The sequence below is a fragment of the Magallana gigas genome, chromosome 3, assembly GCF_963853765.1.
Source record: "Magallana gigas chromosome 3, xbMagGiga1.1, whole genome shotgun sequence".
NCBI lineage: Eukaryota > Metazoa > Mollusca > Bivalvia > Ostreida > Ostreidae > Magallana > Magallana gigas.
The window spans coordinates 2,931,001-3,002,865 of NC_088855.1; the positions used below are offsets into that span (position 1 = coordinate 2,931,001).

At 34.7% G+C, this 71,865-nt stretch overlaps 7 protein-coding genes and 1 long non-coding RNA gene across 10 annotated transcripts in view; 5 read left to right on the plus strand and 3 right to left on the minus strand.

The window, feature by feature from the left end:
- The first annotated feature begins 1,960 nt into the window (after window positions 1-1,960).
- LOC105345701 (translocon-associated protein subunit gamma) lies at window positions 1,961-5,152 on the plus strand. Its single transcript, XM_011453979.4, has 5 exons — window positions 1,961-2,180; window positions 2,979-3,105; window positions 3,388-3,480; window positions 3,828-3,959; window positions 4,836-5,152. Exons 1-5 carry the CDS (start codon window positions 2,039-2,041, stop codon window positions 4,900-4,902), a joined length of 561 nt encoding a protein of 186 aa, XP_011452281.3. The 5' UTR covers window positions 1,961-2,038; the 3' UTR covers window positions 4,903-5,152.
- Window positions 4,838-7,499, minus strand: LOC105345700 (sex peptide receptor-like). The gene is made up of 3 exons (XM_020074275.3): window positions 7,351-7,499; window positions 6,712-6,867; window positions 4,838-6,608 (listed from the first exon to the last, which is right to left on the minus strand). The coding sequence occupies exon 3, from the start codon at window positions 6,511-6,513 to the stop codon at window positions 5,356-5,358; it is 1,158 nt and encodes a 385-aa protein (XP_019929834.1). The 5' UTR covers window positions 6,514-6,608; window positions 6,712-6,867; window positions 7,351-7,499; the 3' UTR covers window positions 4,838-5,355.
- Window positions 7,500-10,506: 3,007 nt separating this feature from the next.
- On the minus strand, window positions 10,507-15,413 carry LOC105345702 (type-1 angiotensin II receptor-associated protein-like). Its single transcript, XM_066078088.1, has 8 exons — window positions 15,238-15,413; window positions 14,978-15,012; window positions 14,119-14,239; window positions 13,203-13,305; window positions 12,682-12,712; window positions 12,174-12,280; window positions 11,785-11,884; window positions 10,507-11,716 (listed from the first exon to the last, which is right to left on the minus strand). Exons 1-8 carry the CDS (start codon window positions 15,262-15,264, stop codon window positions 11,713-11,715), a joined length of 528 nt encoding a protein of 175 aa, XP_065934160.1. The 5' UTR covers window positions 15,265-15,413; the 3' UTR covers window positions 10,507-11,712.
- Window positions 15,414-15,511: 98 nt separating this feature from the next.
- LOC105345703 (uncharacterized) lies at window positions 15,512-17,111 on the plus strand. Its single transcript, XR_010711692.1, has 3 exons — window positions 15,512-15,670; window positions 16,014-16,119; window positions 16,460-17,111. It is a non-coding gene; the product is annotated as an uncharacterized lncRNA (long non-coding RNA).
- A 1,913-nt stretch (window positions 17,112-19,024) lies between these two features.
- On the minus strand, window positions 19,025-20,609 carry LOC105345704 (ceramide-1-phosphate transfer protein). The gene is made up of 2 exons (XM_011453982.4): window positions 20,408-20,609; window positions 19,025-20,088 (listed from the first exon to the last, which is right to left on the minus strand). Exons 1-2 carry the CDS (start codon window positions 20,518-20,520, stop codon window positions 19,578-19,580), a joined length of 624 nt encoding a protein of 207 aa, XP_011452284.1. The 5' UTR covers window positions 20,521-20,609; the 3' UTR covers window positions 19,025-19,577.
- Window positions 20,610-22,401: 1,792 nt separating this feature from the next.
- Window positions 22,402-32,168, plus strand: LOC105345705 (transmembrane protein 272). 3 transcript variants are annotated; one of them, XM_011453984.4, is made up of 5 exons: window positions 22,402-22,559; window positions 29,527-29,640; window positions 29,926-29,985; window positions 30,137-30,355; window positions 31,491-32,168. In XM_011453984.4, exons 1-5 carry the CDS (start codon window positions 22,535-22,537, stop codon window positions 31,682-31,684), a joined length of 612 nt encoding a protein of 203 aa, XP_011452286.3. In that variant the 5' UTR covers window positions 22,402-22,534; the 3' UTR covers window positions 31,685-32,168. The 3 variants fall into 3 exon arrangements, with proteins under 3 accessions (XP_011452286.3, XP_065934161.1, XP_011452285.2); XM_066078089.1 differs by lacking the exon at window positions 22,402-22,559 and adding an exon at window positions 26,597-26,616; XM_011453983.4 differs by lacking the exon at window positions 22,402-22,559 and adding an exon at window positions 27,422-27,579.
- A 17,652-nt stretch (window positions 32,169-49,820) lies between these two features.
- LOC105345706 (transmembrane protein 272) lies at window positions 49,821-52,816 on the plus strand. The gene is made up of 5 exons (XM_034481412.2): window positions 49,821-50,054; window positions 50,945-51,055; window positions 51,208-51,267; window positions 51,577-51,804; window positions 52,484-52,816. Exons 1-5 carry the CDS (start codon window positions 49,991-49,993, stop codon window positions 52,669-52,671), a joined length of 651 nt encoding a protein of 216 aa, XP_034337303.2. The 5' UTR covers window positions 49,821-49,990; the 3' UTR covers window positions 52,672-52,816.
- Window positions 52,817-61,282: 8,466 nt separating this feature from the next.
- LOC105320168 (transmembrane protein 272-like) overlaps window positions 61,283-71,865 on the plus strand; it is a 12,789-nt gene continuing 2,206 nt past the window's right edge. The window contains exons 1-4 of the mRNA XM_011417981.4: window positions 61,283-61,407; window positions 64,853-64,967; window positions 65,069-65,131; window positions 65,551-65,751. Coding sequence (XP_011416283.3) covers window positions 64,871-64,967; window positions 65,069-65,131; window positions 65,551-65,751 — 361 coding nt within the window. The 5' untranslated portion in view covers window positions 61,283-61,407; window positions 64,853-64,870. The remainder of the gene's footprint in view (window positions 61,408-64,852; window positions 64,968-65,068; window positions 65,132-65,550; window positions 65,752-71,865) is intronic.

Here is a 71,865-nt window from a genome sequence, read left to right on the forward strand (position 1 = left end):
GGAGATTCAAATGGTAGGTTTGAGGCGACGTGGGCAAAAATTGTCAGGTCGGATTTTTATTTTTTTATTTTTGGGATTTCATTCCAAATAACGAAATATCAAAAATTTCAAGAAAATTGAACGATAGAAAAAGTTTGGCTTTTCTGTTTTGTACTACATTAACCTCTAACCAATTTAACAAGTGTACATGTATAATTTCTTTCGTTGGATACTTTAATAAAGTTGATTTTTTTATGCCTCTTATTATTACTACTGGTCATTTCGTAGATTATAAAATACACCGTAGTTAAAAAGTTATCATTTGGGTTGGTCAGTGAAGGCCGAGCAAGTGCCTCTGTAAGGTCAAGGTCCCAATGTATACACAATTTAAGGCACAGAGTTATAGAATTTAATTGATCTGTAAAAATATATATATATTTAACTAATTGCAGCCAGAAAAGCAGAATACAGTACATGTGTTTTAAACGGTTAATAGGTTCAGTTTGTAGTCACAGTATCTTTTATATCATAATCGGAAATTTTGATTTAAAATGACCCTTATCAAAGAAGAGATAACAGACAATACAACTAAATCTATTCTTAAAATTCGCAATGATGTTCATATATAAAAAACAAATGTTTCCAACTAATCATATATAATAATTGAATTTCTTAAAAGGACACAATTCACAATGCAGTACGTACCAAATAATGAGACGTGCAGCACGCGCAGTTAAACATAATTGTACGATATTCTAAAACGTAGACTTCAAGTACGAAAAAAAGAGTTTGTAACTGATATGATAATTGGGATGGGGTGGGATGATATAAATATATTGGGTTAAAAGTACAATTAATGTATCCTAAACTACCTTTTCTTTTATACGGAAATACATTTAAGATTCTTTAGAAATTTAAACTACTCGTACTTGGTAATCTAATGTCAAACCTTTCATCTTTATGGATATATAATACTTTACTTTATAAGATTGTCAGATTTCATTACTGATTTATTCATTTATTACTTACAAATTTTATATATATTCTTCTTAGAAAAAAACCCGAATGAAATTTAAAATATTACGTATCCAGTAACTGAGGGGAACTCACTTCGCCGAAGCAAAGAAACAAACCCAGGCCGGATGGAAAGTATATTTCGAAAATCGAAAAAAATTTGCGCTGAAACCAAAACCTTAAGGATGATTTTGGAAACCGAGCACAAAATCAAACACACACACACACATCGAAAGTTTGTGATATATCCCCAAAAATGTAAAACAAGCCAACAAACAGGATATCTCCAAATATAAGTTAACTTCTGGCATCATTGCGGTCATTACCCTCAGTGTGTACTGTGAACAGTGCTCCCTGTGGGAGTAGCTAGGATATATCTGATGTAGACATCCCAGGTACAGACAGGCTGCGGGCCTAGTGGTAGGGGTATTGAGAATAGTTCTGGAACTTGAACTCTGTCGCATTAAACTGAAATTGACTTCGTTCAGTTTGGAAGTAGAAAATATTTACGGCACGCTAAACTCACAAAAAAAACAAACAAACTTGAGCTGAACATAGTTTCACAGTCAATAAACTAGGTTTATCGGTTGTAAACTGTAGTTTACGGACAGATAACTATAGTTAAGGACCGGCTTGATAACATATATTTGCATATTGTTTTGCGAAATTCTCGATGTCTCTCCTAAAACCATTGGAAATCCCAAGCATGGTGCCAGTGGTGGAGTGTTGGGGGGGGGGGGGGGTGCCGGGTGGCGTATGAGATTCTTTACATACAATTCGGGGGGGGGGGGGTGTTACTGTATGACATCGTCACGTCAGAGTAAGTAATCATTAAAAGTTACCTGTGATATAGAATAGTTTTTTGAAAATTTTTAATCAAAATATATCATTAAATTTGGAGAGATTTCACTAACAATGCAATAGTTCGTAGCTGGTCATGATACACTTCGGGCTCGATGTTCAAATCATATGTTACATCCGGTTTGACCTCGTCACAAGTCACACTCGCAGCGTTTACCGGCGACAGAACATTACACACTCCAAAATGTCCAGCAAGAAAGATAAAGCACAGAAATCATTAACCAAAGAAGAGGAGCTTCTTCTTCAGGACTTCAGCCGTAATGTGTCCACAAAATCCTCGGCGTTGTTCTACGGCAATGCCCTGATCGTGTCGGCGATTCCCATATGTAAGTATGCCACGTAGTCACATCAAAAGTTTAAACTTATGTTTTTGGTCATAAGAAGGCAACATCGATCGTCCTTTTTGAATGGTAAAAACAAGTTGAAAAAATTGATTACATTTTCAGATAATGATTTTTTTTCAATTCTTGATACATTTTTAAAAAAATTATACTTGTTCATATGAAAATTTATAAATAAAATGTTACAATTAGATTACTCTACAAATCTTTAGAATTTATCTTTATGATCATAAGTAAATAAACAAGAATAGAATGCAGCATAGAATCGTATTCTTATTATTGTACGAGACATCTTGACATATATTTGTGGATGAAAATAATATCAATATTTCAAATTGTACTACAGTATTACATTTGTTAATAAATTCTTAATCACAGTCTATATGACAAAGGTCTCAGCAGGTTTCAAACTTGTCTTGTAGATTAATAGTTGATGCTTTAACCTATTGCATTTTGATTAAAGATATTAATAAGATAGTGACAAAAATATAAACTTATGGTGAATTTAATAGAAAGTATTTCACAATATGGAGGTGTGCCATACTTCCCTAATGATTATTCCAGTATAAAAATCTGTTTTAAGTGTTGAATTTAGCTTTAGAGTGGAATAAGTCTAACTGTCTTAGATTAATATTTATTTCATTTTGAATTCTAATTAGTCGTAGAAATAATGATGATATTCCAAAATCAGTGTTGTTTTTTAATTATTGTTTTACGAACATATGGATAGAAATTTCAGCATTAAGAGTAATAAAAGATGCATGTTATTTTCTTTGTTATCAGGGCTGTTTTGGAGGATTCATCAGATGGACCTTTATCAGTCAGGAATTCTGTTTGCTGTAGGAACGCTCGTCAGTACATACCTTGTGGCTTTTGCTTACAAGAATGTCAAATTTGTCCTCAAGCACAAGTAAGCCATAAATTTTATAGCACAAAGGAAGTAATCAAAGATCTATAGTAATTTTTAAATACACGAGAATTTTGCAAGTAAGAACGTTTGGTTAAAGAGTTTTAGTCAGAGAAATATTTTTAAAAATCTTTAATATGAATGTATATATATATAAATAAACAATTTCCAATGATAAATCACAATTTTTACTGTTAATCTTTTCATGTATTTAGATATAATCCTTTAATCATCACTGTAACGTGGAAATTATACATCACTATTTACTTTGATTTTCAATTTTAGAATTGCCCAAAAGAGGGAGGATGCTGTGACCAGGGAAATGACCAAGAAGTTTTCTGATGACAAAAAGATGACAAGAAAAGAAAGAGATGAAAGGTAACTAGTTCTGCTGATTGCTTGTTCAGAGTAACAAATTGATTACTAAAAGATTACAATTAAAGGATGCTTATAACGAACTACCACTAGTGCCTACCAGGCAAGGACAATTTTGTTTCGTTGGAAGCATAATTTATTACATCCATTAAATGTTCAATATAGTTAAACTAAAAGTTAAAGGGAATAAAAATATCTTTGCTATCAATGTCAATTCCTTATAGTGTGTTCACTATAAGCATGTTTAACTGTATTACTTTACACCTGACTTAACTGTTTGGATCCAGGGAATAATTAATACTTTTAATATATGTAGAGATAAGTATCATGTTTTGTGTTATTTTGCCCAGGATCCTGTGGAAGAAGAACGAGGTTGCTGACTACGAGGCGACCACCTTCTCCATCTTCTACAACAACGCCTTCTACCTGGTGCTCCTCATCCTCTGCTCCTTCTACGTCCTCAAGAACTTCAGCCCCATGTTGTATCCTTGATTTTTTTTTTTTTTTATACAATGTGCACGAGGGTCACACACAAGAAAGGGCATTCCTTTGTCACTTAAGACAAAATTTCCAAAATTTAAGTATTTAAGACTGGTGAGGTTTTGGAAACCCTCCCAACCATGACAAAAAAATAAAAATTTGATTATTCTAAAATGTATAGTCATGAGGTGATCTAAAAATTTCCATGTACAGGTATTTAAATAGCTGATTAGAATCATTTTAACAAGACCTTGGACATTAGATAGTTGTATCAAACAGCACTGTGACGTAGACCTGTCTATTTCATTGTTGGCCTCTCAGCAATGGCTCTTTGAAATCAACACGATTTGTCTGGCTTTGAGCTAAGACTACTCAATTGGTGCATATTTCACTTGAATATAGCGTCATTTTTAAGTTGTTTTGATGTAAGAAATAGATAGCTACATTCAACCGAAATCCAAGGTCTAGTTAAAATAGTTCTAATACATAAAAAAAGTTGTGTCTTCTCCTAAGAAGATTTTAAAATATGTATGGTATCTTCCAACCAATTAAGAATATGAAAATGATAATGTTTTGACAAAATGTTATACTAAATAAATATACAACAAAAAGAAAGGAACTTTACATAATATGTGGGATCGTTATACAAAGTTATACTAGTGGCCCAATTTATTTATACTTGTTTCATAAACTAACATATGCAATTCTAAGTTAAAGGCAAAGTGAAATAGCAGGACTTTCAAAAGTATTTGAAGGTCAAAGATGATAGCTATTCAAAGCATAATTTTGAATAGTTTATTTTGCCAATTACTTTTGAAGTGACTCTTTCTATCTAGAGAAACGTGAAAAATGAGTGTTTGTCCTTGACCTTTGTTCAGTAATTACCTGATGTCTGTGGGACTAGCCGCTGGACTTCTGGCCCTGTTCTCTACCAGTAACAAATGAATTACCGCCCAAATAGAGCAACAACAGCTGGCGTGTGTGGGGAAGAGGGAACCGCCTGGTCAAATTGACAGCCACAAAAGTCATCAAAACACTATCACTTACTTTTATACAAAAAGTCTTGTTTCAGTAGTTAAAAGTTTTTGTATATTTTTTATGGACTTCTTAAAATTGTACTATAAAACATTTGGTATAAAACCTAAGAGAAAGAAAGAAAACTTTTTGTTGTAGAATTAAATTTTAATGAACTTTTCTCGTTTGTTTTTCTTTAAATTATTTCTTCACCAATTTATAGTTGTTATGGACACAGAGACTAAAGTCAGCTACCAGAGCATTGTGAAATAATTGGTCTGTGGAAACTGGAAACTATTATGTCAGATTTCATCAACATATTAATTTACCATTAAATTAACATTTGACCACACACAACATCTGTTAGTACATTCAGTTAGTAACTCAGCATTCAGTTTCAATACTTTCTGGAGGTGTCAATCGAAACTTCCTCACCAAAATAAGCTGCAGAGTCCCACATGGTAAATGTTTCCGGAATTTCTTGCTCATTAGACAGTATAAAAACAAGATGCAAGGAAAAGATATGTAAATGATAATGTTGAAGATGACGCTTAGCTCCCCCAACTGAACCTCAGACACATACATCTTGTCGTGTACCATAGACAGCGTCCAAAGAATAAGGATGACAGTTATGGGAATTTCAACCAAGGAGAAAATGGCGGCCACGGCGATCACTATCCACGTCACCCGCCGACTCTCCTTGCTGGTCTGGTTCTCGGACCGGAAGCGCTGCCGTTTATTGTCGGCACGGAGAAGTTTCCTGGCCATCAGGAAATCCAGCGTGACGACAACAGACAGTGGGATCACTTTGACGAACACGATGGTGTTCCAGTAATAGATGCATTCATAAACCACCTCGTAACCCTTGATCCAATCGGCGTGCACGGCCTTACACGTGTGAATTTCCATTTCTCCATAAACCACGCGGAAATCCACATATGTTGTATCGATAAATCGACAGAAATGGAGCGTGGACGATAAAATATACACAATCAAAACACATAACAAACTTCTTTTTCTCGTCGAGAATTGTCTGATATAAAACGGGTGACACACCCCAATATATCGATGGATGCTGAGTAGAACCGTCAGCCATATTGAGGCCGTGTGCGTGATTTCCGGTATATATTTAGCAAGGTAATCCCACAACCGACAGAGGTGGTTTGGAATGAACGGCGATACATCCGAAAAATACAGTCCAAGCAAGAAAGGCGAGGGAAAGATCACGTGTAGAGTGTCGGAGACGCCGATAGCGATCATTAGGAGGTTGATGGAGGAGAACATCCTCTCCCTCACGAACACCGCCAACATGAGAGTGTTCGAACACAGCGTCAGCGCGGCCAGGACGGGCACCAGGTACACATAGAAGGGGATGGTCAGGTCTGCCTCCACCCAGGCCCAGGGGTGAAGGACGAACGAGTCAAACTCTTCGTCCAGGTCCAATATCCGGTCCCAGATGTCACTCACATTGTTAGAGTTGACCTGCTCCACGGTCCAGCGACGGATGTTGAAATTGGCTGTATAAGGGTCTAGTTCTGTCATGATGTAGATTCTGTGGGTAAGCTCTGGATTCTGTGGTCTTTACGGCAATCGACTCAGATTTAGATTCATTGCTGCATGCTGCCTATCGCCGCGGGCTGAAAGTGATCAAATGAATATCATAATCAATTTGAAGTCCGTAGTAAATGTATATCGTTAATAATAACCAGTCAGCATTGTGAACTTTTATCCATTGCCTACCAGTCTACATCTCCCTACAGTGGTGTCGTGTGTAGCCTTAATGGCACACTTCACAGCTATTCTAACCATCTGTCTCCATTATGGCGATGCTATCAGTAGAGTCCAAGATGACAAATCCAATTTTTCAATAAGGTGGAAAACTACACCAACATTTTACTGTAAGGATAAGGTTAAAGTATCATTTCTGAAGCATGATTTCGTTGTTTGAAAAAAATTATGGTACATGATCATAGTTATTTTATATTACAAATGTACATGTATAATATGATTTTTGGCATTTTTATGAGAGAAAGTAGCGGGAACATCTGTTTTGGTTTCAAGTTGACTAGTCTCTGTAAAGTTTTAAATTTGTTATGAATTAATGCATGATATTCAGTTAATGTCTAATAAATTAATACGACTTTTAATTTAAAAATACTTAAATTTAAAAAAAATCTTCTGTTTACATTTTTTAAAACCTGTGGATAAAACTATCGAATAGTTTTGATACGAAGTGTTGGGTAACCTTTTTTTTTTAAAATAAAAATCAAAATAACATTGCTCAAGAAATATTGCTAATTTTCAAAATAAACTCATTTTCAAAAATCTGTCTTTCTGAGTACACCACAGAAGTTATTGAAAACTACACGTAGTACTTACAGTTTGACGGACATGATGGATCCCGGGGCTCTCGTGCAGTAAATAAGGTGCCTAACTACTACTGCAAGGGGAGTACTACCGCCAGGCATCATTGATGTAGGTATTAACGAAACATGACGGATGCTGAGGCCGTTGAAACATCTTTTATCTATGGGTTGATGTACAGCCAATGTTAATGCCCCCCTGAACAAATGTTGTTTGATGTCTTTGAATGGCTCTGTCTGTATGCTCTCATAAACCCGACCGGACCACGCATCGTATTAATGTACATAATGCATATTCAATCAGCACACTTTTTCCTTTTTTTCTATGCCTGATTTTCTGTTGTGTTCAAAACGGGAATAACCCTATCTCAGATTATGTCATGTTTGCTAGAATATGTTACCGTTTTGCACACATTTGAAAATCTGGCCTGCGTTTTCAAAAAATTAAATAAAGTTACGACAGAGTCGTAAGTGATCTTTAATCAAAAAATTTGTATAAAACCATTAGTTTACGACTATTTTGATTCCTATGATTATTATTTATATTTTACAGCCATTACCTTCAATCTCTAATAAAACTGTGATTAATGACCATTCAGTAATTTGGTCGTGAGTCATACGCTTTGTTGTTAAAACATAGCCCATGTGAAAGGAAAAACTGTGTGCAAAATGATTTGTATTTAATCGTACAGATGCTAAAAGATATATAAGTATTAAGGAACCATTCTTTGAATATTATGAGGTGATCAAATACGGTCGGGCGAATTCAAATCGATCATCTCAAAATTCTCAAAGAATGATTCTTTTTCCTTAAACGTTTCAAAAATACTCTTCTCAGGAACTAGATATCCCATTATATCCAAGCTTTAATATCAGCTTCTTTTGATAACGTTAATTTATCAGATTCACGTCACCCCCCACCCCCCCCCCCCAACACACACACACACACACAATTAGAAAGAGACCCAAATGGGGGTTCAAAATCTGAAATACATATGAAAGAACATAGAGGCTAAGAATTATTCTTGGGCAAAAAACGTTATTGAAAGAAATTTTACTTGCATGATTCAGAGAAGTCTGCCAGTGGAGGAGTCAAAAATGTGGAGGAAGTTTGGTCAAATTGTAATCCTTAGAGGTCATGAAGATGCTACAACTGAGGTGGGGACATATTCCTATAGGGACTTGGAAACGATTTGAGATCAAAAATTTCATTTTTATTTTTTATTTATAAAATAGTTTACTGATGCATTTTAAATGATTGACCAAAATATTGAATGTTAAAGTCAAGTTACAAGCGAGATACGGAGGAAGAATTGATTGTTATGTAAACAAAGCTCGAGTCTAATACCAGGTAGTTGTTTACAAATATGTAATGTAGAGAGTTACCATGTCTGGGACAAAATGACATGTAAAAAACAATTTAAACTAATTCAATATCTTCATAAATACTATTATCAACAAAAGAAAGATACATTTGAGTGAAACTTACACCAATACAACACATATGTAAAAAATGACAATATTCGAGCTTTGTTTACAAAACAAAGAATTATGAACTCTGTATCTTGCTTATAACTTGATATTTGACATTCAGATTTTGACATTGCATTATAAACTTCTATAGTTATCAATATAAACATTAAAAATGGTAAAATTAAATTTGAAAATTTTAAGTCAAATCGTGTCCAAGTCCCTTTAACATAGAAAAGCATTGAATTTATTCTTTAGAAATTGAGACTGCAATTTGGCAAAGCTTCCTAGCAAGAAAAGGTAAAATACCAAGAAAAATCATGGAATCGGAATTTTCTGATAATATACAAATCTACACATTGTTTACTTATAATCATAGATTCAGAATTTTTTCAGGAGGGGTGGAGGAGTGACAATGACAATGAACTTTATTCTCAATAAACTGTGTTTACAGTGTAGAGAAGATATAAACAAAAATTACATTGTGAAGAAGGATTAGTACATGTACATTAACCAAGAGAGCTAACTCTCTCAATAATTGTATTTATAAATTTACAAATCTTGATATAAAGTTGTATTTTGTTTGATACATTAAACAATGCTTCAAATTTTAAAACATTTGGGTTTGATATATAATATTTTGGTAAATGCGAGGGATATTTGAGTTTGCCGGGGGGGGGGGGGGTGTCCCGAGGCGTATTTACTATGTAAATGGTATTCGATGTATAACGACCACATTTTGTACCTAAGAAATGTATGGTCCGATTTTCCTAATCATGGTATCATTTTGAAGGTGTTATCAAATGAAAATACTCCACCAAAGGAATTTTCAAAATATTAATTATGGTTCAACTAATTACACCTTGAATTTTGTATTAAAGTCTATGGGCAACGTATGTTTTAATGCGATATTGTAAAAAGAAACTTAAAATTTGTAAAACACTCTTGGTTAATACATGCATAAACTTTCTCTTTATCAAAATATGAATTAAAATGAATCATTTACCGCAGATATTCTGACGAAATTAAAATTTTCTTTTTTTCAACAAGGGGAGATAACTCTTTAAAAAAAATTTAAGGTGCAAAATGACCGGCTTCTTATATGTTGTCAGTCATGTGAATTTGGTTCATTTCACTTTCATTGTTTTTTAGCAGTACTTATTTAACTGGTTTTAAACGATTCAAAATTGTTCAATATCCCTTGATTATACATTGAATACCTTAAGTTGGGGGGTCGTTGTGCCCGTCACATTATATAACCCATGAATGAACATTAATCGATTAGAAAAATATGATATAGATACATAGTATGATATATGCAACAAGGTATGAACCCCGTTGCCTTTTATATTCTTCTTTAAATTTCCAGGGACCCACGCTATAAATTCTACCATGGAATGAGTCTTCCATATCAATTTATAAATTGTACACTTTCTGTTCTTTAGATTGTTAATAGAATTGTATACTGCAGCATACACACAGGTAATCAACTGATAAAATCGAGATGCATCTGAATTTTATGAAGATCAATACAATGAAGCCTCCATGTAAATAAGTCCAAGAGAAATTGCACACTTTCTGTTCTTCAGTAAAGATTTTCAATGATACCAGCATATCCCTGTTTTGATCTATTGTAAACTTCACACCTTTATTGTGCCCTTGTTATATCTACATTAGTTTTATTCATAAAAAGAAGAACATGTGGAATGTAGAAGATTTAATTTTGTAAAAATTCAGGTTAAATGAATAAAATCATAATTCATATATCAAAGGCTAAATATTAACAACTCATATTGCACATTCAAGATAAACTCCGAAGCAATCATTTTCTCACACTTTGCATACAAACCTCGAAAAGTGTAATCGACAGTTGGAGAAGTAACACAAGCATCAGTACATGCATCACAGACACTCAGAATTATATAAACTACAGCTATCTAACACATCTATCGGTATATACGGTATAATGGAGAGCATAAACTGGGAACACAGACATCTTAGTTCACTGGTATGTGCACTTGAAATTCTCATAGCTTCAACACATTATTGCACTAACAACTTTTCAATGACATCTAGAAAAATTAAAAGCACACATTCTAACTCGAATATCTCACAACTCAGAAAAGACAATGTTTACAAAAACCGAATTTCCCTAAAAATAATTTAAAAGATTATGCATTTATCTGGTGGTTATCCTGAATTTATTACCTCAAAAAAACTTTAAGAAAATAAAAATAACTTTTTAGTATATAGAAGATATTAATATAGTCTATAGAATATAGTCATGTAAAAAAACCAATCAAAAATATTAGAGTTCACCTGTGAACTTTAACATTGTAAGACATTGGTACATGTGACAAGTGTCTTGTTTAAAAAGAAGAACAGTTTAAAATCTTGTTTGGAATATAAAACAATGACAATTCTGTACAATATAAAACAAACATTGTAAGTTGTTATTTTAGTTTATGTATGCATTGTCATTATGGAATGTTTTCTTTTGGAATGATAATAAGTACTTAAAAAAGCAATAAATTTAAAAAGTTTTTAAAAATGGGTAAAAATCACACCATAATCACAAGGTACACAGACATAAGCTCCTCATTTATCGGGGAACATGACATAACATGGAATGTTAGTTAGGAATACTAAGTAAACGGAAAAGACAGTTACTGGTGACTAGAACATTACAATGGTGATGTCAATGGAACAGCATACAGGGACAGATTCAGTGTTCTGTATATTCATCAGCAAAGGATAACAGATATGGTTTGTCTACGGGTGTGGTTTGTCTTGGGGTGTGGGTTGTCTATGGGTGTGGTTTGTCTACAGGTGTGGTTTGTCTGTGGGTGTGGTTTGTTTATGGGTGTGGTTTGTCTACGGGTGTGGTTTGTCTGTGGGTGTGGTTTGTTTATGGGTGTGGTTTGTCTACGGGTGTGGTTTGTTTATGGGTGTGGTTTGTTTATGGGTGTGGTTTGTCTACGGGTGTGGTTTGTCTATGGCAGATGAAGCGGTCTCCACGTTGTTGGATGGGACAGGCTGGTCGATATTCTCGTAGTTACCCTGGTGAGACGGGCTTCCTCCTACAAAATATTAACACAGTAAAGAGCTTAATCCATGGAACATACACGTTTACAGACGCTACATGAACACAACATTTATCTTCCTGTTTTTTAACATAACAATAGAGGCATTACAAATTCAAACATATACTTTCAAAAGTTACTTTCATTACTAATATTATGTGGTCATAAAAGGAAAAACTAATGTACTATGAACAGCATTCTCTTGCGAATCTCATTTAGTAACAAACAAGAATACCCTGGTATTGACAGCTGACAATACAGTGAGGCAAAAAATAGTAAATCTTACCAAACTGGGGGAAGTGGAAATCAGAGAATCGGCCTCCTCGGTCCTGGTAGATTCTCCACAGCAGGAAGGCGGTGAAGGGCTTCAGGATTAAGTTTGTGATGGCCATGCTGTCATCAGTTAAAGAAACACTCATGAGAGAGCAGAATGAGTTTAAAACCTGGAACTTGATGTGTGTCACTGCATATTAAACTAGAGGGAAACCAAGACAGTCATAATTTTTATGCCATCCCAAACTTTAAATACAGTAAATTGAGAAATTAACACTCTGATTTTTATTTCACCAAGTTTGCAATCAATACCATTTCTTCAGAAAATTAAACGCATCGTGTATGCTTTAAGTTTTCTTTAGAGTCATATGTCTTAATACAGCAGTTTTTTTTTTCTAAAAAGCATGAAATAAAAACAATTGCGACTGGAACTTTGTAGAAAATTATGAAATTTTTAGCTTATGGTAATTAAAACTACTTACATTATAAGAATTTTGTTTTTGAAATATTATAAAGGATACCCTAAGCTGAATCTGTACTCATCTTTAATACCTACAAGAAAAGACCAAAGCATGTACAGTCATGAAATTTCTTTAATAATGCAAATCATATATACAGTTAGTTTAAATTTTCTTCAAAGGCAATTTCTATGAGAGTAAATTCTGAGATAGGTACATGTAACTGCTTCTCGAAGAATAAAAAAATATTTGTATGAAAACTATTTTGCAAAACTTTCTGTGCCCAATGATGACAAAGTCAAATGGAACCAACTTCAACTTTTGTTTTCTTTCCATAATCTAAGCTAAGAGCTTTTGCACAATCACTTGTGAAGTCTGTCTTGAATGTAGACAAACAGACCTCCAAAATAAAAATAAATCTCCCTTCTTTAATCTAGAGGACATTTTCTCTACCTGGCCATATTTTTATATAAATAGTCTCTGTTACCTGGTGACAAATGATTTGGCCAAACATTGTAATTTTATTGCATTCTGCTATGGGTATACATTCTTAAAATGTTTTGAGATGTTTCCTAAATTCATACCTTGTCGCACCCCATTAATTTCTACACTATCTCTGGTTCTTGGTTGGTGGATCCCAAGAAGTATGATGTCTTCTAGGATAGTGAACACATGCAGGATTAAGTACTGAAAAAAGGGAACATAAAGTTAGGTATAGAGTGCACTTTGATTTTTATGATAATTCAAAACAGAGAACAGAAATATACCGGTATATATATATATATATATATATATACATGTATATAAATAGTCACAGCAAATTATACATATATTATTTTCCTAATACTGTACATTCTTAGCCATCAAAGTCCATTCTAATGTTTTTGAACCACAGCTTGCTTAATTATACAATATGCATCATGTCTTACATTAAAATGAATTCTGTAATTAACAACTGTTTTCACATGTTCGCTAGCAAAGGGTTAAGGATCCAACCTGCTCCTCTACAACCCTTGGCAGTTTTAGCCAATAGTGCCATCTAGCGATTAAGTTGATTAAATTGGAGCAGCTAAAATAAGTATTTTTCATCTAAGAGGTATTAGAAAAAAATTGTCATGAAAAAAAGGGAAAAATAAGAATAATTTTAAAAAACCCATATATTTGTAATAATATATCGCATGCTATTCATTAATTACGTAAAAAATAGTAACAATGATTGTATTTAAATGTTGTATGAAAACACAAAATAAACCACCAATTAATAGATTTTCTGTGATTGCCTTGCTTCGGAGCCAATCAGATTCCACTGCACAATTTTTGATTTTGTTGGCTAAATCTTCCAAGGGTTGTAGAGGAGCAGAGTGGATCATAAACCCTTGGCTTGCGAAGATGCTCTTTTCAATGAAACAGAGATTATGACTTAATACAGTTTGTACTATAAATCTAGGAAAACATCTTCCTGTTAAACAAAGATTTTGTGCCTGTCAATGGCCCACCTACCATCAGTATGGCATCATACGACTCAGGACAGGCTATACCCCACACTCCTAGCAGCAGGACAAAGATATTGCTCAGCCAGTAGACTGGGGGTAGAAAGGCAACCATTGCAAACTGTGTCGCCCTGAAATGTTTGCAAGAAATATTTGTAGACTGCAAACATCTCTTTATTACTAATTTCTATATTAGGCATGTTCAACAAACAGCCTTGCAAGTGCTTGCCATAATTCCTCATCTCTATAACACAAATGTTGGGAAGCATATGAGGAACAAGCCTCAGGAACTGGCAATTTATTTCACATTCAAAAGGATGTAGATACACTGCTTATACTTGTGATGCATGCATAGACTTCGAGGGGAAGGGAGGGGACGTACAGATCCCCCTCCCCTCTATATCCTATGGAAAATTCAAATACGTAAAATTACCTGGTACTGAAACTATGAAACATGGAAAACCCTCCCCTGGAAATTTTTTTCTAGATCTGCATGATCATGTGATGTGTACTGATCATGCATTAAGTTGTGTAATTCAATGTGTACTTCAATTTTACAAATACAATCAATGAATTATCAAAATCAGCTATTATAATTGTAATCAATAAATGAACAGTGCTCCCACTTCAGGTGTCTGAATCTGCAGTGACAGCTTACTTTATACATTGAAAACTTCTTTAGTACAATGCAGTTCTCTTGTTTTATCAAAGTTCCTCGAATTCATGTTTCATTGAACATTGACATTTTTTGATGACTCGATCGATTTCCTTAAGGAAATATATATTTGCTGCTATGTCTGTATAAATGTATTTATTAATTATTTTAGTATATATATACAGTCATGCAGAGCTATAAAATGCATACACACCACATCAAGAGGATGAAATGGACACACACAATCACCTGAAAAATAAAACACCTTAATGTAACAGTTATTATGGTTATGCATATACTCTCTACAAGAAAATTACCCATCAGAATTAGAAGCATCAATTCAACTTGAAGTTGCGCAACTATCAGTGTTTATCTCATATTAACTGATAAATTTACAAAAATAAATATTCTGACAACAAGTCGGCATATATTATTATTACCATTTTCAATAATTCGTCATTTTTAAATGTTTACCTTCAATGTGTAGTTGGGAGGGCTCATGGTGACTTGATGCGTTACTTGAACTTGATGAAGATGATGACAGTCACGAGACACAACAAATTCGGAGACGTATATCAACGATAAGAACAGATGAGTCCAGGGAAACTTAGTAACTAGGTAAAGGTCCGAGCAGTAACGAACGGAATGCTATAGCCTAAAAGAAAATAATTCACACAAAACGCTGTACTAGAAATGGAAAATCTTGAAGATAGTTTGACATTTTGTATCAAAATACGTCATTACGCTGTAATCAATATCGAATGTTAAAGCAAAAGACGAAATTATCTACATCATCAGATCAAAGAGAGTATCACCTTGAAAATAAACATGGCGGCGCCCACGGAGAGGAACTTGCAAATTTAATAATTAAAGTTTGGTTTATTGTTATTGTTCTATAAAGACCCAGGTGAGATTTCTGATTTTGTTTATCATCTTGTAACGGTTTAGCACATGAACTTCTTTAATCAGAGACAAATTATTGATGTTATTTTATCTTCAAACATTCACCAAATATCACCATGATCATCTTCACATGTATTCAAAGTATTTAAATAAAATACATACATTAATGTGACTGTACAAGGTTAAAAAATACATTTTATTTAATTTTGGCCTTCGGGGGTAAGGGGTAGGTGGTGTTTGATTGGTAATTGACCTAATTGCATTAACTTTACCATGTGAATTTGATAAGTTACTGTTTGGTAAACAATTTATAGCAGCTTTGCAAATTTACTCTTTTTTTTTGACAGATAATATATTCCACAATACAACTTAATATGGCTGCTTTGTCACTGAATTTCCTGAGTAGGTCTCTACAGAGATTGAGTTTGCGTCAGATGTCCTCTCTTCCACAAGGTAATATGCAGATGTTGGATGTATGGTGTTGGTTGCGTCTTTAGAAATATTGATGAGATTTTCAAATACTGAAACTAATTTGAGTACTAGCTATGAGTATTTTGAAATATAGACAGGGAAGTCTTTCCATTAAATAACAATTAATGTGTAGAATAGAGCAATACTAGTGACATTCATGCTTGTATTATCTTCAGACTCTTCAGGCAGTCAGTTATTTTATGTTCATATCTTTTTATTAATTTGAAGCAACTCATCTCAATAAGTAGGAAATCTAACCAAAAAAAAGATGATTTTCATTGTCACAGTCATTAAAGTATGGTAAAATTGACATATTTTACAGCTACACTTGGATCTATCAATTCCTCAAGATTTTGTGTGAGTCCTGGAAAAGTTTCAGATGTCCAAAAGAATGGCAAACCTTTATCAAAAAGGGAGGACATTATCTGCCCAACAAATTCTCTCACTTGTGTCATACTAGACGTGTCCATTTCAAATCCCATATCATGTCCTACTTATCATAACACACAGATTGATCTATTACTGCCAAATCCACTGATAGAATACACCGAAAAAGAAGCTCCCTCTTTACACGATTTACCAACAAAAGAGGCAGTGGATAAACTTCGACGACAGAGGAGCCGTATGAATCAACACAAGAAACGGCGTTATCGTGACGACAACTTGGTCTTAATTCGAGAGCACAAACAGAGACAAAAAGAAAAAAGAGCTAAAAAAGATTGGGCTGTTATTGACAAATTTCGTAATTATTCCACTAACTTTGATGCTGATGAAAAAGTGATGCGAGATTTGGAGACCGCAAGAAGGGGAGGTTTTTATGTAGAGTGTTACGGGCCAAACAGAGAGGACAGGAAAGGGCTGCCAGACAAGAGCACCGACAAGTCATTGGATATATTGTAGATACAGACTAAGCACTGTAGAGCCAACATGTTATAATGATTTGAGTCAGTTTATTAAAATAAAAAGAGTGTGTAGCTCTTTGTTAATAAATTCAATTGTCATTTAATGACAAAAGATGAGTACATTTTAGGAACCTGCGGTGTGGGAACCTTTTCTTGATCATTCTCACAGGCACCTGACGTTATATAAATATATAACTTCATTATAAAAATAATGACTTTCAAATTTTGTTGCATACATACCTTGATTTTTATGAATGATATGCATGTGTAATGCACCATTTTGGTTGAATTGGTTGTAAGCGTAGATGTTAAAAGACCGATGGGGAGAATGAGAGGATCGTAAAGTATTTTTACCGATGAGTTTCAAAGGAAACTTCCACCTGATTCGACAGTTTTATATAAATCCAAGATGGCAGCGATTTGTACCTTTTGTATTATTAGCTAGAGGGTTACCGGTATATAACTTAAAATGTCAGGCACCTCTAATCATTTTGTCCAAGATTACTTATCCAGAGCATATTTTCTCTCCCAATCTGGCTCATAATACACCATAATCACCCTATTAAATGCCTTAATATTTGTATAAAGGTATGTAGCTATCTTGAGCTAATAAAACAAGACTCGTTTTGAGCTCAAAAATTCAAATTTAAATTTTCATGCCCTGAATACATAGTATTGGTGTTTTTAATGCTTTATCAAAATTTGAAAGTCAGAGATCTCTACTTTAGGTACATGTGAGATACAGATTTTAGATTCCTTGTTTTGTAAACAAAGCTCGAGTCTAGTTATTGTGTTAAAAAAACAAGTCAAGAGCTTTGTTTAAGTACCTCTGTCTTGCTTGTAAATGTAATTCTAACATTCAAAGAAGATAGAAGTAGGTATATAAAGTACGGTATATTTAAAATATCACTTTATTACCATAAAATAGGTTCAATACTTGAAATATGTTGATTTGAACTGGTTCTTTGAAAAGTGTCATTTTTAGCTCACCAAGAGGAAGTTCGGGTGAGCTTGTGCTATACCCTTGCACAAGGTTCGGGGTCTGAACCTGGTTTAACTTTAAATGTAAAGGGACCAAAAGAAAGTCTGATGGTAGCCTGTAGGGGCTTTACATGGATCTTATTAGATTTGAAAACTAGTATTTCAAATCTTAAGGGGCATGGTCACAAATTTGGTCGAATTCTATTTTTTTTGTTTCAATTATTCACAATGCTTTAGGAGTGCATTTCTAAAATCAAATTTGGGAGCGAGTCATAGAGTTATAAGCAAGATACAGGGCTCACGATTCTTTGTCATGTAAACAAGGCTTGTGCTCTGTTTTTGTTTACATAGGTTCAATTTATCTGTAAAAAATCTTTTCAAGCTGATTTGTCTATCTTCTTATTCATTTTAAGCAAAATAAACAGTTCCTAATGTTCAACACATTAATTTTAGGTCTAAAACTGGAATTTTCACTTCAACATTAAAAGTGTAAACAAAAGCTTTGTTTACATAGCAAAGAATCGATTGTAAGCTCTGTAACTTGCTTAGAACTCAACCAATGACACTAAAATTTTGGTTGCCTATTAAAAATGCCTTACTGAAGCATTTTAAACATTAAAATCTGAAAAATAATTTTTGACCAAAATCGTGACCGTGCCCATTTAAGAAGTAAAAATTTACAGAATACAATCCTCCCTCAATGTATGCCTTATGGAAGAGCATTCAGCACACAAAACATTGATGCATCGCTAGGTTGATGTAACAGAAAATAAAAAAGAGCTGTCACTTTTTGTATTTGACTTGTAACAGATAAATCCAAATAGATTGTCAAAGGCAAATATAAACTTCCTTTATTAGTCATACAAAAAGAATATTATTTCACAGTAAATTTTATTAGAGTTAAAGTTGTAAACATCAAGTCTGGTTAACAAGATAACATTGTACCCTTCAAAATTTTGTGCAATAACACCAAAGGATAGATTTTAACAAAGTTGTAAACGGGACAACATCAACAATTGAAGAATAAAGATTTTCCTTGACCAATGATCAATGCCTTTACTCACAAACCTCATGTACAAATTTATATTGTTCTTGTGCAACTAGAATTCAACAAGGACCATAGCATCATTTCCACTTCTATAAAATAGAGGCTACAAGCATTATTGAAGCAATTTCTTTATCCAATAGGTACCGTATTTCATTCTTTAAGCTTCTGGAATGCATTTCCTTTAATTCTGGTTTAATAAAAGTTACACTGCAAGTACTATACCTATAAAGCAAATGTCAAGAATATTGATAAGATTGACTGAGGTTAATTGTACGGATTTGTATACTACATATCAGTATGTTGTACAAGAAAGCAGATTGTATCATCTGGTTTCAATACACATAAACAAAAGATTTAAAAACATGAAACAACTAAAGGCGAGGAGAAAGATCTTGTCACAAAGTGCTGTATAAAGTACATGGAAAATACATACTCAAAATTGCACAAAAAGATGTAAAAGTAAAAAAAAATCACAGATAGGATTTAACAATTCAAAATCACTACATAAACTAAGGTAAATCGTGTAGTTTCTCCTTTGTATAGATATTCTCTGTAATGACAAATATTTCCTTCTGATAATCCGATACCTTTGCCAGTAAGTCTTTAGCCTTTTCAGCATCATCCATTTTTAGTTTTTCCAGGAAGTGTTTTCTAGTGGGTAGAGTGTACACTGCAACGTGCACACCTTTTCGTATAAGCCAGGGATGATGATGAGCCAATGTGTCGTCATATGCTGTCTTTGTGATGTGGGACATCTTTTCATGGTCGTCAGCAGTATTTAGATCCATCATAAGGCGAGCTGTAAATTCCAAGGCTCTGTGAAGTCGCAGTAGAGTTCTCGCTCCTGAAGCTTTCTTTTTGCTGTTAGTAGTTTTTGTTTCTACTTCATGTTCAATCATGCTTTGTATGGTAATGTATTTCTCCGAGACCTCACTGTTCCGATATTCTCGAAGAATGCCAATTTTTTCAACCACATCTGATGTAACAAATCCAAACACTGACCCCAGAATGGAAAATAACCTGTAATAAATCAGTGGCATGTGTAGAAAACACTCTTGATATCATAATTTACAAAAAAATTTCTATTCAGAAAATAACATTACTTGGGGTTTCTTAATAAATTCTCTCTTCGTCAGCACCTTTGACAATTAAGACATGGTTTTGTTAATTCTGACACTATGACTTCATGCAATGAGAACCAGTTTAATTCTATCATTATTATAGGTGGACTATTAAACAAGTATGAAGGGGAGTTAAGAGTTTAAAACTTCTAGGTATCCGGATTTGCAAACACTTGAAAATCTTGCTTCCAGGTCATAATCACAGTGCATGCACTTACTTGCTCAGTTCTTCGTAGGCATCGACGTAAGCGTCCATTAAAATAAGATCCCCATCTTTACATTTAGCAAAAAGTTTCTCCAATTTTTCAAGATTAAAATCTTCTGAAGCCATAGTTTGGTAATTACAACTACCCAAATCGGTTTTAGTCCAGAAAGGTTTACCGAATTCAATTGGATTACTAATCAAAACAGGAAGTAAGAAAAATATGTAGATAAAATTAGAGTCAACATGGTATTGACAACAGTTTCCGGATACCGATCGAAGTGCGATAAAAATATTTGGATAAGTCAAAAATCTTTCTTTTATGTTTTTCTTTTTGATTCAAGATACGTAAATGCTGATATATTTTTTATTGTTGAGATATTGAATTGACAATACAGGACACAATCGTTCTAATATTGTACAAAAACACATACCTTTCATTTGTATCGTTTATTTGACAAAATTCACAAAAAACTATGACCATAGAAACTGCAGTAACTAAGACAGACTTGGATCAACATTTCTTTTTCGGGGGTAGGGGGACTGAGAGAACCCGGGTTTTGTAGCCGAATGATGAGATTGCATGGCTTTTTTAAATCAACCTAATTAAAACAAATAAAAATATATACCGTTTCGTATAATTTTACAACTTACAAGTGTATTTTTTATGAAACCTGTGCTTTAATCAATACCCAACCAAGTTCTGAGCACTAACTGACCTTCCTTGCATCTCGAGGATAAAGTTAACTTTTTCGCAGGCGTACCTAATTCGCTTTGTGCAGATATATCGCGCACCTAAAAGGAGCGACTGTTCTCAATACTATGTCGCAATCACTAAAACTCAATGAAAAATCGCTTATGTCGCAATATATATATTGTATTACCTGTATATAGATGGTTCGCTCGCACCGCGCATTAGCGCAACAGTTCGAAATTACACCAGATGGTGGTCTGAACTATACCGGAAGAAGAAGAAGAAGATATATATTCACACTTTATGCAGTACTTAAGTGGCTGGCCTTGCTATAATTTAACATGTTAAAATACGCTTTACAACATTGTTTAACATGCACAAATTCCTTATGGGGGTGCCATGCTTTTTTAATGCAGTGAGTTTTAAATAGATCTAAGCTCTGGGCTGCGTTCAAGATCGTAGCTGCTACCTTAGGGCTACGTAGTTGAACGGAAAGCTAGCCTAGCCGCTAGGTAGATATTCGTAGCCTAAATATTTTATGCTAAGCATCGAATTCAAGATGGCCACCTTAGTTACCACTTTGTAACAAACACGAAATATATTTATATAGTGATATTTTATTCATCCTTTAAGTTATAATGAATCTTAACATTTCTATTCCGCTTGAAATTAACAAATCATGTCAATATAATAAGTTTTTAGTTGAATATTTCCAACTTCAAATCTGAGACCTAGCGGCTAACCTAGCCGTCCGTTCAATAGACCTAGATATCTACTACCTAGCGGCTAGGCTAGCTGACCGTTCAATAGACCTAGATATATACGACCTAACGGCTAGGCTAGCAGCTACGATCTTGAACGCAGCCCAGGTTAATATAACCATCTGCATAGATTAGTTAACAGATTTTGAGCCAATGAACAAATCATTTACAATCCGATCCGCTTCAATTATTTCTTTTTCCTACAAGAACGCTTTTCCCCACTGTGTCCAATTGATGAAGAGAAGTAATACACATATTTTTTGAAATGTACGTCCTCTCTTAAAACCTTATACGATCTTTATATTATTTTTTAGATTGATTTTGATATATCTTAATTAGTAACTGACATAAAATTTCATGAAAATCACTATTGTAGAAGTAAATTGGGTGATCGGGGTCCGCCGTCCTAATTGTCAATATATCTTAAATATTTGATAAACTTATCATATCACGAGAAGATCAGGAACTGTTCTTAGCGAATTACTGTCCCACCTTTCTACCAGGAAACACAACAGGCCGAATTTAAAGTTCTTACGTCCAAAATATATCGATCCTCTAATTGTATACACGAACTGTTTGCTGTGTATGCCATTCAAAATTTAAGCCGTATTAGGTAGGGAAAAAGAATTACTTACATATTTCACGAACAACGGACCCGCATAGAAAAGGAACACAACACTGGATCGCTATGCAGAGGGTACCCCAATTCTCGGGTGAGTCTATCTAACTCATTCTCATCATGTTGTTCTCTCTCTCTCTCTCTCTCTCTCTCTCTCTCTCTCTCTCATGTCATGATATTAGTTATATTTATTGAAATCTATCTAATATGTAATTAAAAAGTACCACCCTTTTGATAGACTCATTTTAGACTAGAGATGTCCATAGCCTGTTCAATATTTTAATACAGTATGTGAGTGTGATTTCCTTGTTAAATTTTACCGTGATAAGTAATGCATGCGTCTTGTCAGGTATTAAATACCCACGTACCTTACACTGAGAAGTAAGCCTTTAGGCACAAGGCCAGAAAAAGGTCACCATTCTTTATAATTTAAAAATGTACATTGAATGTATATATTATAGGAATTAATTAAAAAAACAAAATCGCGGTAACCATTTGAAAAGAAGAAAGAAGGCATCTACATTCAGTAATTAGGTGAGCGTGGACCAGGGGCATGAAGGGAAATCTAACAACAATCTAACACTCTAAAGCTCAGCAAACTAATATGTATATATACATAATATAACTTTAAAATGATTCGTAAGTCATGTACATGTATGAAGAAAGTTCTCTGTTTGACAACAATACAATGATGAACAGTTCATGAACAGTGATCTATCGGGAGAAAGGAAGTAAAATTCTCCGATTAAATGTCATCATAAGCAAACCCCCAAGAGTCTTTGCTCGTTGTAAAAATAATTATAAGATTTCAGATTGTTCTTATAAATAGCATTTTGTCAAAGCGTAAACATAAAGAGTACATATCAACATGGCAAAGAGTTACTATGGTTAATGGAAGAATACAACAGATTACCCCTGTCGTTAAAATTTGAACATTATTTTGATACATTATCAAAAAAAGATGCAATTACTTTTTGTAGATTTCGAACATGTAATCACCATCTACCCATTGAAAGTGGACGTTGGGCAAATATTCCCAGACATGAAAGATTCTGTGCTCATTGTAATAAGTGCGAAATAGGTGATGAATTTCACTACATACTTAGCTGTAACTCGTTGCAGCAAGAACGCAATCAATGCTTATCAAATATAAATATAAAAATAAAAAATGCTATTAGTTTTAAATTTATAATGGCAAGTACAAAACACTGTTCTTTGAGGAAATTATGTGCTTTTATTAGAAAAATAAATAAAAAATGCTCCCCAGGTTAGAACCCCCATACTTCACATTTGTATTAACGAGTCAGAGTTGTATATGGTTTTTTTTTTCTCTTTCTCTCTCTCTCGCTTACGCATGCATTATTAATTATTAAGAAATACCACATATTGTATTATTATAATCTCTGTGTACCATTGTGCAATGGTGTTGAGATTGAAATAAATGAATGAATGAATGTCGCATCACCTAATTAATTAAATCAAACCAGATCAGCATTGACTGTATCAATGACTTTGAGGTCATGTCATGTTCCTCATCGGCCTGAGGTTGTTGACATGAAGAACAGGGCCACATATCAAATCAGCATGTGTCGACTTACAATGATTATAAAGTAAACTATATAATAGTGTTACGATGACCTAACTGTTGGTCAATGTGTATACCAACATCAATATGGATAAAAGTACATCATATTCATATAGAATCACCATTAAAAAAAACTTTAGTAAACTTTCAAATTGTACAATATTTGACTATGAAATGTATTTAAAGTTCCTAAAGGTTAAAAATGTAAAAGCCCCAATAAGTTTCGAACTCATAACCTGCTGATAAGTACATGTAGCTGTCTCCCAAATCTATTGACTACCCTGTTATAGATCAAAACCGTAAATGCCTTTTGTATAATATCATTCCTAAAAGTATGTACTGTATACCGGCTTTGTTTATATATAAATATTCCTACGCCTACGGGCATGTACTGTATCCTAGTATATTTACATTTTCCAGTGTCTTTGCCTGTGATAACACTACGTATCGATTTTGTACTATATAACCCATAATACAAATGACGCCAAATCGAGGCCCCAGCGGGGTTTGCTTATTAATATTTAAATATGTAATCGTACGATGGCTTAAAATTATATAAATATAAGTAATAAGGAATCATTCTTTGATTATTATGAGATGATAATAATCAAATCTATCATAAAGCCCTTCGGGCTTTATTGGATTTGATCACGCCCCGACCGAAATTATCACCTCATAATACTAAAAGAATGATTCCTTATTCCTTATATCAATCAGGACAGCAACAAATTTAATTCCTTCACTCTTGCTTATCCCAGTTAATGATCCCTAGGATGTAAGGCTTTTATCTCAAATTCAACTGTTCTTTTCTCTTTCTCTTGCTCGTTGGAGTTGTTGAATGAAGGTCTTTTTGTAGCACTTGCCCTTAAGGAGGTTGGCAAGTAAAATAATAGTAATGTCAATCATCCAAAAGCATTTGGATATAAAGACGGGGACCTAAAATGTTCGTTTATTTTATTTGTGACCCATGTCACATGCCATTTTTTTGGAAATATAGGGCCCCAAACAGAAATGATAATTTTTCTGAAATTATTGCTAAAATTTAACATGGAAATTGATAATTTGAAGAAATAAAACAAATATTTATAATTTGAACTATTATTTAGCTATGATTTTAATACAGTATGAAGTTGAACACATGTAGTGACTATAAAAGTAAAATCTAAGTCAAAGTTTAAAAATTCTTGCTTTACTGGTGGCTTCAAAGGCCAATACATAATGAACAAAACAACGGATGTCCCAAAATTTTGGAGTAATCAAATTATAACGCAAATAAAAAAATTATAGTAATGTCATTTTTCTAAAACTTTGCATACATTTAAAAAAAATTACAGTAATGTAATCTTTCTAAAACTTTGCATTATATAGATAATGCCTGTTTGGGAGGGTAACAGTTGAAATTGACACCCCGAGAAAACCATTGTCAACCGACGCGAAGCGGAGGTTTGACAATGGTTTTCGAGGGGTGTCAATTTCAACTGTTATCCTCCCAATAAGGCACTATTTATTTTATTATACTGAATGTCTTAATTTTAGAGAAATTTTTACTGCTGTTATATAGAAATGACGTGAATTCTACGGCGAACTATACGCGCATAATTTACGCGCATGTAACAATTCGTTGTGTTACCCGTTGCCAAGTGTGGTGCTAACGCCGAGGGTAATAGAACGGATTATCATCTGAGTATAAACCAATCAGATTTCAGTATTTAACATGAACGTATAATAAACATTTAATGTCTCATTTAAAAGTAAAAAAAGTAGGGGTCACATCTAAAAAATTTGAGATATAGCATGAAATAAGCTAATTTAGGCAAAAATTGGAGTTAATTTTTTTCTTAACTTCTATGAAATATAAGCTAAATATGCCCAATATATCGATAGAAATATAAAAATATTGTTTAAACATGTTTTTTAAAACATCATGAATATATCGTAACACATCAACTATCTAGAAGTTTTGTCTACGCTGAAAATTGGGAAGCTAAAGTAACCGTACACTAAAACTAGTGAATTTTGTTTTTCTGAAAATTGTTCATTTCCTTAATAAAAACCTTCCGCCACAAAATATAGTCCCTTACCAAACTTTGTAAAAATGTATTTTTTTTTAAACAATTTTATTCCATAAAGTTTATTTGGCATCGTAAAATATAGATATACTACTCGAACTGATATGTGATGCAGAATTTTCAGACCAGAGGTGACCCAAAATGGCTACCCAAAACCTAAGGAGCTATTTAACCTCTTTAAGTTATCGATCAGCGTTTTGTAATGACGGTACCTATGCCCTCTTGATGGCGACTGTTCAGCAGGTGTTCTGTTTGTATTTTCTTGTTTATGCTGGTGTGTTTGACACAAAAGCGCAAGGTCGTCCTCAACGTAAGCCCCAGCGGAACCCCCTTGGATAACTGCAGAACTGTACCTCTACGGGAAATTCGGACCCGTTTTCTGTTTTCTTTCGTTTTACTCAATCGATCAAATGCAGTGCAATCGAAGTTGAAAAGAACTGCAGAAATCAAACATCCTTGTCTATATACTGATACTGTTGGTATAAGTATTTCTATGGGTATGTACTATGTGCCGAAACTGTTGGTATAAGTATTTCTATGGGTATGTACTGTGTACCGATACTGTTGGTATAAGTATTTCTATGGGTATTTACTGTGTACCGGTTCTGTTGGTTTAAGTATTTTTATGGGTATGTACTGTGTAACGATACTGTTGGTATAAGTATTTCTATGGGTATGTACTGTGTACCGATACTGTTGGTATAAGTATTTTTATGGGTATGTACTGTGTACCGATACTGTTGGTATAAGTATTTTTATGGGTATGTCCTGTGTAACGATACTGTTGGTATAAGTATTTCTATGGGTATGTCCTGTGTACCGATACTGTTGGTATAAGTATTCTTGCTAGTGTGTACTCTGTACCGATATTGTTATTATAAGTTGTCTTAAGGGTATTCTCTGTACAACAGTTGTTTAGCGTTCTGGACTGTCTCATTTTCTGTATACATATATAATATTGTTGTTGAAAAGTTATTTAACGCCATGTTGCATATGTTGTCGGCTGCAAATACAAAGTGAATAAAATCTCTACATGGAATGAAATTATAATAATTTCGATGATACATTGAATCAAATCTCAATACATATTTACTCATTTCTATTTATAAATGGGATAACCCGGATATGACCGTGGTCCGGTACGATACAACAACACGGTACATGTTTTTTAATTTTTCTTACAAATTTTAAAAATAAATACATCCTAGGAAACTCACATGTAAAACCCGACATAACTTTTTCCATCATAATTTACGCGTGATCGTGGAGAGAACACACGTACGGGTCTAAGTTAGCAGACGACTTCGATCCTATTTCAAGGCCCTATTCATGTAAACAAAAACAGTTCTATTCTTCACAAGTAACAGCGGAACAGCAAACCCTGGCCAGGATTAAACAAGCTCCGTGCAGTCCTACATAGTCTGTGTGAACAGTCATGTCGGAGGAAAAACAAATTCTAGGTATGTAGAGCTGGCCATTTAGTGAGCGTAGATGTTCATTTGTAAAACAAAAGCTGAACTCCTTATATACAACAGTATTCATGTATATCAATACTGTTGTATACAAGTAGTTATTGGGTTCTGCGTGTTTTGATATTCGCCGACACTTATGATTAAATGTTAGAATGGTATATACATGACGTAGGCCTATGTAAAATATGAAAAGACCAGTGTCAAAGGGTTAAATTGTTTCAAACTAACGAACTAAACCCCTTTAACAGTTTAACGCGGACCTGCATGCAATTGATTTTTACGGTGTGTACACCACGACGAGGCAAACACAGGAATGTCAATGTAATGGAAAGAAAGGTAGATCAGTTCTATACCGTTTGGCGAAAAATTCTAATAATTATATATTTGAAGAATAACATATGTACATTTACTAGTATATATATTCTCTCTCTCTCTCTCTCTCTCTCTCTCTCTCTCTCTCTCTCTCTCTCTCTCTCTCTCTCTCTCTCTCTCTCTCTCTCTCTCTCTCTCTCTCTCTCTCCGAATATGAATTGAATCCTAGCTGTCATGGCCACTTTCTTGATGTCAACTATTTTCCCTTTTTATTGATAATTATATATTTGCACATAATAAATGCGAAAACTACAGTTCATATGCATGTTGTACATTACGGATATTGCATGTTCTGATTGGACGGTAAAGCAAAATTTACAGTGTGTGACAGCATACTAGTAATGGACCATTATCTGAATGATAAAATCTGACGGTACAGCAAGTATGAATCCAATAATTTTGTTTAATATGAAGAAGGAGTGTGATCCATTGGGAATCGATTGATCTGTACATGTGTGACAGACGACAGCCACCAGACACACAGCTGGTTATTGAGCAAGCAACTACTGTTATCTGATGATTATATACCTGATGTACATGTAGGATATATATGTTATTGACAAAAAAGGCAAAAACCTTCATCTTATTATGATATACTAATACATACATTATAAGTTACTAATCGAACAGTTCGTTCGTTCACCGGTTCGTTATATACTGGTACTTGTATGCCCGTTTTTATGCCCGTAATACATAGATTTATTTTTTCAAGGCTACACGCCACCTGATTACTTTCATGTGACTCGCTCGCCGTTAAAGATGAGAAAATTTAAAAAGAACAAAAAAACCCCCCCAAAACCCTGAAAAAACCTAAAGCAAAATAAAGAGAAAACAGACAAAAGAATGATGAATATTTAAAGAATTGTTTAAAAAGTCTTTACAGCGGAGTTCAAACAACAACTTTTTTGTTTTTTTAACCAGCGACACTTTACGCGTTTTTGATCAGTAGAAGTCTTGTCTCTTGTTCTACTTCGTTTACAGTATATGACCTTGATATCCTTGAAACAACGGGTCGTTATATATGGTATATACACATGTATATAGTATGTAGTAGTCGTGTGTTTTCTGTAGGAGGGGATCTCAACATCTCAAGATCTGTTATTCTAGCATAGAGTACATGTACAAGTAGATAAGTAGAAAAATTGTAACAGCCCATCGTTGGTTTTTCAGTAGAATCTGAAAGCATTATCCACGTGACGTTTCTGTCATACACGTATGTACATCTTCGTAAGCTGCTAACAGTCTTAACCCGAATGCATGTGCTAATATTGGATTATTTAGTAAATAGGTACAGTTACAATAAGATATACTACAGTAGTTGATTACCTTCATCAAAATATACAGATAAATACATTTTGGTACATGTTGCACCATCTCTCTCAGGCTTGGATATCAAGACTCTTTTTACAATGGTTGAAAAGTCTTTAGTTTCACACGCGTTTGTCATGTACAGCAAACGGCTCAACTTAAACTGATGTTTTGCTCATTTTGGTGAATGGATCCGAGTACAAACTTTTTTTAAGCAAAGACAAGGAATAATGCAATAGTTGATTGTTTTTCCAGATGAGCCACCCCCGTCCTACGAGTCCCTGTACGGTAAAATCAAACGGGCCAAGGTCGAGTCGGACAACAATGTGGGCTTCTTCAGAACTGTGGCAGGACTGCTGTTTGCTTCAGGTAACAAATGATTCTCCCAACTTCACGTCAGACAAACATACTTGAATGTAGAATTTCATATGATAATGATGATAGGTTTGTTAACAGATGTTTTTTAACATGTAAATTGTTGCGACTGGTGATACTAGTAACTAAAAACACTTTTTTTGAATAGGTATAATGTTGCGACTGATAACAAAATTATTTTAGGTTGAGATCTTTTTGGGAAAACATTTTATAACAAAATGTCTGTAGTGTCTGTTCGTACGTTACATGTAGACGGTGAAATTACCCTGTCTCTTTCAGTGGGCTGTACCATCTGTCTTGTGATGGTTTTGGCCATCCCGGTAGCTAACATTGTTATTGGTGAGTACTAAAAGAAGGTCATTAGAATTCAGAACCAAGAAAACTATCTTATTAAACCAACTTGGAGCTTATTTTTCAAATTTCTATAAACCTATTATAGGCAATACATATTTTATTGAAAAAGCCTGTGGAACATATGAAATCGTTACAGGTGCCCTTTACCGAGACAAGTGTCCCTTGGAGCGGTTCATCCCGATCTATCTGATTGTGTCCGGGGCCGTGGGAATCGTCTACAATGTGTTCGGGATCCTCCGTAAGCTTGCCAAGAGCAGGAACGGGGAGGGGGAGGAGGAGGAGGACCGCCCGGGGGTCTTCACCAGCATCTGTAACTGCCTGTTTGGCTGCTTCCTGTTCGCCTGGTTCATCGCAGGTAAAAAAAAAAAATCTAACGTCAGGTACGCCGTCCCTGTGGTTATTTCATCCAGTAAGTCCCGATGACAAGGAAGGACAACTCTAGCTACTGTAGCGTTAGATTTCATTGGTCAATGCAATCTCAGCGAGATTAATCGAGAATGGAAAATTTTGACGGACCTCTTTCAAAAATTTTCAGTCTCGACGAATCTCGCTTAGATTAAGGTTAATAATAATGTTCAGGGAAATCTACATGTCATGCATTATATGACGTCAGAGATTTCATAGGTTACTAATAATCAATAGGTGTTACATGACTTGACTTCAGATTTCATAGTTTTTTTCTAAAGAAAATAATATCGTGTGACGTCATACAGTTCAAAGAACTAATATAGTGTTTTATTTTACAGGTGAATCAATTATAAATTATTTGACAATCCACTGGTAAAGATAATTCAAAATTTTCTACAGATAAAAGTACCCTACAAGGTCCTCTTAGTGTTATACTATTAGTAACTGACATCTCAAAGTGCCTACAAGTTTTAAAAAACGCTTATATCACGTATTTACATTTAATTAGTTTGGTTTTTTTTTCTGAAAAAACTCGTACATGCAAGTCAGACATAAACAAAGCAGACTTGCAAAGTTTACAGGTATGGCCAGATTGCATCTTACCTGATGACTAAATTGCTTTATTCATAGAGGTCACACGCACTCGGAGCATAGTTTCCCCAATTCATTTTTTTTGTTGGGTGGAAATGATAAATCGGGGGATGTCAAACACACTTATTTTTCCTGCTTAGAGCCATTTTAATAAGACCTTGGACTTTCGTTGGACATAACTATTTTTGCACCGAAACAAGTTTAAAATGACGCTGGTTTAGTAAAACATGCATATATTGCGAAGTCTTAGCACAAGCCAGACAAATCTTGTTGGTTTCAAAGAGCCATGGCTGAGTGGCCAGCAATGAAATAGACAGGCCCACCTCACATTGCTGTTTGACACAACTGCCCAAAGTCCAAGCTCTTGTTAAAATGGTTCTATACAGAGTAACACTTAGGTATATAAAGTTAAAAGTAGGTTGTTTAACAGTTAGATTATTCTTTGATCAGTGTACGTGAGTACCTAATCCTGATGGTTGTTCATTACACAGGTAACGTTTGGATCTACAGTAACTACGATGACTGGTCCAAGGATGCAAGTGACGTGGACAAGTACTGCCACCCCACGTGTTACCTGTACGCGTTCTGGACAACGACCGCCGTCTACATCATGACCGGTGCCACCATTGTACTGGGGTGTTGCTCCGCCTGTATTGCTGCCTGCTGCAGCTGTTTCCAGGACTAAAGGACGAAAGAAAGGGAGAGATGTTTTTACCGAGACATATCGCGAAGATCGCCGCGGGTTTTTACATTGTTTTACATGTTTTCATTGACAAGAATGCTAAATGATGCTGCATTGTCTGAACTAAATGACAAGAAACAGAGAGACAGAACAATTGTTGAAGACTCTACATGTTGAAATGTTGACGTGTCGATGGTTACTTATGTGGAATGATTTGATTTGCGCTCAGTCGTCTATGTTTGTTTGTTTTTTGATGATTATCATAATATTTAATCCCTATCAGTTACTTTTTTTTCTTTGATATATTACAGTCTATGAGAGTGTCACGGAAGTAATATTTATATATACCTGTATATCTAATGAAGAACTACGTGATCCGGTGTTTTACTGGCAAGGTTCCATAAACCTTTCCATCTTGTTTACACTGTACATGTCTTGTTGTATTGTGTCATTGTATAAAGTATGGAAATTAAATTATTTATCTAAGCATTGGTTTTTTCTGGAAATGGTATAGCATAAACCATAGTCAGCTTCAAAAGGGGAAAATAACCAAAAGGAATAGACAACCACAAGTAAGACAGCAAGAGTCAAAGACAACAAAAGGAATAGACAACCACAAGTAAGACAGAAAGAGTCAAAGACAACAAAAGGAATATACAACCACAAGTAAGACAGCAAGAGTCAAAGACAACAAAAGGAATATACAACCACAAGTAAGACAGCAAGAGTCAAAGACAACAAAAGGAATAGACAACCACAAGTAAGACAGCAAGAGTCAAAGACAACAAAAGGAATAGACAACCACAAGTAAGACAGCAAGAGTCAAAGACAACAAAAGGAATAGACAACCACAAGTAAGACAGCAAGAGTCAAAGACAACAAAAGGAATAGACAAATACAAGTAAGACAGCAAGTGTCAAAGACAACAAAAGGAATAGACAACCACAAGTAAGACAGCAAGAGTCAAAGACAACAAAAGGAATAGACAACCACAAGTAAGACAGCAAGAGTCAAAGACAACAAAAGGAATAGACAACCACAAGTAAGACAGCAAGAGTCAAAGACAACAAAAGCTTAGAAACAACAGAGTTATAGACAAGGGAGGCAACTACGTGTTCGGAGAAAACAACTGTGACCGACAACAAAAGTAGGAACAAGAGGCCCATGGGTCACATCGCTCACCTGAGGAACAATAGGTATGATAAATCAGCTTCATAGAGTCATAATACAGACTATCTGGACAATGTACAAAAGTACATGTAGATCTTGTATAAATAAAATCCATTTTCCCCCTGGAAATTCTTATGTTTATAATCATTAGTCCCTTTTCTAACAGGATGATTTTATAATCATATCACATGTTTAGTATTGCAATTCTCAAAAAGATCATTAACAATTGTTTATATATGTGATATAAACCTACATCAAACTCTGAACCTTCTTGTAAGGCCGAAGAACTGTCGTGAGGCCAAAGTCTTAACAACTATAAAGAATCATCTGGCTGATTAGTTTCTGAGAAGAAGATTTTTAAAGATTTACTCTACATATTCCTATGTTAAACTTTGACCCCCCCCCCTCCAAAGTGACCCCACCCTACCCCCGGGGATCATGATTTTCACAACTTTGAATCTACACTACCTGAGGATGCTTCCTCACAAGTTTCAGCTTTCCTGGCTTAATGGTTCTTGAGGAGAAGATTTTTAAAGATTTACTCTATATATTTCAATGTTAAACTTCGACCCCCCATTGTGGCCCCACCCTACTCTCGGGGGTCATGACTTTCACAACTTTGAATCAACACTACCTGAAGATGCTTCCAAACAACTTTCAGCTTTCTTGGCTGATTAATTTTTGAGAAGAATATTTTTAAAGATTTACTCTATATATTCAAATGTAAAACTTCGACACCCCATTGTGCCCCCCCCTACCCCTGGGGGTCATGATTTTCACAACTTTGAATCTACACTACCTGAGGATGCTTCCACACAAGTTTCAGCTTTCCTGGCTGATTAGTTTTTGAGAAGAAGATTTTTAAAGATTTACTTTATATATTCCAATGTAAAGCTTCGACCCCCCCCCCCCCCATTGTGCCCCCCCTACCCCTGGGGGTCATGATTTTCACAACTTTGAATCTACACTACCTGAGGATGCTTCCACACAAGTTTCAGCTTTCCTGGCTGATTAATTTTTGAGAAGAAGATTTTTAAAGATTTACTCTATATATTCCTATGTTAAACCTCGACCCCCCATTGTGGCCCCACCCTACCCCTGGGGATCATGATTTTCAAAACTTTGAATTTATACTACCTGAGGATGCTTCCACACAAGTTTCAGTTTTCCTGGCTTAATGGTTCTTGAGAAGAAGATTTTTGAAAATTTCTCAAAAATTTTCATTAATTTCTAATTATCTCCCCTTGAAAAGGGTTTGGCCTCAATTGTCCAAACTTTGAATGCCCTTTGCCTAAGGATGATTTATGCTGGGTTTGGTTGAAATTGGCCCAGTAGTTTTTGAGAAGATGTTGAAAATGTGAAAAGTTTATGGACAGTCGGACGGACCGACGGACGACAGACAAAATGTGATCAAAAAGCTCCCTTGAGCTTTCAGCTCAGGTGAGCTAAAAACCAAAAATGTTATAAGCCAACAATGTGTTATAGACAACTAACGTATTGTCAATACAAAGTATGAGAGAAACTACGTGCTTAAGATTGTGAAAGTGTAAAAGACAAAGCATTGGCATTCAAGTGTTACAGAAAACTTAGAGAGGTTACAATTCAGCCAAGTGTTAATGTATTATGAAAACCAAAGTATTAAGACATCTAAGGGTTAAATTCAACTAATTATAAACAACAAAGTGAAAGCGATAACAAATGAAGACAACTAATTGTGAGAGTCCAGTAAGAGTAAAATTTGTGTGGAACAACTTTTTGACACAACCAAGGGCTATATAGACAACAAAATAGAGAAACACAAAAGTGCAAGAGATAACTAGTGTGAGAAATAACTAATTGTGAGAGTGTGTGTAAAAGACAACCGTTGGTTATAGAAACCAAAGTATTAGAGAAACAATCAATGGTTACAGACAACCATTAATCAAAGTACTCAAAGTACTGAGAGACGGAGGCATCATTGCGGAGGAGATTAATCTAATAATTCGAAGTATTGAAGTACCGACGGGAGTTGATTTCATCGATTGATATTTATCTTAAAATTAACAATATGTAATTTCGCATGCCAAGTAGTTTCTTATCCGTAATCAAATAACGCATAATTTCATAAAATGAATTTTCGGGCTTTTCCGACAATTTTAAGAATTCTAGGAAAACATAATATGAATCATGTTGCGTAATATTTTAAGATAGAATAAATTCCATCAAACTATGTATTAGTAATGTAAATATTTCATGAAAATTATATGGATCCAAGCAATATTTAACTATAATAATATTTAATGCTTCAGAATGCATTACATCGAATTTATCGATTATTTTCGAGAACAAGGTCTTGTCAGCGGCGATGATCTGTGGTTAGGTCCAAACAAAGTTTCACTTCCGGTTTGCCAGAGTAACTGCATAGAAGAGTTGATAAAAATCAACTCCCAAAAATAATAATGGTTTTTTCTTCTTCAAATTTTATGGTATATAAGGTTTAGGGTATTAATTAAGAGTTTGCAATTCTAAATACTACAGGACAGAAACTACTTTGCTAATATATTCATGGTCTTTTATGGAATATGCAAAAACAAATTACTAACAAAAAATATTTTGTTAGTTAGTACTTAACCTAATTATTCACAATATATACTAAAATTTATGATAAATAATCAATAAAAACATCTGAACAGTGAATTTTTTTTTATATATATGAAAAAAAATCGTTCATGCTTAACCACCTAATGTAACATGTAACAAAGTATGGAAATTAAATTATTTATCTAAGCATTGGTTTTTTCTGGAAATGGTATAGCATAAACCATAGTCAGCTTCAAAAGGGGAAAATAACCAAAAGGAATAGACAACCACAAGTAAGACAGCAAGAGTCAAAGACAACAAAAGGAATAGACAACCACAAGTAAGACAGAAAGAGTCAAAGACAACAAAAGGAATATACAACCACAAGTAAGACAGCAAGAGTCAAAGACAACAAAAGGAATATACAACCACAAGTAAGACAGCAAGAGTCAAAGACAACAAAAGGAATAGACAACCACAAGTAAGACAGCAAGAGTCAAAGACAACAAAAGGAATAGACAACCACAAGTAAGACAGCAAGAGTCAAAGACAACAAAAGGAATAGACAACCACAAGTAAGACAGCAAGAGTCAAAGACAACAAAAGGAATAGACAAATACAAGTAAGACAGCAAGTGTCAAAGACAACAAAAGGAATAGACAACCACAAGTAAGACAGCAAGAGTCAAAGACAACAAAAGGAATAGACAACCACAAGTAAGACAGCAAGAGTCAAAGACAACAAAAGGAATAGACAACCACAAGTAAGACAGCAAGAGTCAAAGACAACAAAAGCTTAGAAACAACAGAGTTATAGACAAGGGAGGCAACTACGTGTTCGGAGAAAACAACTGTGACCGACAACAAAAGTAGGAACAAGAGGCCCATGGGTCACATCGCTCACCTGAGGAACAATAGGTATGATAAATCAGCTTCATAGAGTCATAATACAGACTATCTGGACAATGTACAAAAGTACATGTAGATCTTGTATAAATAAAATCCATTTTCCCCCTGGAAATTCTTATGTTTATAATCATTAGTCCCTTTTCTAACAGGATGATTTTATAATCATATCACATGTTTAGTATTGCAATTCTCAAAAAGATCATTAACAATTGTTTATATATGTGATATAAACCTACATCAAACTCTGAACCTTCTTGTAAGGCCGAAGAACTGTCGTGAGGCCAAAGTCTTAACAACTATAAAGAATCATCTGGCTGATTAGTTTCTGAGAAGAAGATTTTTAAAGATTTACTCTACATATTCCTATGTTAAACTTTGACCCCCCCCCCTCCAAAGTGACCCCACCCTACCCCCGGGGATCATGATTTTCACAACTTTGAATCTACACTACCTGAGGATGCTTCCTCACAAGTTTCAGCTTTCCTGGCTTAATGGTTCTTGAGGAGAAGATTTTTAAAGATTTACTCTATATATTTCAATGTTAAACTTCGACCCCCCATTGTGGCCCCACCCTACTCTCGGGGGTCATGACTTTCACAACTTTGAATCAACACTACCTGAAGATGCTTCCAAACAACTTTCAGCTTTCTTGGCTGATTAATTTTTGAGAAGAATATTTTTAAAGATTTACTCTATATATTCAAATGTAAAACTTCGACACCCCATTGTGCCCCCCCCCTACCCCTGGGGGTCATGATTTTCACAACTTTGAATCTACACTACCTGAGGATGCTTCCACACAAGTTTCAGCTTTCCTGGCTGATTAGTTTTTGAGAAGAAGATTTTTAAAGATTTACTTTATATATTCCAATGTAAAGCTTCGACCCCCCCCCCCCCCATTGTGCCCCCCCTACCCCTGGGGGTCATGATTTTCACAACTTTGAATCTACACTACCTGAGGATGCTTCCACACAAGTTTCAGCTTTCCTGGCTGATTAATTTTTGAGAAGAAGATTTTTAAAGATTTACTCTATATATTCCTATGTTAAACCTCGACCCCCCATTGTGGCCCCACCCTACCCCTGGGGATCATGATTTTCAAAACTTTGAATTTATACTACCTGAGGATGCTTCCACACAAGTTTCAGTTTTCCTGGCTTAATGGTTCTTGAGAAGAAGATTTTTGAAAATTTCTCAAAAATTTTCATTAATTTCTAATTATCTCCCCTTGAAAAGGGTTTGGCCTCAATTGTCCAAACTTTGAATGCCCTTTGCCTAAGGATGATTTATGCTGGGTTTGGTTGAAATTGGCCCAGTAGTTTTTGAGAAGATGTTGAAAATGTGAAAAGTTTATGGACAGTCGGACGGACCGACGGACGACAGACAAAATGTGATCAAAAAGCTCCCTTGAGCTTTCAGCTCAGGTGAGCTAAAAACCAAAAATGTTATAAGCCAACAATGTGTTATAGACAACTAACGTATTGTCAATACAAAGTATGAGAGAAACTACGTGCTTAAGATTGTGAAAGTGTAAAAGACAAAGCATTGGCATTCAAGTGTTACAGAAAACTTAGAGAGGTTACAATTCAGCCAAGTGTTAATGTATTATGAAAACCAAAGTATTAAGACATCTAAGGGTTAAATTCAACTAATTATAAACAACAAAGTGAAAGCGATAACAAATGAAGACAACTAATTGTGAGAGTCCAGTAAGAGTAAAATTTGTGTGGAACAACTTTTTGACACAACCAAGGGCTATATAGACAACAAAATAGAGAAACACAAAAGTGCAAGAGATAACTAGTGTGAGAAATAACTAATTGTGAGAGTGTGTGTAAAAGACAACCGTTGGTTATAGAAACCAAAGTATTAGAGAAACAATCAATGGTTACAGACAACCATTAATCAAAGTACTCAAAGTACTGAGAGACGGAGGCATCATTGCGGAGGAGATTAATCTAATAATTCGAAGTATTGAAGTACCGACGGGAGTTGATTTCATCGATTGATATTTATCTTAAAATTAACAATATGTAATTTCGCATGCCAAGTAGTTTCTTATCCGTAATCAAATAACGCATAATTTCATAAAATGAATTTTCGGGCTTTTCCGACAATTTTAAGAATTCTAGGAAAACATAATATGAATCATGTTGCGTAATATTTTAAGATAGAATAAATTCCATCAAACTATGTATTAGTAATGTAAATATTTCATGAAAATTATATGGATCCAAGCAATATTTAACTATAATAATATTTAATGCTTCAGAATGCATTACATCGAATTTATCGATTATTTTCGAGAACAAGGTCTTGTCAGCGGCGATGATCTGTGGTTAGGTCCAAACAAAGTTTCACTTCCGGTTTGCCAGAGTAACTGCATAGAAGAGTTGATAAAAATCAACTCCCAAAAATAATAATGGTTTTTTCTTCTTCAAATTTTATGGTATATAAGGTTTAGGGTATTAATTAAGAGTTTGCAATTCTAAATACTACAGGACAGAAACTACTTTGCTAATATATTCATGGTCTTTTATGGAATATGCAAAAACAAATTACTAACAAAAAATATTTTGTTAGTTAGTACTTAACCTAATTATTCACAATATATACTAAAATTTATGATAAATAATCAATAAAAACATCTGAACAGTGAATTTTTTTTTATATATATGAAAAAAAATCGTTCATGCTTAACCACCTAATGTAACATGTAGGTAATACTTGCATGATCTCAATCTCGCATAGCTGTTGTTCTTTTTCTTTTGCAGAATGAACGATACGATTGCAGAGAGTGATCAGATATATATATTTCTAAGCGTTAGTTTAATCATTTCAGGCGGACCAAAAAGAAAATATTGCTAGCTCAGCCTTTTGATCAACAGCTTAGCGCATCAACTGTAAACATTTCATCGTGACTTTCTGCAAGGGATGAAAATATTACGAATTTATACAGATTTTACTTGTGGGGTAAACAAAATTTAAGAGATATAAATTTAGAATTTCGGAAAAATATTTAACACGCAATTGCGAGCTTTTTTGCTGTAAAAAAGATCTTTCAGTATATGCACGACTTTATTCTTTTATCTAACTATTGTTAAAAAAGGGAAATATCCAAGATGAAGAGAATTCGCTGTAATATCTTTTTAAAGCTAAATTTAAAATAAAATATCGCGGTAGGTCTTGTAATACCCCGTACTTCACTTTTAAAAGAAAATATGTACATTCTGTAAAATGTTTTTACACTTTTTTCAAGCGAAATTCTCGTATCAGCTTGCAAAAACACACTGACTTCCCAACTTACTTTGAAATGGACAGCGCTGGCCAGACAATGCAGGATTAATCAAACTCACAGCATGTGGCCTGGGTACTATACCTATGCACACACTGAATGTGTGTGTGTAGGGGGGGGTGGGTGGCGTTGCGTTAAAGGGTGTAATCTGGATGTTTAATTTATTTGTTTCACTATCCTTATAGTAGGTTTAGTATGCATGCCAAGTAAAGCTAAACTAAAATGTGCCATGCTACGATCACGGTTGTCTGTACTTAATTGGGGGAATACTCAAGATCGCATAGCAGTGGTTCAACTTGTTGAATAATCATTTTATTGGATCGATGCCGGGGGCGGGAGTGTAGCTTTTATAATACTTAGAAAGATATATCTCCGCAGGAGATTAATTGATAGTGCGCAAGTAATATACGATACAGACTAAGAACCACGCCGTGTTTATCCATTGAATCTCATAATTATTCAATATTTCGGTCAACACAAGATGGTTCTTGAGGAATCCTCATTATTTGACGTCACGGACAGGAAGCTGTATAAAAAGTACAAATAGCCACTAAACGATTACACACCATTGCTATTCTTAAACTGATGCATATTCATACTTACTTGGAATTTGACATGTAAACTAAAATTTTCGAGAGAAATTATGTTTATTGATCGCAATATGTATAGTTCTTTTTGTTGTAAATGCAAATAAGATGTTTATTTCAATAATAATATTGAAATGTGAATCCCAAACGAATATTGCAATTTTTGCCGCTAGGTGGTGTCCGTCAAATCCACTATCGACGTCACATGTGAGCTGACCGGTAGCAATAGAGGAGGCTCAGAGAGCCTCCGTCTAAAAAGGACAGAAATCTAGTTGTAAGAAACAATTGAAACGAATGTAATAGAGAAAACCAAGTATGAGAGACAATCAAGTGTGAAAGACAAGCGGTTGCTAAAGAAAACCGAATGAGGAATAAAACAAAAGGTTAAAGAGACACCAAATAATATACAATTATATATATAATTATATATATTTCTTAATTCCTTTTATAGCTTTCAGGGTTTACAATTTGCATATTGCAGATGGTGTTCGTGCCATTATGATTATGCTATATACTCAGATTTTTTTTTTCATCTTTTACATGCACAAAACCTGTTGCATGCATTACAACATCTCAATTTAATATTAGTTTACACAAAGAAGGGGGAGTCTTCAACCCATTAGATTTTAAATAGTCTTTTACCTTATATAAAGCTTTAAAACTGTTGATTATTTGATACTCCATTTTGATAACATTGAATTTGGTTTCAGCACTAAAAACAGCTGCTATGTAAAGGAATATACATTCCCTGAGAACTATCAAAAGGATGTAACATTAACATACCCGCGTTCTGAAATACGTTGCCGGTCCAATAGATTGCAGTCTATTGACCGGCGGTCCAATAGATCGCAGTCTATTGACAGGCAGTCCAATAGATCGAAGTCTATTGACCGGCAATTCAAAATAGACGCAAATATTTAATTTGTAATAAAACAACAAAATCCCTTTGATTAGGTAATAATATACTCTACCAAGTATGGTAACAACACACGGCTAGAAAAGTTATGAATGAAAATCAAAGTTCATAGACAACAATGAGATGCTATAACCAACCACGTTAAAAGACAATCGATGTTTTTAGAGACAACCAGATATGTCAGAGACCAAATACTATAACAGATACATGTAACAAAGTGTGAGACAAATAAAGTTAACAACGGAGCCAAAGGTAAGAAAAAAAATCAGTGTGATTTGGTTAGACATCAACACATGTTTGAAGATAACAGTTAGAGACAACCAAGTTGTAATTAAAATCAAATCCCGGAAGTATCACCGTAGTTATTTCCCTTTTCACGCTCTCCGTTCCGTGTTCGTTTCTTAGCAGGTCACTGTAATAACTCATGCAGCCATGTTGCATAACCGGATAAACTAAACTTTATTCAACTTCTTACATAAGAGAGTTCCAACAATGTAACAGATCGTACACAAGATAATTCTGATTATATTACATCCTCCCTTTTATGAAATTCAACACTCTGATTTATATTTAGCTTATAATTGTGTTAATTGGAGATTAGAATGAAATACATAGTTAAGTTAATTCAAATGAGTTGTACAAATAAAATATTATCAGATCCAATGTTCAATATTGTTCTTACTGCAAATTAGGCTGGACAAATTTCAGAATGACTAGAAATACACTGACTAGTGTAACATCAACTAAACGTAATTAACTAACATAACAAATGAGTTTTAACTGACTAGGGATTATTATGCCCTTTCACATAATAGATAATCACACGGAATAGTCGGATAAGTACTTTGGCTTTGTGACGGCTCGTCCGGAACGTGTACATCTTCGCTGTGTATCTTGTGCTTGTCCTGGCTCGGACTTCTGCTCAACCTTTGGCTTCTCCTCTGGTAATGCTGGTTTTGGCTTTGCTGGTGGTAAATGGTTTGCCGATGGGTTTCTCAGGATCGGAACTTCAAGAGTGGGCGACGCAAATCCTTCATGTTTGGGTTTGATCACATGCGGGTCTTCCCTTGTCTTCATCAGTTTACAGTTGTTCCTGCGGTACGTTCTTCCCTGACTGCCAGCTTCAACAATATGAGAACGTGGATGTACAGAGGCTGACACGTAGGTTGCTGGTTTCCAACCATCAGGTGTTTGAATGCGTATGGAATCTCCAAGTTCACACTGTGGTCTTGGTTTTGCACTTTGGTCATAATAGAATTTTTGCTTCTGTTTGTATTCCATAAGACGAGTAGAGACTAGGTTTGGTTCTATAATGCATGGCTTTCGCAATGTGTCACTGATGGGTATCAGTGTCTTAGCTCGCCTGGACATAAGACGTTGCATTGGTGATCCGATTTCGTTATCCCTGGGGGTGTTGCGTAGATCAAGTAGCCCTAAGTACATATCATCTCCAGACTCTGTGCATTTCTTTAAGATGTTCTTGATTGTTTGTACTGATCTTTCTGCAAGTCCATTTGATTGTGGATGTAATGGTGATGATGTGACATGGTCGATCCCAAATGCTCTTGTAAACTCTTTGAACTCTTGGCATGCAAACTGTGGACCATTGTCACTCACTAATATGTCCATTATACCATAACGAGCAATACACTCCTTGATCTTTGTTATGACAGTTTTCGCTCTGGTGTCCCTTTCTAACTCTGTTACTTCAATAAAGTTTGAGTAGTAATCAACTAGGATGAGGAAATGACGATTATCAAGCTCAAATAAATCGGTTCCAACTTTGCTCCACGGAAGTGAAGGTATAGGATGAATCATCATTGGTTCCCTTTGTGGTTTGTTTCTATGTGTTAAACATGCACTGCATCTGCTGACAACATCTTCAATCTGTTTGTTCATTCCTGGCCAGAACACTAATTCTCTAGCTTTCTGTTTGCTCTTAAGGATCCCTTGGTGAGAACTGTGGATTGTCTTCAATGTTACTGTTCTTAGTTCTGACGGTATGACTGTACGCTCCCCACGATAGATGAGTCCATTGTAAGTAGATAGTTCATCACGAAAGTCCCAAAATGGCATGACTTCAAGTGGTACATCACATTTCCTCTCTGGCCATCCTTGGCAAATAACTTGTTTCAGAATTTGTAGTTGTTGATCTTTCTTCGTAGATTCGACTAGTGTTTCATGGTTTGTATACGATAAGGTTTCAGCTACCATGACCATCATGTCATCATCTATCAGCCTTTCGTCACTGTTCTCTAATGGCAGTCGGCTTAGACAGTCTGCCAATCCAATTTCTTTGCCTTTAATGTAGATGAGATTGAACTCATAAGGCTGTAATCTTAACATCATTTTTTGTATCCTCATTGGTGCTGTATGAATTGGTTTTTTCATGATGGCTTCCAGTGGTTTATGGTCAGTTTCTATTGTCACATTAGACTTCCCATACAGCAGTTTGTGGAAACGTTCACATCCGAAGACTACCGCCAACATCTCTTTCTCGATTTGCGCGTATCTCTGTTCTGCTGAGGTTAGAGCTCGAGATGCATAGGCCACAACTCCATTTTCCTGCAAAATCGCTGCTCCTAAGCCTTTCATTGATGCATCAACGGTAACAGTCACTGGTCGAGTGACGTCAAACTACTTCAAGACATCTGTAGAGGTAAGTGCTTTCTTGACATTAGTGAATGCTTGTTTCGATTCAACGTCCCAGTTCCAAGTTTCACTTGTTTTCATTTTCCGTAGCGGAGCTGTGAGTTCACTTAGTCTTGGAATAAACTTGGCAAGGTAAGCTAACATACCAAGTACTGTCTCAAGTTCCCCTCTGTCTTCTGGGTCCTTCATCTCAAGAATTGCTTTTACTCTGCCTGCTGATGGTTTCAAGCCTTCTCCTGTGAGACGATGGCCAACATAGTCAACTTCCGGTTTCACAAGTTCACACTTAGCTGAGTTTAACTTCAATCCGATGGTTCGGGCTTTTTCCAATACCTTTTTGAGTCGGTCAGTGTGCTCTTCCAAGGTCTTTCCGTGAACTAATATGTCATCTATTACGATTTCTACTCCTTCCATGCTGCCAAAATGAGTCACCATTTCCCTCTGAAAAACTTCACCGGAACATTTCAACCCCATTGGAATACGAAGGTATCGGTATCTTCCAAAGGGTGTGTTAAATGTTGTTAACATAGAACTGGTCTTAGACAATTTGATCTGATAGTAGCCCATGTTAGCATCCAAGGTTGAAAAATACTTGCTTCCGTGCAATCTTGTCACAATATCTTCAATACTGTTCATTGGATAATGTTCACGCATAATTGCCTTGTTGAGATCTGATGGGTCTATGCAAATTCGCACGCGGCCATTTTTCTTCCGCACACATACCATACTGTTGACCCATGGAGTTGGTTCTGTTACTGGAGATATGATGCCACAACGAACTAAGTTGTCAAGCTCAAGTTTTACTTGATCACGAATAGCTACTGGAATAGCTCTTGGTGCGTGAATTACGGGTGCCACTGTTTTGTCGATTTTTATTTCGTATTCGCCAGGAAGGCATCCAATGTCCTGTCCAATGACATCTGCATAGTCTTTCCTTAATTGCTCAGTAGCGGTACTGACATTGACACTGTTAACTCTTGCAATCAGGCCAAATAGAATGCTGTCTTTCCTACCAAGTAACTGTAAGGGTCGAGGATTGTCAATCACTTGGAAACTAACTAGTCTTTCTGTGTCCTTGTATTTACATGGTAAGCTTATCTGTCCAAATGCTTTAACTTTGGTGCTTACGCCATTGATAATAACGTTACTATCAGTGATCGGAGCAACGGACGAAAATTTCTCGGCACTTGTTTTGGATAATATGTTGCACTGTGCACCGCTATCAATGTCCAAGGTTAATTTCTTGTTGCCAATGTCAAATGTAACTTTCCAATCACCGGTTGACTCTGAATTAGTATCTGTACTCGCGGTCCACACATCTTGTACTGTGCACTGATTAAACATCTCTTCTAGCTCAGAGTTGCTATGAGGTGTATTGTCTTCGGCATAATATACTCGCGAACGCCGCGGAGGGTGTCCTCTTCCTCTGAAATTTCTCCGACTTCTCTGATGACCTCTTGGTGGTGCTGCACGACTTTGACATAGGTTTGAATGCTTAAAGTGTCCTTTCTGCCCACAGGCATCACAATGCTTGTTAAATGCTGGACAATGTCCTTTAATGTGATGTTTGCTGCAATTTGCACAATACGGATGCGTACCTTGGTATCTGCTTCCTCCTCTTTGCCCTCGCTGCACTGGTTGTCCGAATGTCCTTGGTTTCTCGTAGCTTGTGTTATGTTTTGTGTTCGCAAAATTTACTGATGGGTTTTCAGCGTCCAAATTTTTCAAATGCACGTTGGTCAATTCGACTTGACGACAGGTTTGAATGACCCTATCCAGGGTTAATTCGCCAGCGGGAATTTCCATTAACTTCTCTGAACATTTCATATCATTGACACCGTTAATTATCATGTCACATATCAACCCTTCTTTCTGCTCTCCGTACTCACAAAATTCAGCTTTACGTTTCAGCTCGGATATGTAATCCATTATTGTATTTTTGCCTCTCCTGGTTTTCAAGAATTCTTGCCTTTTAATGTTTCGATAGTTATGGACCCCAAAGTGACGATCGAACTTCTTGAATACTGTCTGTAGATCATGTTTATTCTCTCCCGGTTGTGCCTCGATGTTGTTGTCTCTGTCCTCTTCTATTTGTGGAGCCCATGTGAACGAATCGTAGATTTTCACAGCTTCCCGGCCCATGTTAGCTAGTAATAATCCTACTTTCCTCTTACCGGGTTTGTCGTCCAGTCCCAGAGCATCTAAATGCACAAGAAAGTCGCGCTTGTAAGCCTCCCATTCTTTCGCTCCAGAGTTAGATTCAGCTATAATAAATTCTGGTAAAGTTTTGATACCGCTGTGTGACATTGTTCCTGACTGATGGACGCGGATTTTCTGACACCATGTAATAACTCATGCAGCCATGTTGCATAACCGGATAAACTAAACTTTATTCAACTTCTTACATAAGAGAGTTCCAACAATGTAACAGATCGTACACAAGATAATTCTGATTATATTACAGTCACGTGATACATAAATTGTTTATGAGCTGAGACGATAGGGATGAGATTAGACTGTACCTGTCGATGTGGTGTTGATACTATAAAAGCCAGAACGTTTAAGATCTCGTGAGTATTGCCCATATTGGGATAAAAAAACACACAACTCTTTGGATAAAAATCATCTACCATTGCAAACTATGAGAGATCCTGTATATATTGATGAATATTGATTGATATACATTTATTAAAAAACAAGCCTTGCATGGAATTTTCATGATGAGTCCGGTTAAAAAAGAAAGGCAACTCTTTAATAGGCCCTTGCTGTATGAAATTGTGTCAATTGATGTTTCACGTATTTTATTACTTATTTCTGAATATTTCAATTCTATTTTAATTTCTAACTGGAACATTGTTCAAAGTTTTGCAGGATTTCATCTAGCATTTTCAGGCATTAACAAATTAAATATCGTCTGTTGTTTTTTGAAATGAAGAAATTACAGACGAGTGTTTATGCACAAAACAATTGGTTACACAAAAGTACTTGGTCATGCAAATGAAATTAATGCAGCTAAAGATAATTTTACCAGACAATTTTTAACATTCATAAATCCAGTTTTTCCTGCCAAATTGTGTATTATATATCCTCCCGATCTGCAACGATTATCCAAACTTATAATCGACACATTCTTTGTTTTCTACTCGAGGCACCTCAGGCATTTAGGTTCATTGGTGATAAAGAAACACGCGCCAGACCTACCAGCCAATGTTTTGACAACAGCGATTTCATTGGCTATTTGAAAGGTCGCTCTGAGATGACCCCATACGGAAAGTTGTTAGTAGTGATGAGGAACGGTTTTACATATCTTATTCAAATTAGATTGGGAAATTGGGGGAAATTATTAACTTTAGACAAAACAGAGATTTTAAACAAATACTTTTCTTCTATATCAAATATTAATGCAAATAAAAAATTGCCTGCCTCGTATTCATTATGCAGTGAAAGAATAGAATTTTTATTGAGAAATAGGAAATTATTGACATTTTATCAATTCTTCTTTAAATATCGATAAAACTGTTGTTTCTGCTAGAATATGCTAATCCGTTCCTACTTTTAACAAACCTTTGTCAGAGAAAAAATTTCCGTATTGCTTGAAATCTGCACACGCATTACCTCTTTAAAAGGAAGACAACATATCATTGTTTTTAGATAAATCTATAATTATTTTTATAGCCATGAATTAGTTTATAAATTCCAAACTGGCTTTTTATCATGTTATTCTGCATTTTCCATCTAAAGAAACACATCACAGTATTGTTTAGAGCATTGATGAGCATAAAATTTGTATATTTTGACCCATCCAACGTTTAATTGAGTCTGGCAATAATGGTCTTCACTTTGAATTACATATTTATGAAATATTTGGAAATGTTTTCCAGTAGCTTAGGAGCTTATGATTATGTAATAGAAATCAAAGAATTAATTGTCAGAATGTAACATGCTGGAGTGCCTCACGGATCAGTTTTAGGACCGTTTTTTGTCTTTGATTTACATTAACGATGTGAAAAAATGCTAGTATGTTTGTGGACTGTATGCAGATGATGAATATCATTTTTTCTTAGAATGTAAAGCTGCTTTTTGTAATTTTCTTAACCAGTTTAAGTTAAAGAATTCTGTTTGCTCCTAATACTAAGTTTGTGAAATTATGACTGCGAATAAATATGTGACTTGAAGAAAACTGTACGTGTATATTTATTCAACTCGTCTATTTCTGTTTGACATTCAAAATGAAATTGTGCATATGTAAATACATGTAGCTCATGTGCCGTACAAGGGGTTTGAGCGATATATACAACTGAACTGATTTGTAAAGTATCGAACTCAATCATAATACTGAATTTAGAAATATAGTCTGATCTAGCTTAACTTTTTCTGTTGATATGAGTTGATCTTTACAAAATAGGGAGATAGTGAACACTGCATAAAAAAACGCTAGGTTTACTAAAAATCAGATATTTATTTCCCGTATCTTCTGGTCAGGGCGACCACTAAGTACATCTTAATAGTGATGCGTTGTGCAGAAACAAATCATCCAAGATGTATTTCACTTTTATTAGACCTGTATTAGAAGGTGCTTTTGTCGTGTGGGTGCTCAGTGCTGAAATGATAATAGCTGGTCTCCGTTTCGGCATCAAGAAAATCAATAAATATTGAATCGGTTTGGGAATCTCTATCCAAATAGAGAAAGGACAGTACAAACACCCATACCAGTGCTGTGTCCGTTATTTAAGGATGTAACTGTGATGTAACCGTTAATTAATTTCAAAAATACGAGAAACATTTTACATTTTAAAAAAATAGATTACCATACGATCTTTTTGCATTTAGAAATGTCCTTCTTTCAGTGGTGGTGGCGTGTTAGCTGACGGCTCGTCACCGGGTGGAATTTTTATGAATGAAATGCAAGGTTATACCAAAAAGTCTGACCCGATTATCATGAATGGTTCTGTTATATCCAGGCGTAATCGGTTCGCTTCAACAAACCTCTTAAGAACTCTAATTGTCATTTGTCATTGCCAATAATTTATAATTCTGAATATAGATAATGTCTTTACAGGGGATTAAATTACATGTATGTCATGGCCGACCCCCCCCCCCCTTTTTTTTTTTTACACATATTAAGCTAGGCTACAGTGTGCTTCTTCTATGTTAATTTATGCCGAATACTAGAATTCTGGAAACATATTTTCTCCTGCGGATACAATGTACTTTGCAAAAAAGTGTACAGTTAGAATTTGTATGAATGATTGTTTTCGTTAACTCATAGTACGGTGTATTTCTTTTCTAAATCATTGTAGAAAATAAGAAAGGTTTTCCATCAACATCGATTACCAATTCTACCTAAAATCAAATGTCTTCACTTTATTTGAGTACTGAGTATTGAAAAGTGAGCATTTAACAGTTATGTAATCGAAACATGTATTAACCACACACCCTTTAAGAATTTTTTGAGTGTCCATTTGAACATGCATGCGATATGGTACTTCATAATGTTCTTTGTATTTCATACATTCCAAATAAATTATTTTTCTATACATTGTAAGGATATAAATGCAACTACATTTAAAAAAAAAATATATTATTAAATAAACTTTATTAACCAACCCCTCGTTTGACTTTCATCACTTATTAAAAAGTGAAAGGTTAAGTTGACTTTATGAATATACATAGTCTAGATATACATGTACCATAAAGCATCATTTAAGGAGATATGAATAACTGTCATTTGAAAAAAGTATTAATTGAAACTTTTTTGCTATATATATTGGCACCGTTACTTCACCCAATAACCTAAAACGCAGCATCTGATGAAACTGATCAGTGCTGAAAAAAACCCACTTCCGGGGTAGGACAAGACCGGACGGAAGGACTAGTGCACTCACCCCCGGGCCACAAACAGTGAATGAATGTAAAACGCCCCCACAACTCTGTATATAGTAAAAACATCAATACTCAAACCGTGTCAGAGCATGGTTTAAAATCCAGAGCATTCACGGTCAACCGGGTTTCTTGCTTGGTTTAAATTCCAGAGCAAACACTCTCATAGTTCACATATCAACAAAGACTGCCATCTATTAAAAGCCTGTTGCATGAACGGATTGTGAAATTCCCCAGTCGAAATATCTTGATCATCTTATTCAGTGTGCACTTAGAGACGTGTATAAAGCCGAATTAAGATAATCCCAGGCCTATATAAAGTGCAGCGATTATATCACACCCATGTCATTTACCAACATGGACAGTAAGGAGGCCAACGTTGAGAGCGCACCTGCTTACAGTGGGGGTAAGTCGGTGTCCGATCATCTAATCACTACACAGTAATGATCATTTCATTCCATAGTCAGATGATTTAGTATCAGAAAGGAATTGAATCTGAAATACATAAAACAGGACATTAATTTAAACCTTTTAACTTACGATGTCAATGAGGGTTATTAATTTTTTTTTTTTAGCTTTTAATTGCATTAAAGAACATTCAGCTTGATTAGTTTGATGATTGATTTAAAGCACTATATTGATTTCGGTGTCCAAATGCCAGACTTGGTAAAGAAATGGTCTGTACGTGTGTCTGATTTCTAAAAGTTATTTTTTTCTTTGAACATCAGATGACACTAATACCTGTACAGTACATGTACATTACAGTTCACTCTTAAAATTTAAACGTTATGTAAGAAATTACCTATTTTAGCCTTAGACGACAACTTAATGGTTTGTTATATATAAATATGAGTGACTCCGCAAAATTCTACCTTGCAATTCCTAAACTGTCTAGGAAAGACGATTGCATCAATTCAGAATTTTTATTTACTTTCAACAAGAATGTTTTCTCGTTTTTTTTCTAATGAAAGTGCGTCTAAAAATTAAAAATAAATAACTAGATCAGTCTTCAGTAAATATTATTCTACATAACGAGAAGATAATCTGGGGGAAAAGTTTTAACATCAGAATTGCGAAATTCACATTGTATGAACTACACCTATTATTCAATCAAAGTACTGAGTGTACTGTTCTGCGCTTTCTCTATCTGAATGGCAGAAGTGCATTTTTAACAATGACCTCCACCTACAAAAGTTTCTCACAAGGACATGAAAAAACCCAGCTTTTAATATACAGAATAATTCATTTGTAAGTTTTAACAAATTTTAATATATTTTATTTGATTGTTTATTGAAGAGCAACCCCCTTCGTACGAGTCGATTTTTGGAAAGATTAAACATGCCAAGGAAACGTCTGACGGTAATGTCGGGTTCGCTAAGGCGGCCATGGGGATTCTGTGTGCATCAGGTGAGAACTATGGACTGAAGAACACCGAGTGTAACAAAATCACAATTACTTCTCAGATTACAAGAATAAAGAAAAGGTATCACATCGTATGACGTTGTCAATTTATTAAAGTGCATTGTGATGAATTAACGTGTCTCGTTTTGTTATTTCAGTTGGGTGCACGGTTATGTTGGGGGTCACAATGGCCATCCCTATCGCCAGCATCATCATCGGTAAGTATAGTCTTTGTATTTGGTCTCTTTTCATAATTTGTTACCTCTCTTAGACTCCATCTTACGAATCTCAGACATTTGGCTGTTATTGCTGATATAGTTTCAGCATTTCGATTTCTTCAAAGAAATGTTCGTTCCATATTCAAAAAGATTTGGCGATAGCAAGAAATTACCTGTTTGATTAATTACACGTAATTTCATTGTTAATTCTAAAATAGTTCAATATTGTTTTCTTAAGAAATGTTTAGGAGAAAATAATGAGTAAATGTAATTATTACCTTACATGTATGTACGACTGTCCGCTTTCAGGTGCCTCGTACTTAGACGACTGTCCCCTGGAGAAGTACATTCCCATCTACCTCGTTGTTTCCGGTAGTGTGGGCTTGTTTTACAACGTTTTCGGAATCATTAAAACAACCTGCTGTAAGAAGAACACAGAGGAGGGGGCGGTGGAACAAGAGGAGGGGGCGGCCAGCAAGCTGGGGACGTGCCTGTCCTCCCTCCTCAGCTGTTTCATGTCGGCTTGGTTCATTGCTGGTAAGTTCAAAGTTCATTATCAATTTGGAAAAATATATGTATAAAAAATATAACGCTATTGACGCATGCAATGTTGAAGCCATGCATCGATATGTCAAAATGACTTAATTCCTGCTCATTTGTAGGAAATTCATTATGATGTATTAATATTGAATTAAAAATTCCGTTTACTAGTAGGCTATCTAGTTTTTTGTTGGCATTCTTAGATCAAAATGGCTAAAATTTTGAAATTGACATGCAGTACTCGGATTAATTGAACATTACTTGAATTTGTTATTAAAAGCTCCAATTTCATGTTTATTCGGAAAACTACTTGTATGTTTATTTCACACTTTATTTTCTATTTTTTTTTTATCATATCTTTCTGCTAAAAAAATATTGCTTAAATTGTAAAGTTAGAGAGAAATTCAGATGTTACAGTAAAAGTGGGCAATTGCCCTGGTCATTTGAAAATGAATATAAAATGGGTCTAGGCTTTACAGTGGGTGTTCAAGACTTTCAGTTGAATGGTTTTCATAAACTGAGAAACTGTCATCCACATTGTTGGCAATTTCATATGGAAGCTTGGTTTTCTAACTTACCACAGTATGAAATAAACTAACAACGCAATGTTGTTTTGTTCGACCAGAGACTCAATATCACCTAAACAGCTACTATAGTTGTAATCTTTGACTTGCAGGAAACGTGTGGGTCTACGGCTCCCATAGCGACCTCAGCACAAACTCTGCTTCCGTAAACTACTGTCACCCGACAGCGTATTACTTCGCGTTTTGGGTCATCACTGCCTGTTACATTATCATCGGGCTCGTCATTCTGCTGTCCTGTTGTTGCTGCATAGCTCTCTGTTTTTGCGGTAAAAAGGAATAGAACACGACAGAATATAGACTCTCAGAATATTGAATATATTAAAAGATGTAGATTTTGAAATTATCTGTTCTTATACTCTAATACCTCTCAGGGACTCTTTGGTACGAGACAATCTATCTTAAAGTATTTATTAATTTCTCTATTTCTCATTTACGTTTGAATGTTATGTTCAGATTTATTAAATAAGAAACAAATTTTATGTTTGTCATTTTGTATCTAGTTTTGATTTCTAAGCCACATTTACATTAGCGATTAGTCAATTTGACTGAAGGCTGGCTTTGACACGGAACAAGAATATTCAAGTTATAGACCAAAAATTAAATGGCCTATGTTTTCTACCACTATCTATGTGTAACATAATTCTTGTGTCTGTTATATATGGTTTGCAAGCAGAGAAAATTTTAATTGCGTGTAAATCAGTAACTCTTCTGTGTAGATTTTTAAAACAAGACGTCATTGTGTATCTATTCATTTTAAATGTACATTGTACATGTATTATCAATTACATAGACGTTGTTTCCATTATATTTATTTTTCTCTTTTGATATGAATATTGTCATCTTAAAATTAAAAGTGGAGTATATGTAACTTGTTACAACTGTTATTACTTCACGGGTTTTTCATTGTGTTCTTGCGGATATTTAATCCATCGAAATCTCTAACACACACATGAGGCACTGTCTTTAAATTTGAAAATGTTTAAATTGGTTCAGTGTGCCCCTGACACAAAAACGATCTCTTTATTTAATATTCAACATTTGATTTGTACCTTACGAAATATGGCGCAAGGACCATAAAACTTTGAGTGACGTCATGTCCATGTGTTGAATTTTCAGTGGGTTAAAACTGAGGCTGGTTTCTCGAGAAATCCATCCTATTTTTCTCATTAGTGATCTTCTTTTTAAAAAAATTAAAATTCAAGAGAGTTAATGAAATACCACAGGGGCTCGGTTGTCAGACACTGAAATTTATAACAATTTATTCCCGAATAAAAAAACTATACATAATGGTCATTCAATATATGTTCTATGGTATCGAAATAAAATCCGCCGTTAAAATCGCCCTTTATCACCGTTTTAAAAAATGTGTATCATATGTACATTACTTTTTTTAAATGTAACCGAGCCCCTGTGATTAAGACCCCGAAATCTGAACTATTCAAACGATCACCAGTCATGAGCCCCGGCTAATTACTGTAGGAATGGTTCGTCGTCAATGGGGTTATCAAATTACAGCGGAAACATTTCTAAATTCTTCTGGTTTTGAATATCATCCACTGTCCGCCGGACCAGAGAAACCCAACGTTAGAGATTACGTTTAGGATTTTACTTATTGACATTTGTACCTCTTTAAAAAGAACGTATGAAATTCAGAAAACTATTTCACCAAACAGATTCTCCAGTGATGGTCTAGGAACACTCTGTTGCCTAAAATAATCAAAGTACTGAAGAACTGAAAGCCAGACTCTTTTGATGTGTCTTTATGCATATTGTGTAGTACAGACTGAAAATCTCTCTCTCTCTCTCTCTCTCTCTCTCTCTCTCTCTCTCTCTCTCTCTCTCTCTCTCTCTCTCTCTCTCTCTCTCTCTCTCTCTCTCTCTCTCTCTCTCTCACATGCTTTTAATGTCGGCAAAGCGCCAGAGAGCGATCAAATTTTGTAAGCTATAAACAGAAATATTTCTGTCTAGTAAAAAAAAGTTCAAAAGTTGCTGCCTTGAATTTTCAACAAGCGTTATATATTCAATCCCCATTTCTTCAGCGCAGCAAAGTAGTTAATGGAAAGTCGTGCGCATTGTATGTGTCCAAAATGCATAGTCTTGTTTATAAAACACGTCATTAAAAAGAAAACTAAATAAGATAGACAATTCTCTTAAAATAAAAAAACAAAAAACAAAATGCCAAAACTTTTTACAAACCGTGGCTCTTTGTGTAACTATTTAGTATAGCGGAAGCTTTTACTTTGACGCTGTTTGGTTTTTTGTTTTACTTTTGAAGTTGTGCTATTTATAGTAACATTGGCGATTTGCCTGCCTACAGTCAGGACTCCGCTTTCATCAGAGCACGGCTAAAAACAATAAAGCGAATGTCGATATGGCTACCAGTTTTGGACATATGGAAAATTAACACACCAATCAAGTCTTAAAACTTTAAACTAAAAATTAGACAAGCAATATCCCTCACCTCAAACAATTCCTAAAACATAAAAAAACTAAATCCCACAAAACAAAGCACTATATTGCAAAATGGTTGGGTTGTTGGATAGCTTAAATAATTATCAAGTTTTTGTTTTCTCCCAGTGAAGCAGATAATGTCACTGATGGTAAACCTTCAGCTGTTTACCCTGTCAAAAGATTGTTAAAGTGGCAACGCTAACAATGCCAACTGGAACCTACTTTGGAACAATGCTACCTCACGTACATAGATTTTCATACTGTCATTGATTATAAAGACACAGTCAAGGACCGAGGCTCTCGTCGCCCTAGACCTTTACATATTATATGTTCTGTAGCCTAAACACTTTTAAATTCTGGAATGCATCGGAAATTAATTTAAGAAACATTAGAACAACTGGGATCAGGTGTAACTCAATGCTAATAAATCGAATGTTGTATCAAAGTGGTTAAAGAAGGGTTGTGTATCCAGAGTGTCAGTCACTGTAGACAGAAGACAGGTCACGTGGGCAGTAATCATACAACGTAGTCCAAATTTCAGCCATCCAATATCAAGCTATATATCAGTATCAAACTGTTTTAAAAAAACTAGCATTTCAATATCAAATGGTGATTTGTAAGTAAGATGTGGAGATGTACAATATAACGTTAAATGTAGTCTTCTAAAACCCAAATTTTAGTCAACCAGTATCAAACTATTTTAAAACGCGGTAAAATAATAATCAGTAGCAAAACTGTTTTCAAAATACTAGCATTCCAAATTTCAAATTGTGATTTGGGTTTTTTTTGTTTTTTTTTTTTTTACAAATTTCTTCTTGAAAACATGCTTAAAACATTCCATCTTATTATGATCATTTTTGTAAATTATATTTTCTCATAGTATATTCATAGCTTTTTACTGATTGACTTAATGGTTGTCACAAGAAGTCCAAAATATTCTGCACAAAAGTTTACATACAGACGGATGCTGGACAAGATTTGAACACCTTACATTATACTTCAGCTTAAACTCATACCCAGGGTCATAAAATTAAGTTTGCCCCACTTTTGACATCTGTTTCACTTTCCCTTTTCTCATTCCTTCTTTACAGTGAGACAGTGTCCAAAAGTAAGTTTGTTTGAAGTTTAGTATACGGAGAATGGAAGAATGAACCACACCCTGCAAAAGTCCTCTTCTAGTAACCAAACTCTGTCATGTACTTATGTAATTTGAGAGGAAAAATCCTTTTTCATTTTTCACCCTTCTTCATTTTCTATATTATACAAAGATAGATAGAAACTCTACCCAACAATCTAGAAATATTATACCTTAGTATTATCCCATTCGATGAAGGATAACAATAACCAACGAAGGCCGTCTTAACAAGCCAAAATAAACAATTCTTTAAATACAATACAAATATATGTAATAATCAAAGTACGGAAAGTACTGACGGGGGTTGATGAATAAAAATATTTGAGAAAAAAAACATGACATGACGACATGAGGAATCTTTGTTGGATTTCTTTCATCATTAGACATGGCATAGAGGGAGAGAGGGATAGCAATGAAAGTATTTTGTTTATAATGAACCAAGTTTTTGTTCAAGATTTTGAAAATGGCTATTTAACTGCTGTACAAATAATGTAACTCGGGGCTTAAAACTTTAAACTAAAAAGGATTAAAAGCCCCCAAAGTAATAAAATAACTTCCAATAATATGTATACCCTACAAACTAGAATTGTGTGATATTGTACAGAGTTATTTAAGTATTGAATCTTTATTTTAACGCGCGTTATTCAATTTGTATGCACACACCGTTGCAGTTATGAGACTATATCTTTCAAAAAATAAGGATTTAATGCTTATATTTACATTTTTTTTTACATTCTTGCCTTGTACAAGCGTGATCTTTGATTTTCGCTTGTGACGTTGTATTTATCAGCGTTCAACGTTTGTGACGTCACAATTAAAACTCGTCAATTAACCTTTTAGTACCTTTTCTGTGTTATGGTGCTATATCTGCAGTAGCTATACATGCAAAATATACGTGGAATGTAAATATACACATTTGTTAAGGTAAAATCCGTAAAATTGCCACAGAGACCTTTTCAAAAAGATGCCCCCTATATGATTTTTATGTGTATTAAGAAATTGCTCTAACACTATCATACAGCCACCTATGAAAAAACAGTGATTTATGAGAACTTTCAATTAATATACAGTTGCAACAGACAGTGAGTCAGGATTGCATACAAGGTAATATGGATAAAGATATGCATTCAATATCAAAATAAGAAAAGCTGAAGAAGAAAATCCAAATTTATTTATTCCATTAGTGTGTTTTGAACCCTGCGAAATCTTGAATCCGGATTCTAAATATTTCTCGGATGTCATTACTGAACGCTCTACTCCAACCCCCCCCCCCCTTAAAGAATTTAAACCCGTTCAAATATATTGGCAGCGAAATATTGAATTCCCACCCCATTCATTTACTACTGGAGAGGGGGATAAAAATATTATTGCCTCGAAATATTGACCCCCTCCCCTCCTAATATCACGGCTTACAAACATTATAAATTTATGTACTTAAAAAAACCAAGAAACGAATATAATTGACTAGGAATATGAATATAACACACAAACAGTAATTAATGTTTTTAGAATGATGAGAATTTACAATATATTTGCAAAAAGAGAAGCAGACAAAAAAGCTGTGGGTATACAACATTAAAAAACAAATAGCTAAATTTCTAGGACTATTATATATATAAACACAAGAGGCCCATGGGCCATATCGCTCCCCTGAGAAACAATAGGGATGATAAAATCAGCTTAATGGAGTCATAATACAAACAATCTGGACAATGTACAATAAAACATGTAGATCCTGTATTAAAAAAAATCCATTTCCCCCCTTTTCTAACAGGATGATTTTAAAGTCATATCACAATTGTTTATATATAAGAGATAAACCTACATCAAACTCTGAACCCCCCCCCCCCCCCCCCTAGGGGGGCCAACATCTAAACAATTATAAAGAATCGCCTGACTGATTAGTTTCTTAGAAGAAAATATTTAAAGATTTACTCTATATATTCCTATGTAAAAATTTGATCCCCCATTGTGTACCCCACCCTACCCTCGGGGCTCATGATTTTCACACTTTTGAATCTACACCACCTGAAGATGCTTCCACACAAGTTTCAGCTTTTCTGGCTGATTAGGATCTGAGAAGAAGATTTTTAAAGATTTACTCTATATATTTCTATGTAAAACTTTGACCCCCGATTGTGGCCCCATCCTTCCCTCTGGGCTCATGATTTTCACAACTACCTGAGGATGCACTCTGTTCCATGCATCGAACTGGTAAACCTGGTTTAATTTTCAAGCGGCTATTAATTGATTTCTTCTGATTTTTATATCAAATTATTATTTTAATTAAAGTATGTATACGTTGGCAGGCATTTACTCGAACAGATCAATTTGGGTTTCTTCTAATCAGTTGTTTATTGGATTAGATGTTTGTATAATCAAAAACTTAATAATATCAATATTTTTCTCAACTGTATGTTTTTATAAATTTTGATATTTAATTGTTGATTAGGCACATGACAATATATATAGCTTAACATGAATCAAGTCAATGTTTGATTTGCTTATGATGAAGTGCATGTAAATCAAATAGAGTATGTGTCAGAGTATTCACAAGAAAATGAAAAACTAAGATATTTGCTAACGAATACTTAGATAATGTACTTTCTAATTTATATTAAATCAAATACAATTATTACATATAATCACAAGTTTTTGTTTTAAAGATACGATGTATGTGACAGTTGAATTATCTGATTTGAAAAGGACATGCAGTTTAAAAAAAAAAAACCAAAAAAAAAAAAAAGAAAAAAAAAGCGAGTACTCAACTATCGCTCGATTAAAGACTAAGCGATCCGTGTAAAATTTACATCCATAGTTAAAATGATAAGTCGTGTCGTTTGATGAATTTTTTCTTTGTGTGTTTAGGACACAACCTTTCCTTTTCTTATAGCCCCCCCCCCCCCAAAAAAAGTCATAACTTACCATACATTTCATAGGCGTCGGAACCGGATGGGGACTGGGGGTTGTCTTTAATTAACTTAAGTCATATTACAGAATAATCTTAAATCTGTGACGCAGTTCTCCTTGCTTAGAAAAATTAAAATTCTAGTTATGTCAAAGAAATGGCGTACCTTGTATTGCGAAATGGGACAAAAATTCCCCTTAATTTACTTTTAATTTTTCAGGAAGTGTAGTACCTCCATATGCGACTCATACCTTTTAACTACATGTACGTAAATTGCACAATTCGAACGGTTTTCATTTTATAAGATTTATTGCAACTCCGTAAATTTATAACAGTATTGCGCGAGGTCGGGGGTCGGTGGTACGAGCGCCTTGACCGCTGCTCTCCAACTTCCGGATTACTGAACTTGCCAAACAATTAATGTAGATAACAAAACATTTGTAACAACAGAGAATAACAGAAAAGTAAATGTAAACAGTTATTTTAATTAACGGATTACTTCGATAAGTCAATTAAGAGTCCAGATCAAAGTTACTCAATCAGAGTTTTCAACGAAAACCTGGGTCAAAATTGATGGAGAATCCGGGTAACAACAACACCCGGGGTCGCTGCATTTATTTTGCCGTAGTCAGATCTTGGACCTCTTCAGCCAGCGAGTTCCCCATCAAAACCATCATCTTATCGATACAACGATGGACAATAAGACTTTCAGCCATCATGAAAAATACAGACAGATTTATATATAAATAACGGCCATAATGTTTTGGAAAATCAATATAAACCTGTGTACATTTTGTTCACTATTATTTCTGAATGTTGTTTTATATACAATCGATGTATATCATTCAGATTGAATAAACGGTTACTAAATTTTTAATCAATCTACACCACCACAGCCATCAATTATGCGAGGAACTTCATATTTGTGTTTGTACCGTGTTAATCAATTTACCCGATGACTACCCCAAATATCTTGCTCTGGACTCTGTCATGACCAGCTAATATACTGTATATCTTATAAAATAATTAGTTTTAAGATAGTGGCTATTATTTCATTGTCTAGATTCGCGAGTGCTTATGACGACCATTTTCTGCTTTTATTGTTATTCTTTCATCATAAAACTACGCTGTTGGGTTCTTGAAAGAAAAATTTAAATAAACGAACGTTTTTTTTGTTACACACAGCGATTACAAATATTTAAAAGTACTTTTATAAAAACGTCCCGCTTAATAAATACAAAAACCGCAATAACATTATTGATGTTCGGGTTTTCCAGAGATTTTCTCGTCATATTATTACATAAATTAATTTCTATTTTGTCTTCTTCAGGAAGTACACTGCATGCATGGATCAGAGAAGGGGTCCGGACCCTCTCCCCTGGAGAATTTAAATTTCTTAAATTTACACGTAATGTTTTTAAACATTTCTATTGTTTTCAGGAAGAACATATATTGCATGCGGGGAACAGGGGTACGTGGGGTTCAGACCTTCTCCCCGGGAAAATTCAAATTTGTTAGGTTTACACAGTAAAATTACCGAAAGAAAAAATCAGGGTTCGCTCACGCATGAGTTCTTGTCTACCAAGAGGGCAAAATATTCATTCCATTTTTTAACTTGCCTAAAAACCAAATTACATGTACATGTAACAATAGAAGGCATATTATCTATAATTAACTTTTTGTATGAATGCCAGTGTAAATGTGGGTGTATGGAAAAAGTGGCGACTTGGTCGGTTCACTATTCATTTCGATATACAGTAAAACACGGTTATAGCGAACACGCTAATAAAGAATTGACGCTTACAGCGAAGTGAATTTCATTCACCAAGACTCTATTTTATGTTGTAAACTTGACGGATATAACGAATTACGCTTATAACGAAGTTTAATTGCCCGTCCCTGGGAATTCGTTATAATCGTGTTTTACTGTATATTTCGGTATAAACAGTACATGTTATTTGAGTTTATGACGATAAATTAAAATAATCAAAATGTCTATCTCAGTCTACAAATGTAATTTTCCTTTATTACGGAAACATTCTCTCAGAAGAAAGAATAAGCAAATATATTCCATCTTGTTATTAATAACTGAGTGTAATTGCAGAATATAAAGTGTTTCTATTAAATTACAAACATACGGGAAATACCCCATCCCCCCGCCCCCCCCCCCCCCCCCAAAAAAAAACAAACAAACAAAAACACACCAAAACCCTATAATTTATGCTGCGCAGAAATCGACTGAACGAATGGTGTCAGAAAAGATGCGATAAAAATAGGTAAATAAGCCCGATTTCGCAATCGCTTTGTGTGCCGTAAAGTGTTTTACATTTTGAAGGTATTTTCGTGCACTAATAAATCAACTGAAAACAACATAAAGGGCGCTACGCTCGAGAGGCTGTTGAATATGCAATTTGTGTGTTTTTCCAACCATATTTATATCATAAACATTAAAACAAAAACGGATCTAAATGACAGAGTCAATACAAACGTAATTCACTGACAGATCAGTTGAACTTTAACAGGTAAGCGATCATGGCATACGATTGACTATGGTTTACCTGTTATTGTTAAGCATACAGAAGTTGAATTAGAAATATTAAATAGATTAAGTAAAGTGTTTTCGCCATTCAAATAGTTTTATATTTGGAGTTAATCAGGGCAAAAGAAGTACTGGTAGTTACCGATTCTGTACAAAATGTGGTCTTACGAAGTACTAAAACCGTATAAAGTACTTTGCATCTTTCGGTGATCTATATTATTAATGGTGGCTCTGAGTTATCTATCGGAGATACAAATAAAATGATAGCAACATATACAACTTTTCAGGAAAAAATGTAAAATTATTTCCTCTTAATTAAAACAAATGAGAACAGGTAATAGCAGTATCTGAAGCAAAGGATATCTCGGATCACCCGCTTATCTAAGCATTCAATGCTTATATTTATATTCATACTGATGTCTATTTGTAATATATGTGTATCGTTGATATAAAACCATTATATTTACATCCAGTGATTAACATCTTTCATGTATTAAGTTCACTTCCGCGACTAAATAGAAACTTTGTAGAGAAAAATCTTCTTTTTAAGAAGAAGATATAATTTATTGATTATTTTCTAAAGTACATATCAAATAGGTTATGTAAGGTAAAACGTTTCATTTAATCTTAAGAATATATATATATATATATATATACTCCAAACACGTGATGACGTTTATATTTGTGCTCATGACGCATGAATTAGCAAAATGTATTCATAGAAAAAAATTGAATTTCGCAGATTTCCAATGGAAACATAAGGGGAAATGTAAACTGAATGTAAATATAGAAAATTGAAGTCACAGATTTCCAGTGGAAACATATGGGGAAATGTAAACTGAATGTAAATATAGAAAATTGAAGTCGCAGATTTCCAATGCAAACATAGGGGGAAAGTACACTGAATGTACAAATATATCTCAGTCCTTTGCCGATCCCGGAAGTATTCAGTTACACCCCTGCGAATGCGTTCGGAATGTTTTCTCTATCGTTGCTAAGTATGTAATAATCCAGAGGTGCTCGAATAAAAGTTCACGAGGCTTCCTCGAGATTTGTTCTGTGAAATTTCGAGCGGAAGTATAAGTGTTCGGATAATATTCTCAAAATACGTAAGTACTGGTCGTTTTTCATAACACATCCTACTTTGATTTATGTTTAAACATGAAAATATATATGTCTTATTTCATCATCTAGTGGTAATTTAAACTAAACGATGATATTCAGATCAGAGTTATTTGTTCGTGTTCAACCACTCTACATGTGGTTGAAAATATAAACATTGTGTTACTTAATAAAATCATAGCCAGAATTGATGCTTTTGGTGTGCATTACCATGCTTTTAAAAAAATGAATGGGTGTCTGTTTTGAATTAAAACTTATAGTCTATCCAAAAATATTTATGCTGCATATTTAGACGGAAAAATCTTTTTTTTAAGAAGAAGATATAATTTATTGTTTATTTTCTAAAGTACATATCAAAATAGATTATGTAAGGTAAAAAGTTTCATTTAATCTTAAGAATATATATATATACTCCAAACGCGTGATGACGTTTATATTTGTGCTCGTGACGCATGAATTAGCAAAATGTATTCATAGAAAAAAAATGAATTTCGCAGATTTCCAATGGAAACATAAGGGGAAATGTAAACTGAATGTAAATATAGAAAATTGAAGTCACAGATTTCCAGTGGAAACATATGGGGAAATGTAAACTGAATGTAAATATAGAAAATTGAAGTCGCAGATTTCCAATGCAAACATAGGGGGAAAGTACACTGAATGTACAAATATATCTCAGTCCTTTGCCGATCCCGGAAGTATTCAGTTACACCCCTGCGAATGCGTTCGGAATGCTTTCTCTATCGTTGCTAAGTATGTAATAATCCAGAGGTGCTCGAATAAAAGTTCACGAGGCTTCCTCGAGATTTGCTCTGTGAAATTTCGAGCGGAAGTATAAGTGTTCGGATAATATTCTCAAAATACGTAAGTAATGGTCGTTTTTCATAACACATCCTACTTTGATTTATGTTTAAACATGAAAATATATATGTCTTATTTCATCATCTAGTGGTAATTTAAACTAAACGATGATATTCAGATCAGAGTTATTTGTTCGTGTTCAACCACTCTACATGTGGTTGAAAATATAAACATTGGGTTACTTAATAAAATCATAGCCAGAATTGATGCTTTTGGTGTGCATTACCATGCTTTTAAAAAAATGAATGGGTGTCTGTTTTGAATTAAAACTTATAGTCTATCCAAAAATATTTATGCTGCATATTTAGACGAATTTTAATAAAAATACACATACTGTGAAAGAAGTGCAATTGAAATCAGTGAAAGGGAAAATTTCCGAGATAACTTCATTCACATATTATCATTTTTCCCTCGTAAAAATTCACAGAAAAGAAAAAAGATTTCCAACGGAGATTTATAATGAGGAATGTTTACATCGTTTCTCCATTCGGAAGTCACTCGGAATACCTCGCACAATTTTTCAACGTTATCATCCGGGCTTTATTATGGCTGATGCAATGCAAAATCCCCTGTAGACATTCTATTTTTAGCCGTGTTTTGTAACCTGACAACCTTGATGGGGCGTTTCAAAAAGGAAATCTTGGGATTTTTTCATACTATTGAATGAACATCGTCTGAATCAAGAGGTATTTATAAATATCGAATAATCTAAGAAAATATGCGGCAAAAATATCTTGGGACAGACTATAGTATATCGAGCCAAATTCAAGAAACGTTCTGCCTAAAATAATCTAGTTTGTTTCACTATTGATGCTATTACTAGGTCAGATGCGGATCGAGAATCAATCCTGAGGGGTAATCGCTAAAAAGCATGATAATTGTTGCAAGAGCAGAAAAAACTATATATTTTCTATTGTCACATTTATTTCAAGAACTCATTTTATCCACCAAATAATGGAGATAAAGTTTAAAATCAATGAACGTTAGATTTTATATTTGAATACAAGTACCTAGATTCTAGGAAATAGACTATAAACACGAGGCATGATTTTTATTCCGAAACTGAAAGGGTCAAATAAAACCACGTGGTCTAAATTTAAATAACCATAACATTCGCAGGGGTGTGTTAGCAATGAATTAAACATGTCTTGTGATATATCGTCAGACCCCCCCCCCCTTAAAAAATAATAATAACAGCATGGATAGAAAAATTAATCGATCACATAGAGGGCTCCCATTCAGCAATATTTTAAAGATGGTTATGGGTTGTCATACTCGAGCTTTATTTATATGGCCAGTCTGATTAAAATACCCCCCCCCCCCCCCACAAACTCCCGAATTCTGATGGTCGCGACCAAGAGGGTTAAGATGCTAGGGTTAGGTTTGATTTTATCAGTTCCGCCTGGAAGATGGTTATATGGACCTATCCTTTATGATTACTTTAGTAGGTGACTATTCCAACAATGTCTTCTATTTATGGACAAGTCAAGTTTGCCAAGGAAAATTCTGACGGCAATATCAGCTTCCTCTCGTCAATTGTTGCTATTTTTTGTGCCTCAAGTGAGTACAAAGTATCAAATTGAACAAAATCAGTAAATCCCATTTTTTACTAAGATAGGGAGTTACCTTAATACCCATGTTCCCTCTCTTTTGTTTTCCAGCCGTGGTCATCGTGTTGTTGGTGATTTTCGGGCTTGTCCTGCCCATTGCTCCCATCGTCATTGGTCAGTATAGGATTCCTAAACCACTTTTCAACCCACTGTTGTTTTATAATGAGATTTTGAAATAAATTATCAGATCAACATTTGCTCTTAAACATGTCATTTAGTTTTGTACATGTATTTTTTTTATTGATTTGTTTTGAATTTTCGTGGTGCAAAGGAATTTATTTAAGCGCGTACACATGCATCATACGCTGTAGATTCCTCATTTAAGGCGATCATTCATTCCGCCAGTCAACTAATTGTATCATACCGCAAAATATAAAATCACTTTTATCATAATTTGATTAGTAAACAAGTGCAAGAAATAGTTGTGATATTCGCGATTACGCGGAATTAAGTACTCGCCTAAAATAAGGAATATACAGTATCCTATCACAGTAGATTCCTTATAATGACTTATTTTAGTATCTTTATTTCAGGAGCTTTGTACCTGGACGATTGTCCATTGGAAAAATACATTCCGATTTACCTGGTGGTTACTGGTTCGATATCGATGTTGTATTGTTGTTGTGGACGCTGTTGCGAAAGAAAACAGGAAGAGGAGGGGTCATTGATTGACAAGGTGAAGGTCAACGTTTCCCGATTCTGCGCACTCTGTGTGACTGCATGGTTTATTGCTGGTAAGATCATTTAACGATCTGGGCTCATCACGGTTAGTTTATATTAAAAAGTGTTTAGTCACAGATGCATGAGAACAGGACAGGACCGCCCCCATCCCCAAGTAATGACCTCTGGGTCATTACTCTTTTTCTAAAAGTTAAATTATCCTTTATGGGAGTTGATTTTAAGCAACTCTCCTATGCAGTTACTCTGGCAAACCGAAACTGAAACATTGTTTGGACCTAAGCACAAATCATCACCGCGGACAAGACTTGGTTCTTGAAAATAATCGATAGATTCGATGTAATGTATGCTGACGCATTTTTTAAAGGAAACTTATTGATAAATACCTTAAAAATAGTCATATTATATGTAGTACGAATAATTTAGATATTTTTTCAGTCGTATGTGGCTTGTATACCTATGACTCCAACTTCTTAGTATTTCAATCTTTTCAAGGTCAATTTCAAATCTATTAAGTTTGCGTCCAGAAAAAAAGGGGGGGGGGGGGGTCGAACCCTCTATTATGCTATGTGCCTAATGGTTAACACCCCCCCCCCCGGTTCTATGCTACGCCAGAGTTCAACATAGTCTCGTTCAACCATTGGTTGTCTCCGAAAAAGCTGCGACAAGCAGAGAGTCAAGCTATCACGTGATCTCTTGCATGTCGGAGATTAACGGAGACAGCCGAGCATCTGGTTGAACGAGTTCATTATTGTTTGGATCCATACAATTTTTGAAATATTTTGATTACTTAACGTTAGTTTGATGGAATCGATTCTATTTTAAATATTACACAACAATATTCGTACGGTGTTTTCTCTAAATTCTTTGTCGGAAAAGTCCGATAATTCAAATGTAAAAATGTGCGTAATTCAAATACAGATTATTAAGTACTTGCCAAGCAAACTAACATATCGTTGATTTTAAAATAAATAATAATCGATTAAATCAACCCCCGTCAGTACTTCAGTACTTTGAATTAACAAATTTCTAATCTAAAAGTAATTTATATCTTCATTATGAGAAACTACGTAAAACAAAAATTAATTCGTCCACACAACATCACTCCTGAATCTATGGTGGCATATCTTTGCCCCTTGCGTGCAAGTTATTTTTCTATCAAATATGTCGACATACAAGATAAATATGTTGACATGCAAGATAGTTATGTCAACATAAGTGTGTTTTGTGATTTTAATGCAGTTAAAAAGCGTTCTGTATCATCAAGAATTGGAGGGAAGTATACGCTATGCACCTGGGGCCCGTTTCTCAAAAAGGCGTAAATCTGGGCTGAAGTTAGTCCGACTAACAAAGTTACGCCAATATTTAGTCGGGTCTAAGTTGCGTTTCTGAAAAAGGCGTAAGTTAGGGTTTAAATGTCGAAAAACTTAGACATCTCCGCTGTCAGTACTAAGCATGCGCATATCGTATTTTGTTTTGCTTTGAGGCTATGATTATATGTGGTGGATCAATTTTCCAATTCATAGTACATGTAGTACCCGAAAGTACGCATGTTATACTTTACCACTGAATGTGCATAGTTCAAGCTGTTCATGGCATTTTATATTAATAAAAGTAGAACAAATGCCTATACACTTCTTAACATAATGAAATTTTAGAGAAATACAGTTGATATGAAAGCGGCATATATAAGAGGTTTCAGAAACCAAATATGTGACAATTAAATGCATTGTAGATGATATTGAGGCACAATCTTACATATTGATTGAATGAAACAATACATAGAAATTAACTTCAATGTTCGTGTAAACTTCAAATATTTATAGAATACATGGACAAGGTACAGTGGATATGCCCCAATACGTCTGCAGAATGAGAAGTATGCTTCATAGACATTGTAGATCTTTAGACATTTTCAGATGCTAGGATAAGGCTTGATTCTTTTTTATCAATTCACTATATTATTTATTGAAAATAATATGACCATGAGTATAACAGCAACCAACTGAAATCGAAAATATCTACTGTATAAATAATATTACATGAACCTTGTCCATCTTCTGTTCCAATATTGAAAGAATGTAGACAATGACATTAAAACGATTCTTGATTTTCTGCTATTCAAATGATAATAGTTTTGAAAGATATTAATATCAACAATTATCAAGACAGGAATTATCAACATTTGTGGCCGGGGTCTCCCCAACTCCCTTTCCTGTTTTTGGTTTAAATCGATCGATTGTTTTGTTTTGTTTTTTTCGGGGGGGGGGGGATAATATACACCATCCATAAACAGGGAATAATTCGCCCTGTTTAATTTTCAATCATTTCACCCTCATTGTCAGCGGGCAAATTTATGTTGATTTTCAATAATTAATATTAAGTAACTTAGGTAACAGCTGTGACTTGGCGAAGTCACGACCGAGTGAAACTGTTTGCAAGTGTAGAAGGACGGAAATATAACCCTGTATACAGTATCTTGATTAAAATAAAGATATAGAAGCAGTTATCTAAGAACACCCTTCCTATTTAAAGAAAGTTTTATAAATAAAAGGTTTTTTCAAGTTTAATGGAAAAGGCATCTAAAAACTCTCCTATCCCCTTCCGGATAAGACATTTTGCATTTTTGCGATTTTAACAAGTGCATGTGAGTTTTACTTTCTTCCTTTTTAAAGAAAGTTTTATAAATAAAAGGTTTTTACAAGTTAAATGGAAAATGCAAAATGTCTTATCCGGAAGGGATAGGGGATTTTTTTTAGATGCCTTATCTAAAAAAATCCCCTATCCCCTTCCGGATAAGACCTTTTGCATCTTTGCGTTTTAATAAGTGCATGTGAGTTTTACTTTTTCCCTATCTGCTTTGGGTTATTGGGATGGGGGTGTATACAATTGTTTATATAATAAGTATGATAAATGCAAGCTAGTTAAATTTGTAAATAATGCACACTGTTGAAAAACTGCTAAAACAACGCTTTTGTATTGCAAGTCGACAACTTCGAAATAAAGAAAAATCCCTTGATATACGTACATCTTATCATGAATTCAAGTAATTAAAGATCAATTCAATTAAATGAGTACAAATAAACAATGCATATGAATATGCACGGAGATCATTGATAGTACATGTGCCCCATACTTTTTTTAAAAGAATTACGATCGATGTTAAATATGAACGCAATTGATCACTTCATCCTAGAATTAATAAGATTAATGAATTTGATTTCCAAAAATTCAAGGAGTGCATGTGAAATTTTATAATAATCGATAACCTTGACAAACGCCTGTCAACAGATCTAAAATTGATGCACACTCTGCACGCTTCTAAAACATATTTTTAAGTAATATTTTAACAAACAAAAATTGATTGTATCTAAATGCGAGTTCATAAACATTCCAAAATACATGTAACTTTCATACGGTTTTGTAAAGATACTAGGAACAAAAAAAATGAAAATGAGAATGCATACGTGTTGTAAAGTTTTCAGTAATACATGTATAGGTAAAGAACAAACAACCACACACAAGGACAAATTACAAATGTAAACGTTTTGAGTTGCTCCTATTCATACATGTAATTTTGAAATAAGTTTCGTTTCACAGGTTCAAATTTGATTAGAAACATTAAATTCTAGTTCATGCTTACTGAGAATTGATAAAAAAAATCAATAATCTATTCGTACTTATATACATCTATCTTCTTGGGGAATAAATATTTAATTTAGAAATAAAGCATTTTTTTAATAATTGTGTTTATATCATTTATTGGGGTATACCCATTCTTCACACTTTAGGTAAATTTCATTACGAGTAGTAATGTATTATATACGTTTAATAAGGTGAGCCCATTATTTATCAAATTGATTTAATCTTAATTTATTTAGAAATAGAGACAGTTATCGAACAATAGGTATTTCTTAAAGTTATACGTACATGTACAAATAACACATAAAACAAACCAAAAAATAAATTTATCTGTATATTTTGCCTTAGAAACAAAACACTCGCCATTTTTGTGCACAGACTAAGGACTTACGCCTACCCATTAGCAGGCGTAGATTTAAACCCAAATTTAGTCCCGACTAAGTTTACGCCTTTTTGTGAAACGCAACTTAATCTGGTTTTGAGGTTTAGTCCCTGATTTAGTCCGGACTAAGCTTACGCCTGGACGTAGGCCTTTTTGAGAAACGGGCCCCAGGATTTCACTGGCCTAATCTAAAGTTAAGAATACATTGTTTTTTAAACTAAACAGACTTTGCAAGGTTTTTTGTCAATAGAATATAAAAATTCCAAGTCATGCAATAATAGTAAAGTGAGTGTGTTCCACTCATTAGCACCCTATGTCTCCTACTGTCTTGTGATAAATACGTCAACCCTGGGTCAATCGACGCAACAGACCGTATCATGTGTCGGCTGTTTCAAAATATCTAACGGTAGCGCGCTATTCTGTCTAACTTTCCTTATATTTCAGAATGGATTTGTGATTCCTGTATTGAAATACATCGATGAAACAAGATCTTGAAAAATCAGCTGAAAATCTTATCCAGTTATTACCGAAAGGCATTTCTTTTGGGCACTTGAATGTATGTGGTTTATTTAGCAAATTAGACCAAATTAAAATTATATTACGGAAGGGTTCATTTGATGTGTTTGCAGTTACTTGCAGTAAAATTGACAATAGTATATCTGATTCTGAATTGTCAATCAATGGATATAGACTGATAAGGCCTGGCCGTGACAGGCGCAGTGGAGGAATTGCTGTATTTATCAAAAATAAATTCCAGATTACCGATGTCCAAAACCATGATGATATTGAAGTTTTAAACTTTTATTTAAAAATCGGCAACTCTCCTAAATTTACTTGTGTAGTTGTTTATCGTCCACCATGCTCTAAATATGAATGGTTTGAACGTTTTGAAAACATATGGAGTCATTAACTACTACTATCAGCAACCTAATAATTATGGGTGCTTTTAATGCTGATGAAAATAAATACTAAAATCTGAAAAAAGTTATGGAAACGCATGGGCTATCTGAAATAATAAATGAGGCCACTAGAAGAACAAAAGACTCCAGCACCCACATTGACCATATCTATGTGTTCCAAACCTGATGATACGTGTAAATCCGGCGTAATACGTATGGGTATTAGTGACAATCATTTAGTTAATGCGGTACGAGGGAAAATAAACTGTGGAACCAATTGTCATGTTTTTCCAGGGGAGATAATTAGAAATTAATGAAAAATTTTGAGAAATTTTCAAAAATCTTCTTCTCAGAAACCATGAAGCCATAAAAAGCTGAAACTTGTGTTGAAGCATCCATAGGTAGTGTAGATTCAAAGTTGTGAAAATCATGACCCCCAGGGGTAGGGAAGGGCCACATGGTGGGGGGGGGGGGTCGAAATATAATATTAGAATATATAGTGTTAATCTTTAAAAATCCATTTCGCAGAAACTAATCAGCCAGGAAAGCTGAAACTTGTGTGGAAGCATCCTCAGGTAGTGTAAATTCAAAAGTGTGAAAATCATGACCACAGGGGTAGGGTGGGGCCACAATGGGGGGTGTTGAAGTTTTACACAGGAATATGTAGAATCAATTTTAAAAAATCTTCTTCTCAAAAACTAATCCGCCAGGAAAGCTGAAACGTGTGTGGAAGCATCCTCAGGAAGTGTAGATTCAAAGTTGTGAAAATCATGAACCCTGGGGGTAGGGTGGGGCCACAATGGAGGGTCGAAGTTTTACATAGGAATATATAGAGTAAATCTTTAAAAATATTCTTCTCAGAAACTAATCAGCCAGGAAAGCTGAAACTTGTGTTGAAGTATCCTAAGGTAGTGTAGATTCAAAGTTGTGAAAATCATGATCCATGGGGTAGGGTGGGGCCACAAAGGAGGGTCGAAATTTTACACAGGAATATATTGAGAAAATCTTTAAAAATCTATTTCTCAGAAACTAATCAGCCAGGAAAGCTGAAACTTGTGTGGAAGCATCCTCATATAGTGTAAATTCAAAGTTGTGAAAATCATGACCACGGGGGTAGGGTGGGGCCACAATATGGGGTGTTTGGTGTTGAAGTTTTACATAGGAATATGTAGAGTCAATGTTTAAAAATATTCTTCTCAGAAACTAATCCGCCAGGAAAGCTGAAACGTGTGTGGAAGCATCCTCAG

Coding starts and splice junctions, on each gene's coding strand:
- LOC105345704 (XM_011453982.4), bottom strand. CDS start 20,520: ATGGCTTCAGAAGATTTTAATCTTGAAAAATTGGAGAAACTTTTTGCT. Junction 20,089..20,407: donor GCCTACGAAGAACTGAGCAA/GTAAGTGCATGC, acceptor GATTTATTACAG/GTTATTTTCCATTCTGGGGT.
- LOC105345702 (XM_066078088.1), bottom strand. CDS start 15,264: ATGAGCCCTCCCAACTACACATTGAAG. Junction 15,013..15,237: donor CTCCCAACTACACATTGAAG/GTAAACATTTAA, acceptor TTTATTTTTCAG/GTGATTGTGTGTGTCCATTT. Junction 13,306..14,118: donor CGTATGATGCCATACTGATG/GTAGGTGGGCCA, acceptor CCCTTTTTTCAG/TACTTAATCCTGCATGTGTT.
- LOC105345706 (XM_034481412.2), top strand. CDS start 49,991: ATGTCATTTACCAACATGGACAGTAAGGAGGCCAACGTTGAGAGCGCA. Junction 50,055..50,944: donor CGCACCTGCTTACAGTGGGG/GTAAGTCGGTGT, acceptor TGTTTATTGAAG/AGCAACCCCCTTCGTACGAG. Junction 51,056..51,207: donor GGGGATTCTGTGTGCATCAG/GTGAGAACTATG, acceptor TTGTTATTTCAG/TTGGGTGCACGGTTATGTTG.
- LOC105345705 (XM_011453984.4), top strand. CDS start 22,535: ATGCAGAGGGTACCCCAATTCTCGG. Junction 29,641..29,925: donor AGGACTGCTGTTTGCTTCAG/GTAACAAATGAT, acceptor TGTCTCTTTCAG/TGGGCTGTACCATCTGTCTT. Junction 30,356..31,490: donor GTTCGCCTGGTTCATCGCAG/GTAAAAAAAAAA, acceptor TTCATTACACAG/GTAACGTTTGGATCTACAGT.
- LOC105345701 (XM_011453979.4), top strand. CDS start 2,039: ATGTCCAGCAAGAAAGATAAAGCACAGAAATCATTAACCAAAGAAGAG. Junction 3,106..3,387: donor AAATTTGTCCTCAAGCACAA/GTAAGCCATAAA, acceptor TTTCAATTTTAG/AATTGCCCAAAAGAGGGAGG. Junction 3,481..3,827: donor AGAAAAGAAAGAGATGAAAG/GTAACTAGTTCT, acceptor TATTTTGCCCAG/GATCCTGTGGAAGAAGAACG.
- LOC105345700 (XM_020074275.3), bottom strand. CDS start 6,513: ATGACAGAACTAGACCCTTATACAGCCAATTTCAACATCCGTCGCTGG.